Source organism: Papio anubis, chromosome 2 (assembly GCF_008728515.1).
Source record: "Papio anubis isolate 15944 chromosome 2, Panubis1.0, whole genome shotgun sequence".
Classification (NCBI taxonomy): Eukaryota; Metazoa; Chordata; class Mammalia; order Primates; family Cercopithecidae; genus Papio; species Papio anubis.
The window spans coordinates 80,742,024-80,814,112 of NC_044977.1; the positions used below are offsets into that span (position 1 = coordinate 80,742,024).

The 72,089-nt window shown below is 41.1% G+C and overlaps 1 long non-coding RNA gene across 1 annotated transcript; it reads left to right on the top strand.

The window, feature by feature from the left end:
• The first annotated feature begins 6,186 nt into the window (after positions 1 to 6,186).
• Positions 6,187 to 52,297, top strand: LOC103882022. The gene is made up of 2 exons (XR_643689.3): positions 6,187 to 8,577; positions 51,824 to 52,297. It is a non-coding gene; the product is annotated as an uncharacterized LOC103882022 (long non-coding RNA).
• Positions 52,298 to 72,089: the final 19,792 nt, after the last annotated feature.

Genomic DNA, 72,089 nt, shown 5'->3' on the forward strand with positions numbered 1-72,089 from the left:
CATCTTTCAACCAACTGCTTTGGATTTTTATCATGGGGTAGTCGATTCCATTACCCTTTCTGCTCATTCAGTCAGATGTTTGGTGACCTCCTACTGTGATACAGCTGAACAGTTCCTGCCCTTCAAAAGCTGACAATTCTGATAGTTGTACCAAATCTGGCCCTCTTGCAGGGCAACTAGAAAAGCAATTCCTATTTCTAAGTATCCTTTTTCATCCCTTGTGCATGTTCTGAATTTCGAATATGCACAGTGGATCTCTCACTCTTTGCACAGTGGTGGTATGCCATGAGCTTTGCTATTTGTCGACGAGCCTCACTTGTAACTGGCTCCACAGACATTCCAACTCTAAGCCCGGGCTCTGGTGTTCTCCAGCCTCCAGTATGTATATAAAATGCACGAGGGTCTCATTTGATTTAGTGTAACTAGGGTGACAGGGCCTGAGATTCTGCCTTTCCAGCAAATTCCCAGGTATTACCAAAGTGGCTGGTCTGCAGCCCACACTTGGAATGGCAAGGGACAGGTTCACACTGAGAGCTAAACTTTCCAGTTATTGCTCAAGTCAAGACAACATTTGGCTTCCTCTTTCCCCCTTGAGGTGATCTTTAATTCTAATTTACAATTTCTCCTTAGTATCATACTTGGATTTTGTTAGTGTTCCCCGATACTCATAAAAACCAACACCACAACCTAAATTAGTTCCACATAGGAACACAGCCATAAAAGTAGACTCCTTCACCCTTTCACCATTTGTCATTTCAATCACTGAAGACACACACATTAAAAAGGGAAAAAGAGAGAGAGACAATAAAGTACCTTACATCCCATGTTCCGCTGTTTATCTGAAGGTGTTGATTACCTAGAGGTAATTTTTTTCTTGTAAAGTAATTTATTTTAAATAAAAAAAAGGTCAGGCAGCTATTTCATTTATCACTATTACAAAGGAGTCTCACCCAGTGATGGAGAAAAGGAAGGAGAAATTAATTACAAGTCAGAAGCTGCAATAACACTCTTGGTAATTGTGACAAAAATTTTAAATTAACATTTCTGTCACTGAGAGAAGTTTGATTAATTTTACAATTGGAGATGCTATCACCAGAATATTGGGGGGATCGGAGGACACAGCAGTTTGCAGTTTGCAACACTGATCTGCTTCTTTAAGGCCGAGAATATATCTGCAAGGCACCTTCACACTTTATTAACAGCTCAATCAGTGCCATGCTGGAAATAATTAGCCAGGAAGCCATGGAGTAAATAGATCTTGACTGGCAAACCATGTGAAAAGAAATGTATGGGATGAGCTTCTCTGTAGCCATAACAAAGCAGACCTTGTTTTCTATGTACAAAGTACCCCGGGAAGACTGCTGTTGCCACTGTGATTTTCTCTTTGGGAAATAAAACAACAGCAAGCAGCAGTTAGACTTTTTCATTCACATTTAAAGGTGTGATGCTGGGAGGGCTGGGAGTGGATCCAAAGTCTAAACGATAGAAATTAAGAGAAAGGAAAGGGTTTATTAATAACGTATTTAAAACTAGCCGGCAATGTTCTTCTCATGACGAATTTGTCAATGATCTATGAAGTATACTGGTCTCTAGTGAAAACAACATTAAACACTTAGTTTAGGGCTTATTATGTTCCCGGCACATAAATTCTAAGGGCTTTATTTGCATGAATTCATTCAAACCTCATAACGACCCTTTACAGTAGATTCTATAATTATCCTCATTCTATGGATGTAGTGCTGTGGCACAGGGAGGCTAAGAAACTTACCTAACATTGTGGACGTAGAAAGTGAGGAACAGAGCCAGAACAGGCAAGCTGGCTGCAAAACCTGCAGTATGAGCCACACTCATTTATTTACATACTGTCTATGATTATTTTTCACTACAGTGACAGTTGGGTAGTTGCAACAGGGAGTATCGCTCGTAAAGCAAAAAACGTTTATTATCTGCCTTTTACAGAACCAACTTACCAACCCCTGCTGTTAACCATGATGCCATATTGCTTCTTAGATCATTTCTGCATTAACTCACAGCGTCTAGGAGAAACCCAACAGTGACAGACACTCTGGGATGCTGAAAAGTCAAGTGTCAGGGGAAATGTGAAACTAAAGGGATGGAAAACTTACTTGCAAATCCTATTTGCTAACTTTTTAATTTATCACAGGCCCCAAATAGGGTTACACTATATTCTAATGTAAAACCTGTCTTTCAGCTTGTGGAGGGAAGCTGGAAAGAAATGCATTTTCTTTGTACATGACCCCATAGTCAAGGAAAGATGGTGGTTTCTAGCACAGATCACTGAGACACTCATCAGGGAAGTGGACCTAGGAGAACAGTATTTCTTTCTCTCTGCTGAGATCAAATGGAACTGCATGGCAAATTATAGGTTGAGATTACTGCTCACATTTATATCTTTTGGGTCTTTAGAGAAAGTTTGAGAACACATGGGTACTTTCCAATTCCCATAGGATGAAAAAAGAAATACAATCCAACTTGGGAAAGTATAGCTCTTTCAAGAGTCTGAAATAATTAACTGTATAGATGAAGAGACAAACGTGGTACAATTAGGAAGAGAGAGAAGGCTAGAAGTACAGTAAAAATGGAGAGGATTTTTTTTAAAAAGGGTAAGAGAAATGATAATTAACAATTACTCATGTATCACATGAATATGTATTAACTGGCACTCAATAGAGGCCTCTGGCCTGAAACAGAAGCCTTAGATGGTATGAGTTAGGGCAACATGAGGGTGAATCAGCTGGGAATGAAGGCTTAAGCACTCTGGGAACATTTATAATAATCATTCACCTATATAATCAGAGGAGAGAAGTCACACATTAAAAAGCAGAAATAAAAGTAGAAATTAAGAAATACTCTCAAAATCAAAATAAAACCCAAGGGAATATGAACTATTTTATATTAAAATCTATTTAAAAGTCATAGTAACTAAAATGACTGCATTGACCTAAAAGTAAGTGGGCAGAAAAAAATAGAAAAATGAATTCAATCTTAAAATAGGTACATACTCAGGGCCAGGCACAGTGGCTCACGCCTGTAATCTCTGCACTTTGAGAGGCCGAGGCAGGCGGATCACAAGGTCAGAAGATCGAGACCATCCTGGCTAACACGGTGAAACCCCGACTCTACTAAATATACAAAAATTCAGCTGCGCATGGTGGCGGGCACCTGTAGTCCCAGCTACTCGGGAGGCTGAGGCAGGAGAATGGCGTGAACCTGGAAGGCGGAGCTTGCAGTAAGCCGAGATCGCGCCACTGCACTCCAGCCTGGGAGACAGAGCCAGATTCCATCTCAAAAAAAAAATAATAATAATTTACATACTCAGTATAGACAAAGGAGGCATGTAAATCAGTGAAAAAGATATTTCATAAATGGCCCTTAGATCCCTCCTGACAAAATGTTAAATACCTACTACTCTTATATATCCAAATAAGTTTTAGGGGAATTAACATGTTTTAATAGATTAGATCTTATAAGAGCTAGAAGAGTACAGGAGCATATTTAGTCACTCTTAGGATTAAGGAATCAAAAAGAAAGAGACTCTGGAAAAGATTCTTAAAATATTTGGCATCATAAAAATGAACTGAAAACCTAATTGTTAAATACCAAAGTCAGACAAAAAGCCTGTTAACAATTGATTGTGTCAATTAAGAGTTTAAAATAAAAAGATACTTTAATTACATTGGACAATACAAAAAAAAAGTAATAATAAAGGGAAACACACAAAAATTCAGTGAACCTAAAACACTTGAAAATCTCTAGCTATCAAAACAATGCAAATTTTTATAACGAGACACCCATTTTGACATAACAAATCACTAAAGATTAGAATCCATCACCCCCTCCATCTGCAGTGCACAGGGTTTAATCCAATGCAATGGTCTCTTCAAACAATTGTCGATGATTCAAGCCCATAAAACTTTAAAAGGCCTGATTAACCCAGCAATTCCACTTTGAAAATTTTATCCTGAGGGGAAAAATCACAGATGTGCAAAAAGAATTGAATGAAAGGATAGTCTCTATATAATAGACAAATGTTAGAAGGGGAAAAAAAGCCCTCTAAACTTCTAACAAAAGGGCGTGGTTCTATAGGATAAGGCACATCAATATAATAGAATAACGTGCAGCTCTAAAACTCCTATTATAAAAGATGTAAAGGTGGGGGAAATGTTCCAGATATACTGTTGAGTGAAAAGTAATTACAGCACAGTGTGTGCAATAAGATCCCTGATTCAGGAAAAAAAAAAAAAAAAAATCATACGGAAAATATTTGTTACAGAAAGATGAAAGGAGGAATAGTGTTTTTCTTCTTCTTTGTGCTTTCTTGTATTTTCTAAGCTTTTCTTCAAAGTCAGAAATAACTTTGTAATTAGTATTGATAAGTGTGTTTGATGTTCACTGTGAAAGAGAATTTGGAAACAAGGCAAAGTTGATCAAACTCTCCCAGGGACTCAGTGGAGGTGGAGTTGGCAAGGGGGTTCTGGATGGCTGGACAGAGAATCAGGCCAGCAATAACTGACTGGCTAGTTATTTGGTCATATGCTAGCCCACTTAGAGTTAGAACCACTGTGGGACTCTTCTGTAGTACAGTGTTGCCTGGGAACCATCCCTCCTAATTTTCAGCACGTGGCAGAGGTCACGCCAAATGATCTTGGAACCCTTGGTCCACTCGCTCCAGACCCCAGGATCGCAGTGCTGTAAATGAGTCTCTGTGACGAAAAAAAAGCAAACTGACATTCCAAGACAGAAAGCATTTCATAACGAGCATGTACAATGATTTTTCCTTCCGAAACCATTAAAAGACAAGACTCCATTAGAAGTGTTGTCACCCAATCCGATTCTCTCTCCCCTTTCTAAAAGCCGCAAGAAATGTTAAAAGGCAATACGACAGAAAGCTTTTAGTTGGAATCCGTATACACGTGGCTCCTCTGATGGGAAGTGAGTTCTACCTTTGAAGGTGCAGGCTTCACGCAGAGAAGAGCTCAACTGATGCTCTGCTTCCACCACTCCACGTAGTCCAACCATCTCTTTCTGCTTTCCCAAGCAGGAGAATAGCGCACCAGGGTGTTAGGTAACGAATAATTTGGGCTCATCTGCAGAATTACGCTAACCGGGTCCATCCCGAAACAGTGCTGGCACCTGGCACAGTGCCTGACATAAACATGGAACAGATACTCCATAAATATGCTTGAATTAACAGAGAATTCCACGAAATCCACACTTCCTGGCAGACAACTTGGATTATGCTCTTTCTTAAAGCCTCTTTCTATATATTTAACTGGCCAATAGGAGAGTATCTTCAATTTTACTCATTTTTATCATTCTGAGATCATTCTGTGAGGTTTGGCTTTCTAGACATGAAACACTACTCAACTACTCATCACCACCAACCTTCAACTTCCAGTGGTACAAGTTCTTTGCTGGGTTCTGCATGTTCACGGGAAGGGCTTATTGCACTCACCCAGCCCATCCTTCCTAGCTGTACAAATGACAATGTGTCCGGAATTTATTCCTTCTGGTGGGTTCTTGGTCTCGCTGACTTCAAGAATGAAGCCTTGGACCTTCACAGTGAGTATTACAGCTCTTAAAGATGGCGTGTCCGGAGTTTGTTCCTTCAGATGTTCAGATGTGTCCAGAGTTTCTTCCTTCCAGTGTGTTCGTGGTCTTGCTGACTTCAGGAGTGAAACTGGAGACCTTGGCAGTGAGTGTTACAGCTCTTAAAGGTGGCGCGTCTGGAGCCCTTTGTTCCTCCCCGTGGGTTTGTGGTCTTGCTGACTTCAGAAGTGAAGCCACAGACCTCCACAGTGAGTGTTACAGCTCATAAAGGTAGTGCAGACCCAGAGAGTGAGCAGCAGCAAGATTCATTGTGAAGAGCAAAAGAACAAGTCATCCACAACATGGAATGGGACCCCAGCAGGTTGCCCCTGCTGGCTCTGGTGGCGTTTATTTCCTTATTTAGCCCTGCCCACATCCTGCTGATTGGTCCATCTTACAGAGCGCTTATTGGTCCATTTTACAGAGTGCTGATTGATGCGTTTTTACAGAGTCCTGATTGGTGCGTTTACAAACCTTTAGCTAGACACAGAGCACTGATTGGTGTGTTTTTACAGAGTGCTGATTGGTGTGTTTCCAAACCTTTAGCTAGACACAGAGCACTCATTGATGCATTTACGATCCTCTAGCTAGACAGAAAAGTTCTCCAAGTCCCCACTCAACCCAGGAAGTCCAGCTGGCTTCACCTCTCAACAAGATTAATGAGAGAGCAGGGTGAATTATTAGCTGATTTGAGATCAGGTTTCAAGTTTTCCTCCTCTCAGGCTAATCTCTGTCAGAGTAACCTTTCACTCAGCCAGTCTTCTAACAGGTACTGCAGGCGGAAGAAGATAAAACTCACACTTGCATGTAAGGAACTATACATTGTGACTTCTTTCCATGTTGAGTTTCTTCCTTCCTGTCAGGTCACAGCCATACATCCCCAAATAATCAGTTTAGGTAATTAATGTAAGTCATCTAAATAGGGGAAATAGGTAGGACAGTATGGTGGTTTAACTGTGTGGATGTGATTAGAGCAAATCAGCTGGTCTATGTTTTCAAAATAGACATTTCTGCCCCCTACCACTCCCACCATCACCCTCAGTGATTCTGATTCAGTCCGACTGGGATGGGTTCCATGAATCTGTGCTTTTCACTTGCTCTCCAGGTGACTGAGGAAGATGGCTTGAGAAATATTTTATCTCACTATGAGCTCCAGAGATACTGGCAGTCTCTTATGTATTTATCCACAACATTTAGCCCCATGCTTATCATGGAGAAGTTGCTTCATAAATATTTGATGAATTCATGTTTACTAGGGATGTTTGTACCCTCTTAAAAAACCACAAAGACAGTCTGCTCATTGGGAAGGAATTTGGGGTAAATATTTGAAATCAATATGTTACTGCTTTACCACCACAACACAAAGGTCTGCTTTTCTCATTTGGGTCTCCTGGGATCCTGTCAGCTGTGCTCCCACACGCTGTACCTCAGGAAAAGACAGAAAAGACAAGGAGACCAAAGCTCAGCAAGTCCTCAGTTTCCCCAGATCACACATTCAAGATCTGTTTGAATCTATGACGTGGCCTGCCATACTCGGTCTGAAGAAGGTCATAGCAAGAACAGCAGGCAAAGTAAAAGCCACAGCCATGGAGTTCCAGATGGTTTTAGCACCACCTGTGAGCCATTTGCTCTTAGGTGACTTACAACTACTCTGAGTCTCAATTTTTTTTCCTCCATAAAATGGGGAGCTGATTTCACTTTTTCTACCTTGAGGCACTCTTAAGACAGATGGATCACACAGAGAAGGGTAAATGTGACAACTGTGTGAAGCATTGTGTGTAAATTTGAAGATTTATATATCTAAGTCATCACTGTGAATACTATTAGCCTGTTAGTACTTTGTTTTCAAATACTCATATTTTCAGTAATCGTTTAGCTTGAAAACTAGACAAGTTTTGACAACATGCATTTGTGTGTACCTATTACAGTGCAGTCAATTTATTGAAATTGTTATTGCCCAGCCCCTAAACCCCCAAAAGAAAGTAGGGGGAGAAAAAGTAAATATCAGGTCTCCTCACAATTCACTGTCTAAAATTATCATGAATTGGGGTTAGTTCTGTCTCTTGAAACTCAGTCTTCTTAATGAACATCATCTCCTTCTCTTTATATCTCTATTATTATCACACAAGCCTGTAAATAGTTTATATATCTTAACTTTTAAAAACATACTTTTGAGATACAAAATCCAAAACACATGATTATCTGTAGAATAATGCAGAGTACATCTTCACACCCTCCCTGTTTTACTGTATTTATCATGTGTTTTCCCTGCCTTTGATCCCCAACTATTTGAGAAGTATATGAATACATCCTAATGAATATATTAAATCTTAAACTAAGTGAGCTTAATAAAATAACAAATGCCACATGCCCTGTCTTAGAAACTATTTCCATTTCATTCCATTCATAATTTCACTGGTTCCATTTTCTTCTTCAGAGAATACTGGTTTTTGATTTGCCAATTTCTCCCACCTCCCCAATACCATTTCCCTTTAAAGTTAAATTCTCCATGTGTAGTCAGGTCTTGATCTGGTCAAAGATGGGAAGGGAGTCATGTTAGTCTGGATCATTGGGAGGAAGCTGGGGTAGCCTAGGGAGAGCAATCAGTTCATGCTGAAATCTGACCCCCAAGTCAGCCAGAGAGGAGACAAAGGAGGGTGTGTACCTTTGTCACCAGGCATAGGAGAGAACCAAAATTCATGGACATATATGTCTCTTATTTTCCAGGAATGAGTCTGTCTTAGACTTAAAATAACTTTTAGACTTAGGATAACTGTGACGCTCTCAGTTATTTGCAAGGAGTAGTTGGTAGGTGGTGTGGTCTTGTTGCAAACCCATGATGGATTCCATGTTGCATAACTGACCCTCGGTCAGTTATGACAGTTACAGTAGGAGGTCTGCAAAGAGCACTCTGATGGCTGCCACTGTCATCTTCCAGGAATTTGACATCTGAAGGTCACTTTTCAGGTACCACATTTAATTGTCCCCATGAAGATGGAAAAGGAACAAAAATGGGGAGAGACTATAGTGTCTGGAATGGGTTCAGGGAAATAACAGTGTTCAGGAATTTTTGGAAGTAGACTTTGTTTGCAAACCCAAACGTTTGTGGGATTTTTAAAAATAAGCTTTTACTGTGAAGCCATAAGAGCTGATATGATTCAATCTCAGGAGCAGCAAGACCTTCCAAGTTAAAACAGTAAATAATTTGATTGAGATAAAGATTAATAGCCAAAATCATGCAAGTCAGTCAGAAGCACCAGAGAGCATCAATCTCCAAAGATTAATAATGGTAAAAGACAACACTGTGATCATCAGTTTCATAGTGATGGATCATGGGAGAGTTTAATGTGTGAATTTCGGGAGGAGAATTTCAATCGGGTAGACTAGACTTGGGGAAAGTGCAAATCACATGGCTAAATCTTAAAGCAGGCCGTCTGCCTGGAGGACACAGGCGGGAATACCATTTTCCTGTCTTCGTACTAAATGCTGAAATAGCACACAAATTGGTGTCAGGAGGTTGAATGGAATCTGCTGCAGCAAAACGTGACTGGAGCAGAGAAACTGTGCTCACCACTCTAATTTAGAAGGCAGGAGAGCTGAGCTCACAGAATGTAATCGTGTCTTAATGTGCTCAAGGAGACTGAGAATCATTAGTCATTGTCAGAGGAGGCACACAAACTGATGTCGTTTATGGGACTGTCATATTTCAGAAAGTTGGGAGCCATTGTCCTCAGCGTTTATCTCTACCTGCCCGTGCAGGCATGAATCAAGTCCTCCTAACAGGTACTGGGTTCTCAGTGGGTAGCAAGCACTCTTCTGGGCCTGGGGAATAGAATGACAAATAAGCCATGGTCCTAGACCTCAGAGGACTTACAATTTAAAAAAGAGGGACTGGCAGGAGCATAAATCATAACAAAATGGAGTTTGTCCTGGCAATGGGTGGGAACAATAGTCTATGTTTGAGAACGGGGACTTTAAAGACAAACTGGCCCATGTTCTAGCATCTGCTCTACTACGTACTGGTTATGGAACCATGGTAAGTGTCTGAGCCTTGAATTCCTCATTTGTCAAATGGGGCAAGTCATAGGTAAGTTACCGGAAAGCTTAAATGAGATAAGATGAGTCTGTTCTTCACACAATGCCAGGTACATGGTAATGCTCTAGAAATTGTGGGAAATAATTTTGTCCCATAAATAAATAACTACAGTGATGTATTGCTTAATGACAGGAATACATTGAGAAGTACATCATCAGGTAACTTTGTTGTGCAAATATCATAGATTTACATACACAAAACTAGATGATATAGCCTACTACGCACCTAGGCTATGTAGTATAGCCCACTGCTTCTAGGCCACAAACCTGTAGAGTGTGTTAATTTAAATACTGTAGGTGATTGCAACACAATGGTAAGTGTCTGTGTATCTAAACATAAAAAAGGTACAGTAAAAATATGGCATTATAATCTTAGAGCGCCACCATTATATATGCAGTCCATTATAGACCAAAATGTCATTATGCTGTACATGACTATACCTTACATTGTTATTATCATACACAAAATTAAAATGAAGAGTATAAGGACAGATGAGTTGTTTCTGCAAAGGGGGATGGAACCAGGATGAGGATTAACATCAGGGGGAAACTTTATAAAGAAACAGATTTTTGAGATGGGTCTATATAGGAGAGTTTTCCAGATTTAAAAGCAGGAAAAGTTTTCATGGATGGAGGAGATCTTATGAGCCAAAGCAGAGTATGAAAATCCACAGCCGGTTTGAAAAATGGCAACAATTTCTGTGTGGCTAGGGTATTTCACAGTCCATGGGACAAGGCAGCAAAGGCTGTTTGGGATGAGACAGTGAAAAGTTTAAACACCATGCAAGAGGGTCCTGAAGAGCCAAATTTGTAGCTGGAAGAATATTTTTTTAAAAAGGAAAACACTGAAGATTTTTGAAGCATCTTCAAAGGAAAGAATAAGCAAAATGTATACAAGAAAATGTACTATCACATAATATGTAGATTTTGATATGTCCTTTGTCAAATCAGCTTCCTGCCAACAAAACTAAATTTCTCAAATAATTGAAACAAGTGGTTGGAATACGTGTATTGGACCCAAAGACCAAGTAGTAATGGATAATTCTGTCAGCATCATCTATGTTTGTAATGATCAGTGATGACCTTACTAAGTGCCTCTGCACAATGATGACCACCATCCATTGACTGAAATCTCCTTATGTGCTAAGGGCTTTGTGATGCGTGAGTTGTGTTATGTATCCCCATTTTGCTGATGAGGAAACAGAATTCTTGAGAGGTTACATTACCTGCCCAAGGTCACACGGGAAGTAGGGCACCTGGGATGTGTCTGAGCTCCAGACTCATCAAGTAGCCCCTGTGTACCTCCTTATTTCCCTCCTTCTCCTTCTCCAAGACAACCAGCAGTGCAATCCATTCTCCATGGAGCAATAGAGACTTTAGACTCCCACTGGTTTCCATTCTATTCACATTGAGCAAATTACATTATAAATTAATCCTGATAAAACATTCCACTCTTCCCTCCCCATAAGCTAAGGAGACTCACTGCAGTCCAGAGGCCCTGCAGAATGCACCTTCAGAGAAAAAAATCCAGAGGCTTTGATTGCATTTGCTTTTTAATTAATCTAAAGTGTTAATTTTCAGCTGGAGGAAAGTTAATTTTTCCTTTTGTTAATCTAATGGCCACAGGCAATACTAGTACTATTGCAGCAAAAGTTTGGAATGACTGTCAAGCTCCCCGGTGCTACAATAAATGCAGTGGCAAATAAAACAGCTTCCCTGGAAGGCACATGAATTTAAATAATTTCTGCAGATGGTCTCTGCTTCTCTCAGTGAAAAGAGAAAAAGGCTAATTCCGACCTAATCAGGCCACACTAACATCTAAGCAAATCGTTTCTTTTGATCCTTTCACATTTCTTTTCTGAAAATGAGAAGGGAAAAAGAAACACGACTTTCTTCCAACAGCAGAGAAGCACCACAAGTTTGGGGTTTGAGAAAGTTACAACATGTTCTTCCTCTCTGGGGAGCTATTCTAATCCCAGGCCTTCTCTCCTGTCTCCCATTATACGACCTTATAGGTTGGGACTCTTTCTGACTAGAACAAAGACTGTTATTTGTAAAAGGAATTAAAGCTACAGGCTACCTGGTTCTTCGAAAGGAAGCTCAGAATATGTCACATTTGTATGTCAAATAAGGCAGTCAAAACAAAGATGTTTGTTGTATGTAGCCAGGGTGCTCAAAACATACCAGGGTGATGAGCCGAGATGAGGATCTTATGACCACATCTCTTTGTTCTAAAAACCTGCATGAAGGTTTGAGACATCTCAGAGAGGGCCATTAGGCATTGGTCAAAAGCCAGAGCAGGAACCTGAATTGTAGAATTTAGAAAGACTGGCAAGGTAGCAGCAGCAACCAGAGGGACATGAAATCTGGCCTTGAGTCTAGACTTCATGAGTGCTGCACTGCCTGACGTTGTCATTTATCCTTTACAAATACTTTCTTACAAAATGTCTTATTTTATCCTGCACCATAATTTCACATATCAACTCAAACTGATTGTTGGTGACTACCTGGAGCACCATGTTCCACAAAAGATTGTGGAACTCAGTGGGAAAGGATTCTTTAATCTTAGTGATACCCAAGCAGGAACTTCATGACCTTAAGTGCCTAGGAAAATAGGGGCATATATATGAAGTATCTACTCCCCACATACCACAATTATTTCTTAGCTGGCCAGTGATAATAAGGCTTCAGTCATGAAGGGAATCTTAACTCCTAAAATATCACCTGTCCAATGGCCCTAACCCTAAACCATTTTGAATGACAGCTTCAATTATCCTTTAAAGAAATCCCGCAACCTCTATTTTCCTCCAAAACCATTGTTACCGAAGAAAGTTGTTCCTTGCAGTGAGCCTATCTCCTTCAAAACCCTTTTCTTCCTGATGAAAAGAACTTGAAAGGCTGCAGCTTTGTCTCTGAGTCTCTAAATGAAGTACATGTTCAACTCTCTATATAAAACTAGGGGGAAAGACTCACTCAGGCATCAAGGGGTTACACCTTTGTGCATAGAAAAATCCTTTCCCAGAGCGGGTGAGAAACAGGCACAATGAATTCAGCCCATCTACTTTTTAATGGCTTGCATTATTAAAAACATTACTTATGCCTTTTTGCATGACAAAGAACATGAGTAATAATTTTGATAATAACTTTGTCTTTGATACACAAAGGAACTCAGTGTGAAAGTTTTTAAAATACTATCTGTGGGGCAAAACTGGAGATTAGCAACACGCTGGGAAATGAGCTATTCCATTGAGGGAGAAGACTGCAGTGCTGTTTTTCTTCTTTTAAATTTTAAAATTGGAAACCCAGCAGAAAGCTGGTAGAATGCTTAAACAGTCATGTCCATTAGAATATTTGGTCTATGCAACAACATGTGGAACTGCTGATCAGAAAAAGTGTATGTATATATATTTACATATCATTTCTTCAAACCTGTGCCTACTATAGTAGGTTTTCTATCTATCAAATACATCATGAAGACATTCTTTGTTTACACAGCAATGGTTTGTGGTTCAAAGCAATTAGTGGACAATTAACATTAAACTTTTATGATTAGCTTTAAGCATACCTTCTCTTGAATTTTTTTAACCAAGTGACAGCTGACATTCATTCATTCACATATTTATTGAGTATCTACTATGCACCTGATATTGGATGTTAGGGTACAGTGAATAAAACAGAGGGAGATTCCCACCCTAGTGTATTTACATTCCAGTGTGGGGAGGAAGATGCCGAAAAATAGACATAAAGAAGAATATGTTGTATGTTTGAAGATAAGTGCTATGGGAAAAGGTATATCAGACTAGAGTGTACAATTTAAAACAGGGTTGTCAGGGTAGACCTTCTTAGAAAGGGAACACTTAATTCAAGATGTGAAGGAAGGGACAAAATTCACCACACTGTCCACGTGTTGGTGTCCAAGAAAGAAGGTGTCCAAATCACCACCAGTGCCAAGAACCTAATCAAGATAGGCAAAGTTGTGTATGGAGATTTAGCAGGGTCGGGAGATCGGGAGTTTTATTTTGGATCTTTTGGGTTCAAGATCTCAGATGAGAGATGACAAGTGACTTGGATATACTAGTCTGGAGCTCAGGAAGGAGATTTGGGCTGGAATATAAATCTGTACACTTTTGCCATATAGATAGCATCTACTGCTGTGAAGCCTTGTGAGGTTGCTGAGGAAATGAGTAAATCTGCATATGTTCATTGCAGCACTATTCTCAGTAGTAAAGACATGGAATCAACCTAAATGCTCATCAATGATAGACTACATAAAGAAAATAGTGGTACATATATGCCATGGAATACTATGCAGCCATAAAAAAGAACGATATCATGTCCTTTGCAGGAACATGGATGGAGCTGGAGACCATTATCCTTAGCAAACCAATGTGGGAACAAAAAACCAAATACTGTGTGTTCTCTTTTATAAGTGGGAACTAAGTAATGAATACATAGAGGGGAACAACACATACTGTGGCCTTTTGGAGGATGGAGGGTGGAGGGTGGGAGGAGGGAGAGGATCAGGAAAAATAATGGGCACTAGGCTTAATACATCGGTGACAAAATAATCTACAACAAACTCCCATGACACAAGTTTACCTATATAACGAACCTACACATGTATCCCTGAACTTAAAATAAAAGTAAAATTAAAAAAAAAAGAAAGAAAGAAAACCAGGATCAAGGGCTGTACCCTAGAGCTTTCTAACCCTTCCCATATTGGGGAAAAGAGGAAGAACAGCAAAGGAGATGGAGAGGGTAGGAAGAAAAGCAAGAGCACGGGCTTGGAAACTAATTGAAAAAAATGTATTGGGGAGGAAGACGTCATCAGCTGAGTCAATGCTGCTGACTCAGAGTCAAGAAAGATGAAGGCAGAGCATCACGAATCTATGGAGGGCATGAGTCACCAACATCTTTATCCAGGCACGTTATTTGCCTCAGAGACTCACACATCCTTTCACTTTATTGTATGTCTCACTAATCTGAAAATAGTCCACAACCCCATCCCAGGCATGGTCACAACCTGGTAGCCCATGAGACGGGGCTGGTCTCAACACCTGTTTGTTGGTGGTGGTGGTGTTTTTGCTGGGTCATCACAGTATTTTAAAAATGTGAAGTAACACATTACACTTGTGAAATTCCCTGCTTAAAAATTACAGCTTTCCGTGTCCTCTAAGAAGCTTAAAGCTCTTACTGATCTGACCCATATTCCCACTGCACAGCAGCCACTGGCTGCAGCTGAAGGCTGTAGGTTTCCAGCTCACCAGGACCCGCAGCAGTTTGTACATGGGTGCAAATGAACTCCCATCCCGCCACCCTCGCCTGTTTACCTGCCCTGTCTGGCTAGAGAAACATCCCACTTTGCAATCTCTCTTCTAAGAAGCTTTAAAAATAGAATAGGATCTCAAAGGTTCTGAAGGCAGAATGTGAATCTGCATTTGGATCGAAGTACAATTTCTGGGTAGTTTGTTTATGAATCTCAGTCTGAAAACCTTATATCTTATTGTGACAGATTTCCTGTGGACCAGCAGGAGACACTGACTTTAGGAGCTATTTAAAAGTATTAAATGGCAAAAAGATTTTGTGTTTAAATGAGCATGAGAAATAGCAAGTTCAGTTTTCACTATTTCTTTCTTTTTCCTTTGCTATGGAACATCACAGAGGTTGTAAATGTTAATTTGTCTTAGGATTCTTAAAGATTCATGTCCTGGCCAGGCATGGTGGCTCGTGCCTGTAATCCCAGCACTTTGGGAGGCTGAGGCAGGCAGATCATGAGGTCAGGAGTTGGAGACCATGCTGCCCAACATGGTGAAAACCCATCTCTACTAAAATACAAAAAAAAAATTTAGCTGGGCATGGTGGCGGGTGCCTGTAGTCCCAGCTATTTGGGAGGCTGAGGCAGGGAATCACTTGAACCCAGGAGGCAGAGATCGCCATGAGCTGAGATCGTGCCAATGCACTCCAGCCTGGCAACAGAGCGAGACTCCATCTCAAAAAAAAAGAGTCATGTCCTATACCGTGTTTCCCAAACCTGCCTGGCCATGGAGTATTTGTTTGGATGGATGGAATCTCCAGAGACATGAGAGATGCACAGGACACTCCCAGGGAATGGCTTATTTCCAGAGGTCCATACTTTCAATAGCATTTAATGCACAGTTGTTCAACAAGTTGTAGAACAAATTACAAACTGGCGAGGCTGGACATGTCACCCAGCAAAGATAATAGGATTCCAGACTTCACTCCATCCCTAGATGAGAGCTGATACAATGGGTCCTCAGTTCCTGCACAAAACCAGTGTCAGAAGGCAGGCCGTGTGAGCACCTCTCAGCTGCATGAGCGTCGATGTCCTCCCTCCAGCAGCACATCTACCTCCAGCAGCCTGTCGAACTGATATTCTCAACAGCCCTGGAAAGGGCCTGTTTCCAAAGCTCTGGGTTTACTGAGCTAGTCACGTGCAGAGCGCACAACCCTCCACTGCCTCCATCAGTCTGCTCCCTGACTTCTCCACCTTTGCTGGTGTATCATCACTTGGTACCAAAACTGATCTTGCATTGAATTGGAAGACTATCTCTGGCAGGAGAAGGCAGTGCCTAGCAGTATGTGTCTGGCATTCTGGCTTTAGTATGTGGCAGTTTTGCTCCATTTGTAGAAGCATGAGTTTAAATCAAACCCACTCTGAGGATGAAATGCCAGAGAAAGGCACTTGCCTGGCAGCTGTACCAAGCTGGCCCCCAAATATCTACATCTCTGCCTTTCTTGTTCTTGCCAATTTTTTAAAAAGTTACTATTTACTCATAATTTTCATAATAACTTCATGAAGCAGATATTACAGATTTACAGATGAGAAACCCAAGGCTCAGAAAAGTTTTACTCATGTGATACAGAAAGGAGCTCAGTGTGAAAGTTTTAAAAATACTATCTTTGGGACAAAACTGGAGATTAGCAACACGCTGGGAAATGAGCTATTCTATTGAGGGAGAAGACTGCAGTGCTGTTTTTCTAGTAGTGAGTAGCAGGGCTCAGATTTTTAACGCAGGTCTGACCTGATTCTAAACCACCCTTGCTGCTTAACCAGTAATCCTCAAACATGCTGGAAGAGGCTTAGCACAATCCTGCAGGAGACTGATGAACTCACACTTGTCCATATTCTTTCAGGGGATTCTCAGACACATTCTCCACCTCGACATGGTGGACAGAGAAGAGCATGTACATTTAGCAAAAAATTTTCATGTGATTGTGTCCAAACTGTGGCCTGTGTCTTCTTTGTATTGTATTTGGGTTTCCTTGTGATTTTAAAAATTTTCGAGTTTTCTTGCATTGAAAATAAAATGTGTCTATCAGTTCTAAATGATTAAAACAAGACATCATTTAAAAATTAAATTCAAAGGTGATACACAGCTTGCTCTTCATAAAATTTGTCCCTCATAAAAATGTCATTATCAACATAGGCAGGCATAACGACCCCATTCCTGTGGGCCTGTGGGATCTCATTTGGGGATGATGAAAATGTTTCAGAAATGGATAGAGGTAATAGTCATACAACATTGTAAATATATTAAATGCCACTGCTTGTATACCTTAAAATGGTTGATTTTATATTATGTGACTTTCACCTAAAAAACAAAAACAAACTACCCCATATTCCTGGACCACAAAATTGAGTTCAAACACACTTTATCCTGAAGACCCAATTCTACTCATAGTGAAGCCTCTGAAAGCTGCAGCCCTCCCGGGGAGCCACCAGGCTTTACCTGAAACTCAGGGACAACAGCAACACGCTAAGCCTCCAGATCACCCCTTACCATTGGAAATAGGGCTGCAGAGTCAGCTCATTTGGGATAAAGGAGAAAGTGACAAAGTAAATGCACCATAATTACCAAGGTTTTAGAGCACTCAACAGCCTTACAAAGATCTGAAAGGGAGTCCTCCACAGCCTAGTCCCTTATGGTGAAATAGAAAAAGTTGGCCCAAATGTCTGCTGGCTCAACTGCCCCCACCTGAGCCAGGGTGATCAAACGTGTGTCCACCTGCTGACAAAGCTGAGTCTCATTGGTGTTGAGGAGTACCCAACAGGTGCTGTTGTCATCACATCTTTTAAAATTTTTTTTAATTTTTAATTTTTGTGGGTAAATAATAGGTGTATATATTTATGGAGTCCATGAGATGTTTTGTTACAGGCTTGCAATGTGTAATGATCACATCACAGAAAATAAGGTATTTATCCCTTCAAGCATTTACCCTTTATGATACAAACATCCAATTACATTCTTTTAGTTATTTTAAAATGTACAATTATTTTGACTATGGTCACCCTGTTGAGTCACCACATCTTTGTTCTTTTCCTCCTCCCCTTTCCTACCTCGGTTTACCAAGTGCTGCTCAGTAGACCAATACTCCTATCCCTCTCCCTGCCCTGCTCCACACTTACTAACACTTGTGTGGAGGCAAGCATGCCATCCCCTCGCATGGAAGCAACACCTCTACCCCTGGGTCTTGCAGAGTGGAGAGCCTGGCCCCGCCTCAGCCCAGTGCCGTGCATGGTCACCTGAGCCTTGAAGGTCCTCTGCTTATGCCCAGCATCTCACAAAGTCCTCTCTCTCAAGTGATAAACAGTTCCAATGGTTTCCTGCCCTTGCGCTCCTCACCCCAGGGCATTGCTTCCATGAGTCTCATCTGAGCCCTGCTCAGCCAGCTAAAAACGTTTGTTACACAAACATGTTCTTCTCATCACACGCAACACCGCACTTCCAAGTCACTGTCACAGGCACCTTTATTTGGTGTTCAGGAATGTGGGTGAAATGTGCATTGTCATCTGCTACCCCAGGTGACCAAAAGCACACATTTACACCCCGTTCTATGAGAATTCAAAATGCAATTTCAGGCTATGTGATGGTTTTGTGCCATGCAAGGCTAATCAGCCATGCGGAATCAAGGCCACAATGCTGGCCTTGTCAGCGCTCTCCCCAGACTTGTTTATACTCCACAGAGATCAAAAAGCATATAGAGAATGAAGGTGAATATCATGAAATGGCCCTATACTTTAATTTCTTTCCTAAAGGTCAAAGCTTTATAATGAGGCTCACAAAGGAGCAATACAGCAGGCCAGAAACACACATTAAAAGAACCTCTCCGATATCAAAAGGAAAAAAAAATAGGTCATCGACCATTTTAATGGGATGATTTCAGTCCACTGGCCCCTGGTTCTAAAACTGTTTTGGAAATAGAAAAGTGACGGGGATCTTTTATATTCACTAATGTCCCAACATCAGTGAGGTTGAATTTAGTCTAAAATGACACACTTCTACAGAAGGAGGGAGAGGCCTGTGAGTGGAATGTGTCTTAGGAAGGGTTATCTCGAAAGAGAGCTTGAGACAAATTTTGCATGCAGGTGGTTTAGTTGGTAAAAGGACTCCTGGAGCAGGAGTGAGGGACTGGGGTCGTGATACAGAGAAGGGGCAATGCAACACAAAGCCATGCCATCAGGTTGGCCCTCCTTGGGCACTGTGAACTGAGCTGCTCGATCCCCTAGGACCTTCTGAGGGGCCTTATGAAATGTGTCTTAGAAATGTCCACCTAGGTGGGACTGTAAACTAGTTCAACCATTGTGGAAGACAGTGTGGTGATTCCTCAAATATCTAGAACTAGAAATACCATTTGACCCAGCCATCCCATTACTGGGTATATACCCAGAGGATTATAAATCATGCTGCTCTAAAGACACATGCACACGTATGTTTATTGCGGCACTATTCACAATAGCAAAGACTTGGAACCAACCCAAATGTCTATCAATGATAGACTGGATTAAGAAAATGTGGCACATATACACCATGGAATACTATGCAGCCATAAAAAAGGATGAGTTCATGTCCTTTGTAGGGACATGAATGAAGCTGGAAACCGTCATTCTCAGCAAACTATCGCAAAGACCAAAAACCAACCACCGCATGTTCTCACTTATAGGAGGGAATTGAGCAATGACAACAAACAGTTGGACACAGGAAGGGGAACATCACACACTGGGGCCTATCAAGGGGTGGAGAACGGGGGAGGGATAGCATTAGGAGATATACCTAATGCAAATGACGAGTTAATGGTGCAGCACACCAACATGGCACATGTATACATATGTAACAACCTGCACGTTGTGCGCATGTACCCTAGAACTAGAACCTAAAGTATTTAAAAAAAGAAAAAAAAAAAAGAAATGTCCACCTAGGAGATTAGAAAAGAAAGCATTTATTCCCTGGCTCCCCACTTTCCCTGCCGAAGTTTTCCCTAAAAAGCACTAATCCTTGAGCCTCTAGGTAGTACCCACAAACTTGCCAAACAGCTCTGACAGTCACCCTGTGCCATAGCATTGGAAAAAGCACAGAACAAAGGCAGCAGGTGTGTGATGTGCAGCTGAGTAAGATGCTGTCTTGCTGCACCTGTACTAAGCTGCTCGAAGGCCCCATGAACTGGTTGTCGCCCTCGTAGTATAATAAGTCAAGAGAACTCAAAGCCATGTCCACTACAGACCTCTGAGGCCCAAAGCCTTGCTTATCAGCACTGGAGGAATTCAGGCACACTTGTTAAAAAGATACCCAAAGTTTTGCACGTGAACAAGACTCCCCTAATCCGACCTTCTGAAATAAGATTGCTCAAAATTGAGTGTACTCAATTCTCTGAGGGCCTCTTAACTACATACTTCATTCTGATAAATTAACTGGTACTCCCTTACCACTTTACATGAACAAAAAGGAGATTCTCAGTTTCTAATACCCAGACTGGCTCCTGTCCCAAACATGTTGATATTATGGTTCAGAGAGTGATTTTGAATAGAAACAGCAAATATTCATAGTTCTGCCAACGTGGACATTTTAATTCTTTCCTCTTTCTCAGAGTAGCCTCTGACCAACCCTTCTTTACCATCTTTACCATAATTTTACTCCCCCACCACACAAAGAAATATCTATGATTCAAAAATTAGAAGTTCCTTTCCCATCTTGTTCATTGGCAGAACACAACTAGAGAAGAACATGCAAACCAAAGGTGCCCTTTCCCGGGGTACACTATAAATGCCTGGGCAGCCGAGACCACTTGTTTATGAGTTTTTCATTTTCTTATTCCACTAAAAAAGAGTCTCATGGAGACTTATGAAAAGTACTCATTGAATAAATCTGTGTATTTTTCAGTAAGAGGAGAAAAGGATAATTCTCTAGAGATGTTGCTCAGCATCGTAAACTCTACAGTGGCTGCAGGTGTGTGATGGACTAAACTAAGAAGGTCTCCCTTTCTATTGTGTGGCTTTTCTAGGTTTCTTGAATGGATGGTGACTTTATTTCCTCCTTGCAACCTAAACCTGGTTTGCCCGGCATCTGGTTGTCAGCAGTTGGAAGGTTCCACCTTCAATACACATGCTGCAGCCATTGCAATCATTCTGCTTGCTTTTTCATCTGGGGATTTAAATTGTTCCATGAGATGTACGGACACCCAATTTGGGTTAGGGGTTTGATTTAAATGTGCTGTCAGTTTTGATTTTTCACATTACCTGCTCATGCTAGCAGAGAGGGCTCACTAAACTAGCAATAAGTTTTCAATCCAAAGAGATCAAAATAAACTCGGGGTCATGTGAGCAGCGAGGGGCTTCTTCTGACCAAGTTCAGCAAACTGAAGGAATGGAGCTGCCCAGCAAACATGATAAAGTGGATGGGGTTAGGGGAGAGGGGGATGCTTCCCTCTCCAGAATTCAGCCACAGGTTTCTACTCTCATTAACTTCTCACCTTTTAGAGAATAGATTTGTAAATTGTCTGCACAAAAATGCAACAACTGCTAATGAGGTGTTCTCCTTACTGATTGCCTGACCACAAAGAAAACAAGTAAGAATTCAAAGAGAATCCTTGCAGCTCTCCTTTCAGAAAATGTCTGACACAGCAGTCTGAGGTTCTAACAGAGCCTTGTATACAAGAGACACTCAATATGTGCAGAGTAAAAAGCAATGACATTCACCCAACTGTCCGGAGTTCTTCAGCCAGTGCATGGCTTTCCCTTTCTGTGACAGAGGTTTGGTTTTTGGTTTCCTACTCAAAGACACAAAACTGCCCACTGCTCCAGCTCAACAACTGTGGTGAACAAAACAACAGTATCCAGAAATAGCCTCACTGGAAACCATGTTTAACAGTGTCAAACAAGCAGCTTGACAGATTTTCTCTTTCAACTCTCCTATATTTGGGCTAGCCAGATGACAGCAGTCAGGATGAGCTGGGTTACGATGCAGTGACAATAAAACTCCACATTGCAGTGACTTACAACCACCCAGGTTTATTTCTCACTCACACTACATGCCCTGTGTTGAGGGCTCTGCTTACCTTAGTGACTCAGGGACCGAGGCTGATGATGGGCCCATCTCCACTGTGCCTCTGTGTTCCCCACAGCTGGGTAAAAAGTAGCACTTCAGTGTTGCTCTGGTTACTAAGTGCTTTTGTCTAGAAAAGACATACACTACTTCCTCTCACATTTTATTATCCAAAGCCAGTCACTGACCACCCAACTGCAAGGTCGCAGGGAACTGTAACCTTCCACGTACTGGGAAGGGGGTGGCGAAATGGAATACCTGGGCACATCCCCAGTGACTAGCACACAGCCCTGTTCTGGCTTCAGGAAAGGAGACTGACTTGTGGCTTTGTCTCTAACTCTGCCTAGTGCTCAAGACCAGACAGATGCACAGCTGAATTCTACAAACGTACAAAGAAGAGCTAGTACCATTCCCACTGAAACTATTCCAAAAAATTGAGGAGCAGGGATTCCTCCCTAACTCATTCTATGAGGCCAGCATCATCCCGATACCAAAATATGGCAGAGGTACAACAACAAAAAAGAAAATTTCAGGCCAATATCCTTGATGAACATCGATACAAAAATCCTCAACAAAATACTGGCAAACTGAATCCAGCAGCACATCAAAAAGCTTATTCACCACCATCAAGTAGGCTTCATCCCTGGGCAAGGTTGGTACAGCATACACAAATCAACAAATGTGATTCATCACATAAACAGAACTAAAGACAAAAACCACATCATCTCAATAGATGCAGAAAAGTCTTTCATTAAAATTCAATGCAGCTTCATGTTTAAAACTCCAAATAACTAGGTATTGAAGGAAAATACCTCAAAATAATAAGAGCCACTTATGAAAAACCCACAGCCAATATGATACTGAATGGGCAAAAGCTGAAAGCATTCCCCTTGAAAACTGGCACAAGACAAGGATATCCTCTCTCACCACTCCTATTCAACAGAGTACTGGAAGTTCTGACCAGGACAATCAGGCAAGATAAAGAAATAAAGGACATTCAAATAGGAAGAGAGGAAGTCAAACTATCCCTGTTTGCAGATGACATAATCCTGTATCTAGAAAACCGCATCATCTCAGCCTAAAAGGTTCTTAACTTTATAAACAACTTCAGAAAAATCTCAGGATACAAAATCAATGTTCAAAAATCACTAGTACCCTTATACATCAACAACAGTCAAGTCAAGAGCCAAATCATGAATGAGCTCCCATTCACAGATGTTACAAAAAGAATAAAATGCCTAGGAATATAGCTAACTAGGGAAGTGAAAGATTTCTACAAACAACTACAAACTACTGCTCAAAGAAATCAGTGATGACACAAACAAATGGAAAAACATTCCATGCTCATGGATAGGAAGAATCAATATCATTAAAATGGTCAAACTGCCCAAAGTAATTTATAGATTCAGTGGTATTCCCATTAAACTACCATTGACTTTCTTCACAGAATTAGACAAAACTATTTAAAAATTCATATGGAACCAAAAAAGAGCCTGAATAGCCAAGGAAATCCTAAGCAAAAAGCAAAAAACTGGAGGCATCATGCTACCTGACTTCAAGCTATACTACAGAGTTATAGTAACCAAAACAGTACAGTACCAGTACAAAAACAGCACATAAACCAATGGAACAAAGAATCCAAAAACAAGACTGCACACCCACAACTATCTGATCTTCAACAAACCTGAGAAAATCAATGGGGAAAGGACTCCCTACTCAATAAATGGTGCAGAGGTAACTGGCTAGCCATATGCAGAATATTGAAACTGGATGCCTTCCTTATACCAAATACAAAAATTAACTCAAGATGGATTAAAGACTTAAATATAAAACCCAAAACTATAAAAACCCTGGAAGAGAACCTAGGCAATACCATTCAGGACATAGGCATAGGCAAAGATTTCATGATGATGACATCAAAAGCAATAGTAACAAAAGCAAAACTTGACAAATGGGATCTAATTAAACTAAACTTCTGCACAGCAAAAGAAACCATCAACAGAGTAAACAGACAACCTACACAGTGGGAGAACATTTTTTCAAACTATGCATCTGACAAACATCTAATATCCAGTGTCTAAAAGAAAAATTTACAAGAGAAAAACAACCCCATAAAAAAGTAGGCAAATGACACAAACAGACGCTTTTCAAAAGAAAACATACAAGGGGCCAACAATCATATGGAAAAAAAGCTTAACACAACTGATCATTAGAGAAATACAAATCAAAACCACAATGAAATACCGTCTAACACCAGTCAGAATGGCTACTATTAAAAAGTCAAAAAAATAATAGATGCTGGCAAGGCTGTGGAGAAAAAGGAATGCTTATACACTGTTGGTGGAAGTGCACATTAGTTCAGCCATTGTGGAAGAAAGTGTGGCAATTCCTCAAAGACCTAAAGGTAGAACTATCATTTTACCCAGCAATCCCATTACTGGGTACATACCCAAAGGAATATAGATCATTCTATTATAAAGATACATGCATGGGTATGTTCATTGCAGCACTATTCATAATAGTAAATCATAGACTCAACCTAAATGCCCATCAATGAGAGACTGTATTAAAAAAATATGGTACATATACACCATGGAACACTATGCAGCCATAAAAAATGAGATCATATCATTTGCAGGGACATAGATGGAACTGGAGACCATTATCCTTAGGAAACTAACAGAGGAATAGAAAACCAAATACTGCATGTTCTCACTTATAGGTGGGAGCTAAGTGATGAGAACACAGACACATAGAGAGGAACAATGCATGCTGGGGTCTTTTGGAGGATGGAAGGTTGGAGGAGGGAGAGGATTAGGAAAAATAACTAATGGGTACTCAGCTTAACACTGGGGTGTTGAAATAATCTGTACAAAAAACCTCCAGGACCACATTTACCTATATAACAAACCTATACTTGTACCCCTGAACTTAAAATAAAAGTTTAAAAAATGGGAAGAACTTTCCATAGAAGAAAGCCCACATGTTATAGTCAAAATACAGCTTAAGGTAGAACCCAACAAGTCAGTATTAAATGGTCAGGCAGTTCTTAAACCTCTATTATAATTACCACCCCCTTCAGTGAAAAACGAGGCCTCATGCCCATACATATAGAAAAACAGCACTCTCAATTGGCCTAACCCTAATTGCCTTCATGGTCTCACCCATACAGTAATACTCCCAACACAAAGTTTTATTGATACCTGAAAATCTGACAGCCAAATCTAGTGGGGTTTTGGATAAGTGACGTGTCCCTGAGGAGAGCTGGAAGGCTGGAAGAGCAGAAAGGCCTCCTTCAGGGACCTCTAAGTAGAGGTGAGAGAGACTCAATGGCCAGATGGCAAAGACCCAGCAAGACTGCCTACCTAACAAGCTACACCTGACCAAGGAGGTCCCAGTGAGAGAATACATCTCCTGTGGCCAAAGTGAAAGGTATAGCCTTTTCCAACTTTCTACAGAAGCCAGCGCACCCCATACTCTCCCTGCACCTCCAGGGAAAGGAGCCACACGTCCTTGGTTGAAGGCAAGGACAATGAGATTTGACGTTGTCCAGAGAACCTCAGGGTATGTATTGGGGACATGCCCTCTAAGGATACATACACACACAAACACACATATAATCATGTATTAATATACATATACATATATTCACAGTGAAACTCAACATAATGGAGTCCTGGGATAGTATGTCTGCATTTCTCCTAAAGCAGAGATTGTCCAACTACAATCCACAGGACAAATCTGGCTGTTTTCATATGGCCCATGAGCTAAGAGTAGATTTTACATTTTTAAATTCTAGGAAAAAATTGTGGAAGTTGGTTTTATCTCTTGTCATACAAAAATCTACAAAATAGCCTCCATTTTGTTTCTTAGCCTGCAAAACCAAAAATTTCTATCTGGCTCTTTACCAGAAAAAAATTGCTGACACCTGTCTTGGAGTATTAGGAAAGGAGACTGCCTCCAGGTTCCCTCCTGGGAACACATTTATTAAGGAGATTCACTAAAGACCCCGTGGATATGCTGTTATAGGAGGCCTTCCTCTGTTGGTCATGGAAATTTCATTGAGGTTGACTATGACTGTCAGTAAAGAAGAAACCAGAACAAAGTGACAGAGGACCAGGAGAAAGACAGGGTACATTGGGAAAGCCCAGATTGGAATTCACAACCACAGTATACATTGTGTTCTTGTTTTTAACAGCCTGTGATAAAGCCTCTGAGCCTTGGTCTGCTTGTCTATAAAATGGGGTAATATTACTTGATTATCACAGTTGCCTGTGTTACTGTTTACATCAACCAGAACCATACAGCAGAACCCCTTGGAACACTGAATAGGGCTGGGCAAATGGAGCTTACTCCAGTTGGTGGTGGCGGACCATCTCCACAGTTATAGAGACAGCACCTTTGTCTCATCTACATGGTATACTCAGCAAATATTCAACTAGAAATTTATCCACTCTATTTAAATGTGAGGAAATACAGGTAATTAAGCAAGGTTTGTCATGGATCTCCAACCACCATTTACCAAGATAGCTTGGCATCTGTGATGTTCACAATTTCAGGGTCAATTTTGTACCAGACCATATAGTAGTAAGGAGGTCATGGACCCTGAGGTGAACGGAGAGAAAGAGAGGTAGAGAGAGAACACACAAGCAGAGATCAATTAAGAACCCTATTATACTGTGTTCTCACTCCTTCCACATCCATGCAACCCTCCATCCATGGAGTAAGCGTCTTCTATATTCGATGCCCCCTCAGTGACAGAAAAGATAGGTAAAGCTCCTGTGTTCAAGGATCTTACATTCTGCTGATGGGAGGGGACAGAGGGTAAACAAATTGACAAATAAGATAACTATAGATGGTGATATATGCTTTGATGGCAATAAAAATGGTTGAGAGAGTAACTGGGTGAGGTCAACTTCAGGATATTTGAGAATGACCTGAAAACATGGGCAGGAGTCAGACATGTGATCTGCTGCAGGAAAAGCATTCCAGGCAGTGGGAATGGCCATGTAAAGGCTAGAATGAGGTGAGGGGAGGGGAGAGAAGCCTGAAAAAAAGGCTGGAGACATTGAGGAGGTCAGATTATAAGGAGCTGTGGCCCTGACACAAAGTTGGGCTTGATTTGGATTGATCACAATAGATAAGGTTGCAGTTTTACAATTGAGCATCTGTGGTCCAATTCCTGATCTTGGAGGCTGGTTAAGTCAGCGAAGTCACCAAGAGGAACTGGGGGCCAGAGTTGCCAGGAGTCAGAGGGTCCTGCAAAACTACTGCTGGGACAAGAGTAGGACTGGTCAAACTGGAGTCATTGAAACTGCACCCAAGCAGGATGGGTAAGTGTGGGACCAGAGTGGCAGATTGGAGTTGAGAGCTGAGAAGACACAGGAGGTAAGGAAAGATGGCACAAGGTCAGGGGACCAAAACTTTTGCCACTGACCTGAGTTTCTTGGGACTGCCTTTTTTGATGCTGGTTCAATGTACGCTGGTTAGGTTGGGCACAAGGAAGCATTATGAGTCTAGAAATATGTTGGGCTCCACGACAGCAAATTGGAGACTAAGTCTTCCATAATCTCAAGAAGTTCAAAATCTGGTTAAAAACATGGAGTATAAGACACAACTAAAGGACGATACAAATGCTGAGCTGTGTGTGACATGTGTGTTTCTGTACATGCTATTGGTGGTCAAAGGAGGGTGATCTCCTTTGATATGAAGCATTTGGGGCAGAGGAAAAATGAGCCAGAACTGAAGACGGACTCTTCAATTGACAAATAGGCATTTCAAATGACAAAACTGAAATGGCAAGGAATGAGCAGAGAACAGTGAAGCCAAGAAATAGGGTGACAATTAAGAACATTCCAGATGAAGTCCTCTATTATTTCCTTTTCTGGTAATTAGAGCAAAATAAATTTTATAGTAACATTTTAAGTTAACAATAGACTTAATTCCCTCCACCTACCACCTGGCTCAGATCAATATCACCTCCCCGTTCTGAAAAGAGGGAGATCAGGAGAGACTCTTCAGAGATAAGAGAGGAAATTAGTTGTTCTGAAAACAGGGCCCTTTCTTCTTTGCAACTACTTTCAAAGGGGAAAGCAGCCTGATAATGAAAAGTATCATTATCATTATTATTGACTTCAAATATTGGGCTCTGTCATAACAAAAGCTTCATTCTCTGTAATCTTATTGTTGTTTGGCATCATGAAGATATTGAAATTCATTTACACCTCCAGCTCTGGATACAACGTGTGCCAGCTGCTGCTCTCCCTCTGTGGCCAGTTTTATCCTATTATGCTATTTATAGGGCCTTCTCGGTGAAGGTGGCAGGAATAGTGGTGCCAAAGTTTCCTGCTTCCCTCCATCTGACAGCTGGCATGTTGTCTGACAACACAAAGGGAAAGAAGAAAGGTTGCATATCAAAATATTTTGAAGGCATCACTGTCAAACTTACAGACACACAACATGGATAATTACTCAAGTTTCACTGCAATGTCCAAAATGAAATCTTTCTAACCTGCGGACAGTTTATGAGTTTCAAGAAAATATTTGGTTTTTGACTCCAAATGTATAATTTTTCTTATCGCACATTCACATACTTGTGTGCACACACACAGAAAACTCAAAATAATTATTTTGCCAAACACATCAATTCTGAATATGAAGGATTTTTTACTTCTGAAGTGTGCAAAGAGTTGATCTAGGTAAATTTCCATCAAGTAAATCATACTCTCAACTAATTTTGATAAATAAAAACCCGAATCAACCAAAAGCAACATGGAAAACTCTGGCTGGCTGAGATGCCACCTAACACAACTAATTCTCAGGAGCGCTAAGACGGAATGAGCACTCAGAGTTTGACTCAACTGAATCAAAATCTGTTCCTAATTAAGTAGGTCCTCTCCATCTTCCAGTCCTCGAATTTTAAGAGTTTCTCCATCCGTAAACATCTTGGAACTTCCCGTTGGGTCTTTGTATTATTAAGACATCACACTCCACAGTAGTGTCACAATTGGGCTGCCTTGTTGTGAACACTCCTTAAGGTAAAGGTCTTTTGTTAAGATGAATTCTCTCCCTATCTTATTACCTGTAAGAAATTCTGAGGTTGAGGTGATGAGAGGGTACAAGTGTCAGTAACAGAGACTTCATTCATGCCCCTCAGCCTCCCAGTCACCTTGCTTTCCAGAACCTTCTCTCCCACCCCCAGCGGCCTGAGGACTGGATGCCCAGCCAGGAATGGTTCTCACAGAGGTTGTTCCTGACCTTCAACTTGTGTGCCAGGGCTCCAGGGGTTGCACTGCACCAATTAGATCCTCTCTCAGGAAAGCAGCACTGGTAACCTCCTAGTGCTTACTAACGATGAGAACTTTAGGGTAGAGTTGGGGCACAAAGAGGGGTGGCCTGTGCCCATGTCCTGAGGGCCTAAAGACCTAAGAAAAAGTGGTTCAGAGTGAGAAGAGATTAGATATGCAGAAAGAATCAGAGAAAGCAAGAGAGACAGACATAGTGTCTTAGTTTGGGTGGCTATAACAAACTACCATAACAGGGTGGTTTAACAACAAATATCTATTTCTCACAGTTCTGGAGGCTGGGAAGTCTGAGATTAGGATGCCAGTATGGACGGGTCCTGTGCTGTGCACAATGAGGGTCCGGTTGTGCACTGCAGATGGCAGACTTCTTGTGTCTTCATATGGTAGAAAGAGTTCTCTGGGATCTCTCTTATAAGGGCACTAATCCCATTCATAAAGCCCCCACCCACATGACTTAATTATCACCCAAAGGCTCCACTTCCTAATACCTTGGGGTTAGGATTTCAACATATATATTTTGGGGTGACAAATAGTCAGTCCATAATAGCTGAGGGTCAAGCCAGTCCCTGGAGCTGCTTTGGTGCTGGACCTCGCACAAGTCTGCTTGTGTAATATTTCCTATATTCCTGGGCAATTTCTGTATCCTTCCAAAAGAAAGATGGCCTTTAAACTCCATCGACTCAAGCAGGTCTCTGTTCCTGGCAGCCAAAAGAGCCCTTCAATGTAAGGTGGCAGACAGACTACTAGAATCTAAACTACTTGGTGCTGGTTAAACAGACCGAATGCTGATTTCCATGCCAGACCTCCTGAATCAGAAGATGGGAAGGATGGAGACCTTCTTAAGGATGGAGACTTAAGAAGCATCATGTACCCCACTAGAATCTGAGAGCTACATTCCTTACAGAAACATCTTCCAAGGCATTTTATTACATACCTACGAAAATTGCTGAAAACACAAAGTACAAAAAGTCAACCAAATCCCTACTCAGTTTTCAGAACATGTCATGTTCACATTATCTTTAAATCATTAAAAAACTACTGTAATCATTAGGTTAAGTTAATGCATAAGCGGCAAATGCCTATGCTAATCATCCCTTATTATTGCAATGAGTTCTAATTGTTCTCCTTAAGTAAGGATGTGCCTATTAAAATGAGCATCATATGCACCAGACACCATGTGTCACATACAGCTTGATTTTCCCTTCTGTCCATGCAGTGTTATGTGTCATAGAAAAGCTGCTGTGTAATAAGTGTGATGGTTTTAATGCCAATTAAGTGAGAAAGATGATACAATCTATCTCCAGAATCAGAGCTTCACCTTTCAACAAATATTCGCCAAGTACTAACTCTGTGCCTGCGACTCCAGAACTGGAGTTCTCCTGGGCACAAGGAATACAGAAAACTAGAGTGCTAGGCCTTCACCTATAATTAATATTGCCAGGAAGAGTTATGAGCACCCAAACAGGCATATGCACAATGGAGACATGGAGAGGGCAGGGTCACTGCTACACAAGGGGAGGGAGAGAGAGGGTGATCTTCAAGACTCCATTTAAGCACAGTCTAGTGTAGCACTGCTAACAATGGGCTAAGTTGGTTAAGTCTGGAAGTGAGAATGAGAAAGCATGTTGGCTTACAGGTATACTATATGTCCTCTAATCTTACTTTTCTTGCTAATAGAATATACATAATATACTCCATTTGCCATTTCTTCTGTTTAAGTCCAGCATATAGCATCCTCTTGAGTTTTGACTAACCTCTTATTTCCCAGGTTGGTCAAAACTCAAGAAGATCTTACATGTTGGATTCAAAGACCCCCATGAAGAAAAGAAGTTGGTTAATAAAACAATTTTTCCTAGAACTTCTGTACACTTAGTTAATTTCAATAAATATTTCAGTGTCTACTAAACTGTGCTAGTCATCAAAAATGTATACACTTTACCATGTAGAGTTTAGAGAAACACAGACATAGACAATAAAGGTATAATGAAGTATGGTATCAGTGTCTCATGTAAAATACAATGATAGCATGGAATTATTAAAAAAGGAACAATTAATTATGGTTCACAGATAGACACAGATCTCTGAGGACAAAATATTTGATCTTGGCCTCTACATGAATTAGGATTTGAACTCTTAAGGTTTGAGAGAAAAAAAAATAACAATTCTATGGTAAACAATTCTAATAAGTAATATATACTGTATGAGTAAGCTTTTACTATGTAACAAAACCACTGAAAAACATAGTGTCAGAATAGCATTTATTATTTCCCATGATTCTGTGACTCAGTTCAATAGTTCTTCTGGTCTGAGTTAGCCTGAATGGGACCAGATGGCAAATACGGAACTCTCTCCCATACCCGGGGCCTTGGCTGGGATGGCTGAGACAGCCAGGGACTTTGCCCTTGTGGCCTCTTATTCTCTAGGAGGTTAGCACAAGCTTGTTCATATGAGGGCAGAAGGCTTCTCAGCAATAAGAGAAGGCAAGCCACAATAAACATACACTTTCCAAGCCTCACTTTAAATCATGTCTCCTAATGCCTCATTAGCCAAAGTGAGTCACCAGGCCAAACCAGGTTCCAGCAGGGGAAAAGTAGATGCCGCCTCTTGATGGGAAGAAAAGGAAAGTCACACTGCAGAGGGTGTGTGCATACATGTATGAGAGTAATGATCACAGCAATCCTTGGAAACCATCTACAGTGCATATTAAGTATACATGAAACCACATCTCAGATTGATCCCATTATTTTTCCTTGGATAGGGGTAGGAGGGGAGAAATAATATAGAAAAATACCTGTCAGAGGAGCCTGACAGTCATCAACACCTCTATTGCCATCACCATCACAACCTCAAAAACCCAAATTAAAAAAGAAAAAAAATTCCATAAGGTTAACCTTAACGTCAAACTGCTTAAAACAGTATCATTTAAGTTACCCTTAGATAAGAAAGTGGAAGAATGGTATGAGCAGCTGAGCTGGACGACCACCCATTTTAATCCTATTTGGTATGGTATAAAGAAAACCCGAACTGGAACAACTTGGGGCAACTGAGAACTGTGAGCAGGGTCCTCGATTGCCAGGTCACCAGCCAGAAGACGCTCCGCTGACACTGGTTGCTGAGTTAGAAAAGGGTTCCAGGACCATGAAGTGACCTGAACATCTGCTTATTCTGGATCCTCCGTGGCTGAGGTTGCACTTTGGTCAGAATGTTAGCAAACTGAGCCTTGTCACAAACTTTATCAGACACTGAAAGTCAATATCTGGAGTCCTCTCCCCACCCAGAAGGTGAATTGATATTGAATTGAATCCTCCTCGTGCTGTTACAAAATAAGCCCTTAAAAAACAATGAGCAAATGGAAAATAGAGTGTCTTTTATTGATTGTGATGTTTCCACTTAACTCGATTCCGGCAGGGGAGCTTCTAAGGTGGCACATGCGTAGGGAGCAAGGGCATTGCCACGGTCGATAATTCCGAGGAAATGGACAGCTTCGTCCGCCTAATGGATCGCTCCAATTTCCTCTATTGGGATCCAACTTGGGATTAGTCACTCAACAGATTTTTCAACAGTTCCTCAAAGCAATTTGGGAAGTGTCAGCTGAGCATCTGGGCAAACTTTCATGACTAAGGCCTTTTTATTAAAGACACCTTCCATGTGGCACTGATACGTTCTCATGCCTTCCTTTTGGAACCAGTGGTAGCCTTTGATTTTCTGTATTACTTTATTTTTCTCAGTATGTGACTAGCAAAATACACACTCCTGCATACCACACACACACACTTGATAGGGGGAAAAAAGTGTCCATGAGGCATTCTTATCAAAAAGAATGTTTCAGTAATTCCTTAAATTCCCTCTTTCTACTCCCTTCCAAGTGTCAACATTTTAAATAAGTTTTTCATTTTAGTATCATTTTTTATTTATAGAAACATTGCAAAGCTGGTACAGAAAATTCCTATATAGACCTCACCCAGTTGAGTTTCCTCTAATGTTACCACATTGCTATGGTACATTTGTCAAAAACAGGAAATCAGTATTTAGTAAACTCTGGACACGATTCGGATTTTACCCATTTTTCCACTCATGTCCTCTTTCTGTCCCAAGACTCAATCCAGGGAACTTCATTGCATTTAGTCCTCATGTCTCCTTGGTTTCCTCTGGTCTGTGAGAGTTTCTCAGTTTTTGTTTGGAATGAACTTGACAAGTTTGAGGAGTACCGATTAGGTATTTTGTAGATCATCCCATGATTCAGGTTTGTCTGCTGGTTTTCTTGTGATTAGCTTGGGGTTATGAGTTTTGGCAAGAATGCCACAAACGTGAATGCCTTTCTTGTTATATCATACTAAGTGGTATGTGCTATCAATAAAACTTCTCACCAGCAACGCTAAGCTTCATCACCTGGCCAAGGTAGTATTTGCCAGGTTTCTCCTCTGTAAACCTATGCTTGTTTGTTTTTAAAGCAGCAAAGCCTCAAAATGCACTGTCATATTTAGGTAGTATTTCTAAATATTATGTTGCTTAAGTAGTGCCACTACTAGGTTAGTCTCATTAATCGTAGGCTAAGAGAAGTTGAATGGGAAGTTAGAAAGTATTTGGGGGAGAAATGAGGAAAAAGAAGAAGGATATAAATTGTTTTCAAATTTAGCTTTCATTTCCAAATTCTAGAGCAAAAAGTTTCTTTCAAATAAGATATTTATGTTGGCCAACTGGTTAGTGTCAGCCTTATAGAATTTAGCCTCAGACCCCTTTGTTAGTTATAAACAAGTCAAGCTGATACTCACTTCTGAACTTTTTAGATATTTTACATTGAAATTAGCAATTGCCAACTTAAAGTCTACTTTGCATTTCAGAAGAACTGAGAATTTATGTCTGTGTAACTAATTCAACCATATCTCGGAAAAAGGCAAACAAAAAGAGCAGTTCAATTTATTGAACATCATATGAATTAGCACCTAGTATGTAAATAATGTTCCCTCATGGTGGCAAAATCTGTATGGTAGTAGAGAGCCCTGCTTCTCAAAGCATGGCGCCCTAATCAGCTGCATTGATGTCCCCCGTGGGAAATGCAGTCTCAGGTCCCACCCTGGAGCTCTGGAATAAGAATTTTTAACTAGATCTCCAGGTGATTCCGCTGTACATTCCAGTTTGAAGCACACTGCTTTAGAGACTATTACCGATGAAACCTCTATGGTGAAACACAAACATCGTGCTCATGAAAAATATATGTGTATGGACTTTAGTCCCTTGGTCCTCAAGCCAATGATAACCTATGTGTTTTAAAAACACAGTTTGCTAAAAAAAAAAAAAGATTGATATTAGTCTGTCAATTTTGCTTTCAAAGGCAAAATTGTTCTCTTGAACAAATCTGCTAATTGATTACATCTTAAGGTAACCTATGCACCCAGATATATCCATTTAACACAATCTTTCTTTTAAAAAAAGATTAGAAAAATAAAGCTCTATTTAAAAAAATGTAGATATACAGAAAGTAGAGCCTCACAGTTTGAATTTCATCTCATAACTGAGAGACAGGACAGGTTTCTGGTCCCCATGGTTGGTGACAAGTTCTTTCACCTCTGTGCCCTGTTGCTACTTGCACTCCTAGTGGGTCTTCCAGGCAACAAACTTTTGTTTTCAATCATTACATGAGGGTGAAATTTAAAACATGCTTTCAGGACACGCATAGAGTGGCTAATTTGTGAATGGTTGTATGTTAGTTTTAAAAAACCACACACACACACTAAATCACATGATGGTGGTTCTTACAGATTTCCAAATGCCAAAGGGAAAATTCCATGTCTCCTTTGCTCTAAGTTTGGTGAAAAAAAGAAACATGTCCAAGAAGTTATAGTTGAAAGCAGACTGGGTATGAGGAGGGACTTCCTACAATTTCGGGTAGTAGAATGAGTCATGGACAAAAAACCAACATCAAAGGCAACCCAACTGTCAGTTGCCAGAAATGCTAACATGCACAGATGTAAAATACGACTGAAGGAAGCAAAGGAGGAAAATTCTGGAGTGAGACAGAGTGAGATTCATGTCCACCCCAGCCCCCACCAGCTGTGTGACGCTGGGCAAGGTACTCAGCCACTCTTAAGCCTGTTTATTTGTAAAATGGGATCACAACTGTACAAACTTCAGAGGGGTGGCATAAGGCTTTCATGACACAATGCACAATGCCCATCAAATATATGCTTAAAAACTTAGTTGTTATCAGTATTATCACCATTATTGTCATATATAAGAATGTATATCAAGTGCTTTGCACAATGCAGGCACATATAATTACTTAGCAAATAATGGGCTATTATTATTGTGATGGTAGTAGCTTCCTTGATTTTTAGAATTTCAAATTTCAGAAAATGATAGAAGAGATTGTAAAATTGGGTCAAAAACTAAAGTCCTTCCAGCCCACGTGGCCTCACTATACCCAGGTCCCCTCCCCATATGAGCCTCTGAACAGTGGCTTCTAATTCTTCTTTGGGCTTCCCTCTCTCGCTGAGGGGAATGTGCCCTAACACGACATGAAGGATAAGGTCAATTATGATTTGGAAGAAGAATCCAGTCCCTAGGCTGGGACACAATGTTTTTTCAAAGAGACATAACAAAGGTCACACTAGAGACTTTTAACAGATGACTCTCCAGAGCACCAGGAAAGCCAAAATGAACCTCAACGTGAATAACCTGCTGGCATCCTGCATTTTGACAGCTACAATTCTTCCTTTTTCAATTTCAATTCTTATTGATTTTGAAGATTCTCATTTCAGAGATGTATGCCATCATTGTACTACAGTGTTTAGCAATTTATCTGTGCCTGCTTTTATATGCTAGATTGATTCTTTCCTACCGAAGCTGTAGGTGGGAGAGCGCCCCGGTTGCTATCTGGTGCCATCTCTGCTCACAAGTGATTAAACTGAGACATTTCACGCTCTCACCTGAGGAAAAAATGCAAAAGTAAGCCTAGTGCCGGGGAAGGTTCACATTTGGTAATGAAGCAGTGGAAGTTGGCAATGAACTCAATGAACTCCTTCTGAGAAGAAAGGCATAAATTAGGGAGAAGTGGAATCTGAGGGGGGCAAGGGCAACACAGACATTGCTCTGAATTTCCATTCAAAATGCCCAGATTTCCCTCTGGGAAGTCAATAGAGAACTGCATTAAATGATTAAATACTTGCTTGGTTCTTGTTGTGGGCAGAAATGGTGAGCATGTGAAAATAGGTAGAAAAGATTAGGAAGTGTGGCGAGGGCAAATGAAATGAACCTGGATGAGAGTATGTTTCTTATTAGCTAGATTTTCCAAAAAATAAATTTGAGAGTAAATAGTGAAATTTATTTAAGTTAATCTACTCATGGTGAATAACTGTAAGAAAAATGTTCCAAAATTTAGGGATTAAAGCATAACCCAAAACATTTAGCAATCAAAATAATTACTTATGTTTTCCCTTTAACCTAATTTCAATTATTTCATCTGTAGGGACTATGATCATTGTGTTTCCTTTTTGTTGGTGAAGGTGTTTCTTTATGTCACCACATTCTTCCTTACCCTTTCTTCTGATTCCATTGTAAGTGCTTCCCAAATTCCATGTAACATAAAAGGACTGTCAGTCATGGAGCTTTCTCCCACCTCCACTTAAATGGATCCTCTTGGCCAAATACTGCATGGGACTTACTTATGTTTAAAAAAAAAATTGTTTTCAGTAGATAAAGAATGTAAAAACCATGGAATACTACTCAGCCATAAAACGGAATGAAATAATGGCCTTTGCAGAAACGTGGAAGCAGTTGAAGGCTATTATTCAAAGTCAAATAACTCAGGAATGGAACACTAAACTTAATCGTATACTCTCACATAAATGGAAACCAAGCTATAAGGAAGCAAAAGGCATAAGAATAATATAATGGACTTTGGGAACTTGGGGGGAAGATTGGCAGGGGGGTGAGGGATAAAAGACTATATATTGATACAGTGAATGCTGCTCGGATGATAGGTGCACCAAATTTCAGAAATCACCACTAAAGAACTTATTCATGTAACCAAAATACCACCTGTTCCCCAAAAGCTACTGAAATAACATAAAAGTTAGTAATCATGATTATGACATGGATATTCAACCCTTTATCATTTCATACTCACTAGAAAGAATTTTCAGGACCGTCATATGTATATAGATATATATATTTCTATATATATATATATAGACAGAGAGATATATATGTGTATATATATGCATGTGTATATATATATGAGAGTTTATTAAAAATTCCAATATAACTGGGTTGTCTGGGATCTACTTAAACACTAAAATATTACTTGTTTATCTGTTTATCTGAAGTTCAGATTTAACTGGGAATCCTGTATTTTATCTGTCAATCGTACGTTGTGCCCACCTGTTCACTTGCCAGTGCCCTTATTTATGTCCCATAAAATGTGCGGCTGGTCTCTCATTCCATAAGGCAGCAATTATCAAGTGCCACCATCCTGTCAACCTATGGGAGTTTGGGATAAACTACGTTATTCCCAGCTGGATTTTTTTAGTAGTATAGCCCTTACCTGGCCTTATCTTTGCCACAGCTGAGGAGCCCCAACCCATGTGAGAGCATCACCATTGAGACTTGTTGTCAAGAGAAAAGACAACTACTGACATAGGAAAGGTGCAGTCTATTGTTGTGTATTGACAGAAAAAGGCTCAGTCTACCCTAGGATACTTCCACTGCGCTGCGAGGAGAGTGCTTTCGTCCCAAGAAAGAGTTGCCTCCCACAACCAAAATAGCTAAGGAAAGACTGTGGAACTGAGCAGGATGGAGTCAATGAGGCAGGTTACTCGAAGTGAGGATTCACCTTTGCTCCTTCACTGTTCCTGGGTGACCACTTTACTCAAATGTGACCAGTCCATTTCATGTGTTGTTTGGTTTTGGTGGGAGTATGTAAGTTTGCATGTGACTACATGCCCATGCATATGTGTTTGGGGCAGTGAGTGTCCTAAAAATCCCAGCCTCCTCCCTACAATCACTTAAGGGCCTGGAAATCATACTATGATGTCAAACTTTCCTTCGTCTTCTCTCAGCTTCTTTCATTCCAAAGCATTTATGATTGTAATCCACACACACACAGTTCAAGAGGACATCCTGAGGCCACCTTCCCCCACTCTTGAGGTTGGAGGAACTCACTCAAAGGTATGCATTTTCCTGATCTGCTGCATCAGCCATGTAGCCCCTACAAGGACCACGGCATTTAGATTCACTGCGTAGGCGTTTCTAACAACATATGTGGAGTTCAGGCCTGCCAATGGGCTGAAATTTGAAAAGTTTTCCAGGTATTATTTATTCAGCACTGAGCTACATGAAGCATAAATGACCCATTTACAAATAAATCTGTTGGATCTTGCTGTCTGTGTCCAGTTAGGAAGGCAGAGTGGACTTTTTTCCAAGATGTATTACAAGTGCCTTGTAATGGGGAGGGAGAGTGTTACAGGAGAAAGGGAACAGATTTAGAAATATTGGTCCAAACAAAAGATGCGTAAGAAACAGTCTTGAGCTTGGTGAAATGAGATGGTCCTGAAATGTGGAATTATAGACCTTGAAGGAACCTCAAAAATATATCTACCCAGGTTAACTGGAAAGGGGGAAGGGTGCCTCTTCCGTGCCTGGAGAATTTTACTCTTTCATGAGCTCTTGATTGCCATCCAAACAAATGGCAACACACAATACTTCAAACACTGGATGGTTGTGTTTTCCTATCTTTTGTTTCTTCTGATTTAAAATGAACTTTGAAATATAATTATTACCTCCCTTTTTCAGATGAGAAGACATTTAAAAAATGGGCAAAATTTCCATTGCTACAGAACTAATAAATGATACAAACTCCAGGTTTTCTTGCTTGAAACCTCTTGGAGTCACTAGCTGTGTCCCAGGCACTATTCAAGACACTAGGTGAATAAGATAGACATCCTTCTGCTTCAAAGTGCTAAGCATGATACCTCTCCACAGACATTAAACACATTTAATTCAGTATTGTGAAATATACAAACTACTTCGCATACCTTTAAAAAGTAGGCACAGACAAAATTAAAATTCATTCAAAGTATGTAATACACACTAAATCTTGAGTTCTGAGGACAATTTGAGAAGACAGACAGAAGGAATAAGAAAAAAGGCGGTAAGAGGCACATGGAGAGAGCTAGTGAGAGAAAATCCAGATGGCATGGAGTAGGAAACAGAACTCAAAGAGAGACAATATTTAACAACCAAACATACTCATGAGATGAGGGCAACACACCCATTTTCTTGCCTTCATAGTTTTCACCACCTAGTTCAAATAGCTTGTTCTAGACACACTGAGTTTCATCTTCAAGGTGCTCAAGCTATATAGGACAATCTCATCCGGACATCTAAACCTCTCCCACCAGCTCCTTTAACTCACATTATTCCTTTCTCATAATGTGTTTTTTTCTACTATTAATGAGCAAATCAGTCCTCCTAAAGCAGTAAACTTTCTGAGGCTGAAATCGTTTCTGATTCCTGGTGGCATCTTCTAATATACCCACCAGTTTTCAGCATCTAGTAGGCTCTCAATAAATCTTCACTAAAATGAGATTAAATTGAGGTTTCCCATTCCTAATTTACTATAGGACTTTTAAAATATCTACCATGTCGAAAACCGTGTCCTGTTTTAATAAGCTGAATATGCACACTGAGTTTTCATCAAGAGAAGGCACTCTAATAGATTCTGAGTGAGAGAGGCTGAAATGGAGAACACAGGAAGTGTCCTCTAGGGATTTACATTCTATGTCCCTTTCCAGGGTGTGTTTTCAATTTTATTTTAAAACTAACTGAAACAGTCCTCAGTCCTGTTTGGGTTAACCAGGGACGAACTTGGTCATTGAACCATCTGAACTGCCTCCATCTTCTCACCTCCTGGTGAGCATCACTGAAGTTGGGGTGGGGGTCAGCCAGGTCCACAGGGTTCACCTGGATTCCGTCCAGCCACATGCTGATGGGGGAAACTACATGCCAAATAAATGGACAATGGCAGCAGGCATACAACACAGAAATATACCAGAGATGAACACAAAATCAGCACCGTTCCATGATGTGTCTGATCTTTTTTCTTAAAGAGAAATATAATTTACTAGAGGAAAACAATGACGAATATTCCCTACCTTGCATGGTACTCACCAAATGAGGATCTCAGCCATTAATTCAGGGTGTCCTCTAGGATACCTAGGACATTGTTGATGTTCAAATAAGATTCTCCTCAAGTGAGACCAGATGGGAAATGAAGATGAAATACAGCAATACATTTATGGTTCTTATCTGTTCCTTGCAGAATTCTGATTTGTGAGAAAACAGGGCTATTCCATAGGCATCAAGATACGTATCTTGTGTAGTATTAGAAAAGCAAATATCTTGGTTGTCCTGAAAAAAGCCAGGATCTCTAAGATTTTGCAATTCAAAGACAGTTTAATAGGCCAGGTGTGTTGGCTCACACCTGTTAAGCTTAGCATTTTGGGAGGCCAAGGTGAGTGGATCACTTAAGCCCAGGAGTTTGAGACCAGCCTGGGCAACAAAGTGAGACTCCATCTCTATGAAAAATACAAAAATTAGGCCGGGCGCGGTGGCTCAAGCCTGTAATCCCAGCACTTTGGGAGGCCGAGACGGGCGGATCACGGGGTCAGGAGATCGAGACCATCCTGGCTAACACGGTGAAACCCCGTCTCTACTAAAAATACAAAAAATTAGCCGGGCGTGGTGGCGGGTGCCTGTAGTCCCAGCTACTCGGAGGCTGAGGCGGGAGAATGGCGTGAACCCAGGAGGCGGAGCTTGCAGTGAGCCGAGATCGCGCCACCGCACTCCAGCCTGGGAGACACAGCGAGACTCCGTCTCAAAAAAAAAAAAAAAAAAAAAGAAAAATACAAAAATTAGTTGGGGATGGTGGTGCATGCCTATAGTCCCAGATACTTTGGAGGCTGAGTTGGGAAGATGGCTTGAGCCAGGGAGGTCGAGGCTGCAGTGACCTGTGATCATGCTGCTGCACTACAGCCTGGGTGACAGAGCAAGATCCTGTCTCAAAAAAAACAAAAAAAAGAGAGAGAGAGAGAAAAGAGGCCCTAATGAATAAACAAACTGTGGTACATCTACTCAATGGAATATTATTCAGCAATAGAAAGAAAAGAGCTATCAAACCATGAAAAGACATGGAGGAAGCTTAAATGCATATTGCTAAGTGAAAGGTGTCATTCTGAAAAGATCAGTGGTTGCTAACGATTCTGGGAGATGGAGAGAGGGAAGAATTAATAGGTGGAGTATAAGACTTTTAGGGCAGTAAAACTACTCTGTACCATATTCTAATAGTGGATACATGTTGTTATACTCAAAACTCACAGAATTTACAAGGCAAAGAGTGAGCCCTAAACCACAGACTTGAATAACCGTTTGTCAATATTGACTCATCAATTATAACAAATGTTCCACACTAATGCAAGTTGTTAATAATAGGGGAATGGAGGATAGACTGAGGGGTCTGTGACAGACTGTGTTGGAACTCTGTACTTTTTCCTCAACTTTTCTGTAAACGATCAACACTGATTAGAAAAAAACCAGCCTATTAATTTTTTAAAGCTGCCCTATAAGGAAAAACATAATTTACTAGAATGAAATCTTAACAAATAAAAATGAGTGTTATATGATTACAAACCTATTTTTGGGGACTGAGGAAGACATAATGGAGGGGCTTGGTCTATGGTATGCTTCTGGCTATATTATTTACCACGCATGGTGTGAATTTTGAGAGGCAGTAAGGCTCACAGCCACAAAAAGACAAAACAAAGGAATAGACTATATAAGCAAGCAGCCCCAAACATCTTAAGGCAACCAGAGAGGGCAGAGATGGTGAAGCAATGACAGCGAAGGGAGAACACAAGAACAAGATAAAAGGTCATGATAAAAATGGAGGAATTACAGAGAAGACAGAAACATACATGAAATGTGGGTAAATGTAAAGAACTCCGAGAAATTTTTTTAACCACAGTACTTGCTTTATACTTTCAACATGAGGCCACTGCAGCTGTATAGTATTGTGCAGTCAAAGGGCAGTATTTGAAGTTTTCATCGTCTTTCAAGAGTGAAGGGTAGGGAACTATAACAGGCTGTAACAACTTTTCAAAACTTTCTAGTGCTTTTTCATCCCTAGTGATTTGCTCTCATCCATTTTCTCCAGTTTGCCTTCATTAGGAAGATTTTTCACATTCATATGGCTTCTGGACACACTCAACTTTTGATTAGAAGATAAGGGCAATAAGATGAACTAAAACAATTCTGGCTTGCTTTCTTCTCCAACGTTATTTCCACCCTGTGCAAAGAAGCCAGGTGAGGGACAGGGAGGAGGTGATTGAGTGGAGTTAGGTCCTCTCCTGTCACCTACTACATTAGCTCAGGTGACCACAAAATCTTCCTAAAAACGTATTTTTTAAAAAAGGAATGAATGGGCCAGGCATGGTGGCTCACCCCGGTAATCCCAGCACTTTGGGAGGCTGAGGCAGGTGGATCACCTGAGGTCAAGAGTTCAAGACAAGCCTGACCAACAAGGTGAAACCCCGTCTCTACTAAAAATGCAAAAATTAGCCAGGTGTGGTGGCAGGCACCTGTAATCCCAGCTACTCGGGAGGCTGAGACAGGAGAGCTGCTTGAATCTGGGAGGCAGAGGCTGCAATGAGCCGAGATTGCACCACTCTGCACTCTAGCTTAGGCAATGAAGCGAGACTCTGTCTCCAAAAAAAAAAAAAAAAAAAAAAAGGGAATGAATGCCTTCTCCTGAGATTGAAAGATGCCATCTCTCTCTCGAAGGTATAAATTAGATGAAGTATGTGTTAGGGTGTTGGCAAAAGTTTACATACCTAAACAGATGGTCCTTGACTTAAGATGGTTAGGATTTTTCAAATTTATAATAGTACCAAAGTTCTGCATTCAGTATGCTCCTTACACACTTTTGAAGTATGGTCCTTTTTTTTTTTTTTTTTTTTTTTTGAGATGGAGTCTTGCTCTGTCCCCAGGCTGGAGTGCAGCGGCGTGATCTTGGCTCACTGCAAGCTGCATCTGCTGGGTTCAGGCCATTCTCCTGCCTCAGCCTCCGGGGTAGCTGGGACTACAGGCGCCCGCCACCATGCCCAGCTAATTTTTTTGTATTTTTAGTAGAGATGGGGTTTCACTGTGTTAGCCAGGAAGGTCTCGATCTCCTGACCTCGTGATCCGCCCACCTCGGCCTCCCAAAGTGCTGGGATTACAGGCTTGAGCCACCGCGCCTGGCCTCGAATTATGGTATTTTCAACTTACAATTGGTTTATTGGACTTAACGCCCAAAATGAGGAATGCTTGTACTTCATCTTTGAGGATGTGAGTCATTGTTTCTTCCCCCAGTGAAAGAAGAAAGAGCTAGGCACCCCAGCTTGGGAAGGAATGGAGTGAAAGTGAGGGAAACCTTTAGAGAGACTTTCCTGTAACACTTTACACAGCTCACATACCTTAAACTCTTCCTGGGAGAGAACACACACACACACACACAAATCGCCTGCTGGAGAGATGGAAGCCCATGAGGAAGGAAGAGTTGCTATTGGAGACATTTGGACACTCAGCAGTCTCCTTGCAATTGGGGTTGCTACCCGCTATGTGGGTCATGCAATCAATTCACTGGGTCATAGTCAACATAGTGGCATTGTTTTGTTTGAGGGGTTTAAATTTGGTATTTACCCCTACGTTCATTTGAAACATTACTAAGATAACTAACATTAACTTTTAAATTGTATCATGTCATAAGGCTATTATTTTTTAAACGATGTGTCCTGGGTTTTTTTTGGTTTTTTTTGTTTGTTTGTTTAAGTCTGAAGAATAGTGCTCTGAATGGAAAGTGAGGTATCTGAAGTCACCAGAAATAGATGAGGAGGGTTAATTTGGTTCCCTCACTCCTTGCTGTCCTTGACACCTGCAACCCACCCCAGCTTGAAGGCAGCAGCCCACTCCACCCCTGTACCTCCTGGTGGGGGTCGATTTATCTATCAAGGTGCTGGGATAGTTAATATTGAGTGTCAACTTGATTGGATTGAAGGGTGCAAAGTACTGTTTCTGGGTGTGTCTGTGAGGGTGTTGCCAAAGGTGATTAACATTCGAGTCAGTGAACTGGGAGAGGCAGACCTACCCTCAGTCTGGGTGGGCACCATCTAATCAGCTGCCAGCATAAAAGTAGGAATGGAAAGAGCAAACTTGCTGAGTCTTCGGGCCTCCATCTTTCTCCTGTGCTGGATGCTTCCTGCCCTTGAACATCAGACTCCAAGCTCTTCAGCTTTTGGAGTCTCGGAATTACAGCAGTGGTTTGCCAAGGGCTCTCAGGCCTTTGGCCACAGATGAAGGCTGCACTATTGGCTTCCCCACTTTTCAGGTTCTGGGAGTGAGATGGGCTTCCTGGTTCCTCAGTTTGCAGATTGCCTATTGTGGGACCTCACTTTGTGATTGTGTGAGTCAATTCTCTTAATAAACTCTCCTTCAGATATTCATCTATCCTATTAGTTCTGTCCCTTTAGAGAACCCTAATACAGGTGCTCTGCAGGGGAAGTGGCTCCTGTGTTGCCTTATTCTTTATTTCTCTCTTAGAGGACTGTCCTCCCAACTGAAGAATGAAAATAAAGGAAAAAAACTGAGTTCCTTCAAGGATAATTCCAGACACCTAGCTAGCCCTGAGAAGCAAATGAGCAATTTGATAAGCAAGGTCATAGTAGCTTAAGACAATAGTCAAGGGAGTTGGAGTCAGATGTTTTGCTCCCCATGGATGCTAAAGACAACATCTTAACATATGTCCCCGAGTTGATTTTCAGAAGCCTGGACCCCCACCAAGTGGATCTGCTGGCAGGGCATGTAGACCTCAGATAAGGGGGAACTGGGGACTAAACTCTGACCTCTACTCTTTGTTCTAAATTTCCTCCTGAGGGGCTTGGGGCCCAGAGGAGTCACACCCACAAATCAGAATTCTTTTCTTCTGATTCAAAGTTTTAGACAAAGCTTTGCCTCCTTAACCATTCGCAGATCAGAAAACCTTTGAATCCACCTCTGCCTGCCTCCCACTTCAAGATGTCTCACCTTTTTAGTCAAACCGACATATAGCCTCTATGTATTGATTTATGACTTTGCCTATAATCGCTCCCTCCCCATCTATGCAAACCCTTACCTGTGAGCCATTGGGGAATTAAAGTCTTAAGAATGAGCTGCCCAATTCTCCTTACTTGGCACCCTGTGATAAGTCCCTCACTTTCTCTTGTAACAGCCTAATGGGTTCTTCTTGCCCACTGCCCAGAGAAGTCAATGCACTGAGAACAGCAGGTTTTGTGGCAAAGAGAGTTTAATACTTGCAGGGCCAGCCAAGCAGAAGGATGGGAGATAATTCTCAAATCTGCCTCCTCGAGAGCTCGAAGGCTAGGATTTTTAAGAATAATTTGGTGGGAAGGGTGATAGGGAAAGGATTCTACTGATTGGCTGGGGATGAACTCATAGGAGCATCCAAACTGTCTTTGAACACTGAGTCGGTTTCTGGATAGGTGTCAAAGATCCAATTGAGTCAAGGGTCTGGGTTGAGTCAGCAGGTTGTCAGAATGCAAAATTCTGAAAAATATCTCAAAGATAAATCTTAGGTTTTGACAATAGTGATGTTATCTGAAGGAGCAATTGGGGAGGTTACAATTCTTGTGACCTCCAGCTACGTGACTCTTGAGCCCTAAGTGATTACAGAATGGCAAGCTAGGGAACAATGGCTGGTTATTGCTTAACTATGCCTACATTTTAGCAGATTTCAGGCCCTTCCCACAATCCTTAACTTGCGGCCTTTGGTTAGTCTTACAAAGGTGGTTTCAGTCCTCAAACAAAGAGGGGTTAGTTTCGGGAAAGGACTATTATCATCCTTGTTTTAAAATTAACAAAGGCAGTTAGCTTGTGAGGTTAGAAGCAGTATGGGGTCAGTTAGGTGAGATTTCTCTCACTGTTATAGTTTTCACAAAGGTGGTTTCACTCTCACTGCAATCTTGATGTCAGTGTTTGCTTTGCTGCACCAGGTGAGTGGGCCCCAGTTCAGTTTAATAACAGGATCAAAAGATAAAGATGCCAGGTGAGTTGGTCTGCCCTGTGCTGAGACACCCATGGGGAGCCATGGGCGGCCTCTGAGGAGAAAAGTCTCCTTATTGCCTTCATGTCTTTATGCCCGAGAGCATAACCATTCAGTGGCATTCCACAGGTTGCTCAGGAAGATAACACTCCCTTGAAGCAGTGGAGTATAATCAAACATCTTGGCTCCTCCTGAAATCGGCTCCCACCCATTTCAGTCCCGATAAGTTCAAGATCTTAAGTAGTTTAGACACACACCTTTGCTCAAGGAAATTCACAAAAACTGCCACTGCTACACATCTTATTGAATGACTCACCAGTTCTCCTTCACTGATTAATCCCTTTCCTCATCCCTTCCTACCCCTTCCCTTTGCCCTAAGAACAAAGAGCTTATAAACTAATAAATTAGGCAGAGCTGAAGAGCTCTGGGCCGTGAGCAAGCCTCCAATGCTGCGGTCCCCTGGACCCACCTTTTAAACAGTCTCTTTCTAACTCCTTTGTCTCCGCTGGACTCGGGGTACCTGCTGTGTGGTGTGGGGCTGGTTTCCCCAACATCCTCCATGCAATATGTTCTAGGCCTACCCCAACTCATCCTTCCTGTGTGATTGATATTGATATTTTCTACTTTACCATAAACAAGAGCCACAAAGCCAGAGGCCTGGCCGTACTGTAATCTGGAACAATGTGATACAGCTCTTGAAGGCATGACTGCAAGGTCCATGAAGAAAGGTCCTGAGGAATATCTTTTTAAATATTTTTGGTCATATTGTACTCAGACCAAAAAGCTGTTATATTAAAAGTGATGGACTTGTTTGTTGTCAGAAAGTATTCAATGCTCTCTGATACATTCGAGCACAGAACTGGGAGGTGTGGAAGGGAGAAAAAAATCTGTGGGACTGAAACCACTTGAAATCTGTTGGGCAGTTACAGGGTCAGGACTGAATAGTCTCCTTAATAGCACATCCTTGTCACTGACCTTGGCTGGGCTATGTCACCTTGGCAAAGGAACATGATGGCAGGGAGTGTTAGTGGGGTAGATATGGAGGATGTTTCTGGAAAAACTAATTTATTGAGCACTAATGGGCCAGGTATTGTTCAAAGGGCTTTGTATATGTCATCTAATGATTAGAAGTCAAAGAAAATTACTTTTCCTTATTTATATATTTATATATGTATTACATTATCTCATTCCAATCTCAATTTTTAGGAACCCCAATAAAAAGAAACCATTCTCACTTCAGAAAAAAATTATAACAGACAGTGAAAAAGATCTGACCTAACCAACTCCATCTTGCTTCTCACCTCTAACCAGTCTTTGTTAACTCCTGGGCCTAGGCCACCTAACTTTCCGAAGAACTTTCTTTACAGTTTAAAATAAAGATGGTAACAGCTCTTTTCCAAAACAAATACCCTTCTTGCCTGGGGACTAGACTGCCTTTCACTAACAAATTAACCAAAAGATTAGAAATTATGGTTTAGGAATCATGCAGCTGGAGGCTATAAGTTCTAAACCTCCCCAAATTTTTCCTGGGGACATCACAATGGCAAAACCTAAGATCTGTGGTTGAGATATTTTGCAGACCCTGCGCTTAATGGATCAGCTGGAACCACCTAGATAGATAAACTGGTTCATCTGACCTTGCGGCCCCTACTCAGGAACTGACTCAGCTTAAGAAGATAGCTTCAACTCCCTATGATGTCATCTCCGAGCCAATCAGCACTCCCAACTCACTGGTCCTTCATCTACCAAATTATCCTTAAAAACTCTGATTCCCCAAATGCTCTAGAAAACTGATTTGAGTAATAATAAAACCCTAGACTCCCACACAGCTGGATCCGAGTGAATTACTCTTTCTCTATTGCAATTCTCATCTTGATAAACTGGCTCTGTCTAGGGAGCAGGTAAGGTGATCCTGTTGGGCGGTTATAGGGTCACTGGAGGTGTAGGAAAGGGGGGACTGAAAGTTCCAAACCTCTAATCACAGGGTGGGCCCCTCTGGCCATCAGCCCCCAACCTGAGTTATCTGGAGGCCCATTAAGAGTCATCACATCAGCATAAACTCAGGTGTAATTGAAAGGAGTTCACTAAGAATAACAAAATACACTCCTATCGCTCTGGAAATCCCAAGCGTTTTAGGAGCTCTGTGCTAGGAACCAGATACAAAGACCAAATATAATTTTTGTATATCCTACAATGTTTCACATTTTTTTGTTTTTTGTTGTTGTTGTTGTTTTTATAATTGGCACTGGTGGATATAAGAATTTCACAGATTTTAAATTGCTGTCCATCAGATTTTACTGGTGTTCTAAAGAGCTAGGAGGGGAACTTAATTCTTTACTTGAAGAATCCAGCTGGCTGGCAGCTGGCTCCTTCGGGGTATGCAGCAGACAGAGCCCTTTGTTGCTATTAGCATGTTCACTACAACTGTAGTTACCTGGTGACAGGATAAAATTATAGTCAGTTTACTCTCATATACCCTGCATGAGTATATGAGTCAACTTGCCAGAGTAAACCACTCTCCCAGGGAGTATGTAATTTTGATACTTGTTTAATTTCAATCCTCTCTCATTTGACAGAATGATTTCTCACCCATTTTAGATAGTGCCATGAACCCCTCAATTGAGTTTCTTATTCCTGCTGTTATAGACTGTTCCTGCCTGAAACATTTAGAGAAACAGTTCTCCAAAGGCAGTTAATTTAATTTGGATTGCTTGTAGGCACACATAGTCTTTTTTCTATCTCTGACATAAAGAACAAACTCCTTCAATATTTTTATTTTCCATTTTGTTAAATATTTATATTGTGTCCCTTCAAAGCAAACTTCCACTTAAGGAAATACAAAACTTATAATGTATAGATTCTTTTCGAGGAAAGTCTAAAGATAAAATCAATCCATTGCAATTTTCTACTGATTTCAAACTGTCTACATAAACAAAAAGGCACCACAATTTCTAATCTATCATCAAGTTCTTCCATAAGTAACTCTTGAAGATCTATAAAATCTAGTTTTAGTGACTCAACAAAATTCTCAGTGTTCAAGTCTAGGACCTGGTCACAGACCTGCTATTAGAAAGCAGTCAATGTCATCCTAGGGATAAAATATAATTTACTTGACATCCCACTCCTGGTAAAATACCAGGATTGAGATACTGAGGAAATGATGCATGTATACACATACAAAAAAGGCATATCACTCCTTTTACAGACTACTTTTAAATCAGGAACAAAGCCAAAAGGACAACCTATGCAAACGACAACCCATGCAAAATTATTTCCTAATCTAGAATCTTCATGTTTATTTCCAACACAAACATTTAGTCTCTAAGCCCATTTCTCTTTTGCCCCTTCCTTTGAAATGGGGATAGGAAATGGAAGGAAAATATTCTCATGAATCCCCATAAGCAGGGAGCTGTTGGATAAGTTGCTTCATTTTCCCATCTCTAATAGTCTAATAGTGTTTCCTCTTGGTTGCATCTTTGGGAATGCCAATAAAGAAATTTGGTTTTGTTTGTTTTTTTGAAATGGAGTCTTGCTCCGTCACCCAGGCTGGAGTGCAGTGGTGTGGTCTCAGCTCACTGTAACCTCTGCCTCCCAAGTTCAAGTGATTATGCTGCCTCAGCCTTTCCAATAGCTGGGATTACAAGTGCACGCCACTACACCCAGCTATTTTTTGTATTTTTAGTAGAGATGTAGTTTCACCACATCAGGCTGGTCTTGAACTCCTGACCTTAGATGAACTGCCCACCTCGGCCTCCCAAAGTGCTGGGATTACAGGCATGAGCCACCACGCCAAGCCAGAAATTTGTTTTTAGGAAATCAACTTCAACTTGTCTGGGTTCTAAAAAGAAATTTTCCCATTCCCTGATGTCCCACCCACCAATCATATGAACTAATGAAGTAAAACGAATGCAGCATGCTTGGGAAGGTATTAGATATTCAGGGACGAGGGAAGGTTAACTCATATTTTTGTAAACCAAATACAGTACAGGGCCCCATGCAATTCTTATAAACTCCACAATTACTCCAGAGCCTCCCCAACTCCCTCTTATCTTTCCACAGAAATTCTCTCTAATCTCTAGGCCACATGATCCTGAGAAACAGACACACCAAGATCTACATGGAAACACACATATGTATTACACATATGTGCTGACACACTTGCATATACCAGGCATGTGTACATATAGGTGGATAAATATATACATATACCCATGTGTTTGTATATTGTACACACATTCATTTCCCAACTTCTGCATCACAAAAGTCTACATCAAGGGTGTCCAATCTTTTGACTTCCCTGGGCCACACTGGAAGAATTGTCTTGGGCCACACATAAAATACATTAACACTAACGATAGCTGATGAGCTAAAACAAAAAACAAAAAAAAAGTCCCCCCAAAAATCTCGTGTTACTGGTGAAGGGTCTTGACTACAAGTTGTTCAGGTCCTTGGCATTTTGAATAATTGAACATAACACATAACATGCAAAAATGTAGACAGGAATGAAATGCAGGAACAAAGCAGCAAAAGTGGGAATTTGTGAAAGTGAGAAAGCACTCCACAGGGTGGGAGCGGGCCCCAGCAAGCGGTTCAAGGGCCCAGTTACAAAGTTTTCTGGACTTTACCCCATTTGAGGTTCTTATCAGCTACCCCGATGAAGGATTTGGCCTGTGGCTAATTAAAGGCTGAGGTGAATTGGTACCCTATACAGATAAAGGGATGGTCCCTGCTTGGCCCTGCCAATCCAAGGCACTCTCCCTTTCCATCTGAGACACGGTAGGGAGGGCTGTAGCCTTTGATCCTTTGCTACTCTGCTGGGGAGATGGGGTTTTCCCTTTAGTTCAGCTTTAGGAAGGTGGTGTTAGTTGGCCTTAGGTTTCCTGCCCTCAGACCCAGATGTTGTCCTTTTGATCCAGCTTTTGGAAGTCAGCAGGACTTGGCCTTAGATTCTCTGCCCCCAGACCTTGGTGTTTTCTCTTTTAGGAAGTCAGCACAAATTGGCCTTAAGTTCTCTGTCTCCAGACCCTATTCTCCTGCCTCAATAATGTTTTAAAAATATTTATGAATGTGTGTTGGGCCACTTTCAAAGCCCTCTTGGGTCACATGTAACACATGGGCTGCGGGTTGGAAAGCTTGGCCTACATAATGGATCAGCAAAAAACAACAACTGGACTTAGAGATTTGAGAGAAGGAAAATTGAGCCACCAAGAATAAAAGTTTCTGGGGTTTAATGGGGCTGGGGAATGGTTAAAAAAATAAACCAAACAAAACCCACTCCTGTGTTGATACAGTTTTGCCCTGATCATAGTTATTAATCCTTTCTCTTCTTTTTTCTCATTTTTCTGTAGGTTCTTCAGCTACACCAGTTCCCCTCTCTCCATGCCTAGACGGGTTATGCTGACTTTCTACTTTAACTCTTCTTTCAAAGCCAAACGATATCAAAATGATCATGTAATTCCATAAGAAGTGCTCCTCTGCAAGAGGAAAGTGTAGCTGAGACAGTTAATTTTCCAGACAACACAAGAGTTCTCTTTCAAATCACTGAAGTCAGAGGCATCTGATAACAAATGGAGTGTGCCATTTTTCTGAAGCAAGAAACAACCCTGGGGCTGATTTTCTCCTGTGTATGTACCAATGGTGTCTACAGGCAGAGCTGAGCCTCTGTACAGGGGTCTGCCTATCTTTGCATTCGAGACAGTTGGTGCAAGTCAGAACAATTCACTGGAATTCCCCAAGGAATTAAATCCTCCAGGATCTTTAAAGTCACAGACAGAAAGGTGCCATTTTAAAACCCCAAAGAATTTACACCAAACTTTTTAACATTCCTGTGGGTCTTCGTTAATAATCATATGAAGTTTCCTTCAGTAGCCTGCAAGAACGGACCTGGGGGGAGTCTCATATGCAGAATATGAGAGAATCATCAACTAGGGAAGCACCTAGAGATAGGTGATAGTATCCCAGGGGTGTGCAGGCCCTCAGGACAAACATGGAATATCTTCTTAAACCTCAGTCTAACAAGAAGATTTAGGGGAAGACCCAGTAGAGAGTGTAGTTGAAAATTGCTATGTGTTTTGAATTACAACACAGGATTCAATGAGTTTTAAGCAGTGTAGGGGCCAAAGGAAACTTGGCCTTCTGAAGGTTCACTGAAAAATCAACTCAAAAAGGCAGATTAATAAAGAATAGGCATACACATTTATTTAATGTGTATACACAGGGTCCTTCAGAATGAAGAGCCAAAGATACAGAGAAAATTGTCCATTTTATGTTTAGTTTCCTACAGACAGTATGTGTGGAAATATGAAGGAAAAGGCTGTGATCTAATGCTAATAGGCTGAGTGCGGGAACCCAGCAAGGCTGTCTGCCTAGATTCCTCTTGGTCTCTCTGAGCAGCCTTCCTTCCTTCTGGGTGTGGGGCAGGACCCTCTCCGGAACGGGGGCCTTGTGACCTACAGTCAAACAAGGTGGGGCAGATGATTTCTTTATAGCTAGCTTTTGTACCGAAAGGTGGAGGGAAAATTAGAGTGATGTTTTTAGATTTTATGGCTGGCTTTAGGGAAAAGGGGCTTGGGTTTTATGACTCATGATGGGGAAGACAGAGTCTAGCTTCTATGGCTAGCCTTGTGGGGAGAATAAGTCTGTGGGACGGGAGGGCAGAGAAACACGTTTGCCTCAGAGGCTTCTGCCGAAGCCTTCATTTGGGGATATCGTTTTCTAAGCCCCAACAGCAGTATACTTTCATTCTCTTCACCTATGGAAAATCGGGGGTAGCCTTTGAGAAGCTTCTCTGCCTATTCTAGAGCCTCCAAATTCCATCTACCCATCTACTTGAGTTCATAGACTCTGCTTTTCTAGGATAGGCGTTAAAATTACATATTTGGTTTACATCAAAGGATGCTTAAAGAAATCAGACACCCATTGTTACTGTTTTATTTGTAGAAAGATGTTGCCTCTTATGCCACCAGTGACTCTCCTGTTTGAAGGCTACATTTGAAATTTATTATATATTTCTGTACTTCTTTAGGAAAAAAGAGTAGGTTTATTTCATTTTGACATTGAGAAGTATATGAATATTTCCCCCCTTTTCTCTTTGACTTCTGGGAGGCTCAAAACCAAGCTTGAAACAGTTAACAATATCATAGATCCTGAGATCTTGCCCTTTTAGCGTTATTCCTCCCTCCATCTTAATCTTCTCCTCTAATTTATGTGCTTCCAGCCCATGATCATCTTTAAGTATCTATATTTCTTAATCATTTTATAGAGTATGTTTTTATCTTAAAAGCTTCAATCCTTTATGGAATAAATTAGGAAGTAAACATTTAGAGACTGTATATATTAGAAGTGCATGGGGCCTTATATGATTTCATTGAGTCCTCCCAATGATGCATGAGGTTGGTGTTCTATATATGTGCAGTAACTACTCAAGGCCATACACCTAGAAAATGACTGAGCTGAGAATGAACTTTTATTTCTCTCACTCCATGCCCCACAGTCTTTCCATCAGTTGGTTTCCAGGAAGAAACACTGAGAGTTCAGTCAGTCAGAAGCTCACAGATTGCCCCACCATGCCTGCCCCTGCCAGCACCCCTGTCTTCTCTGTCTGGAATGTTTAGATGGACACCATCATGTCCTTCCAGATTCATGGGTTCCTACATTTTCAGTGGGGCCTCCATTCATCAGTGGCCCATGAAAGAAACCTGACTCTAAGTAACTTAGCAAAACATAAACAAAAAACAAAGCAAGGCAAAAATATCAATCTATTGACTCAGATATGGCAATGGGAGATGGGATCTTCAGGTACGGAGTTCTGTATCCCCTCTCTTAGCTCTGCTTCATTCCACTTGACTTCAAATTCAGCAAGGTTATCTTTACATGGCAGGAAACACAGACACAACAACTTTAGACTTGCATGGCCTCCTAGCTCTTGATCCCAAGAGATAAAACACGACGCTCACTGATATAGTTTGGATCTCTGTCCCCACCCAAATCTCATGTTGAATTGTAACCCCAGTGTTGGAGGTGGGGCCTGATGGGAGACAACTCGATGATGGGGACAATTTCTCATGGTTTAACACCATCCACCTTATGCTATCATGGTGAGAGTGAGTTAAGTCAAGATCTAGTTGTTTAAAAGTGTGTAATGCCTCCCCGACTCACTCTTCCTCCTGCTCTGGCCATGTGAAAATGTGCTGGCTTCCCCTTTGCCTTCTGTCATGATTGTAAGTTTTCTGAGGCCTCCCCAAAAGCAGAAGCTGCTATGCTTGCTGTATAGCCTGCAGAACCATGAGCTAACTAAACCTCTTTTCTTTATAAATTACCCAGTCTCGGGTTTTATTATTATACTTTAAGTTCTATGGTACATGTGTACAACGTGCAGGTTACCTATGTATACATGTGCCATGTTGGTGTGCTGCACCCATTAACTTGTCATTTACATTAGGTATATCTCCTAATGCTATCTTTTCCCCCTCCCTCCACCCCATGACAGGCACCGGTGTGTGATGTTCCCCTTCCTGTGTCCAAGTGATCTCATTGTTCAATTCCCACCTAAGAGTGAGAACATGTGGTGTTTGGTTTTCTGTCCTTGCAATAGTTTGCTCAGAATGATGGTTTCCAGCTTCATCCATGTCCCTGCAAAGGACATGAACTCATCCTTTTTTATGGCTGCATAGTATTCCATGGTGTATATGTGCCACATTTTCTTAATCCAGTCTATCATTGACAGACATTTGGGCTGGTTCCAAATCTTTGCTATCGTGAATAGTGCCACAATAAACATGTGTGCATGTATCTTAATGGCAGCATGATTTATAATCCTTTGGGTATATACCCAGTAATAGGATGGCTGGGTCATATGGTAATTCTAGTTCTAGATCCTTGAGGAATCACCACACTCTCTTCCACAATGGTTGAACTAGTTTACACTCCCACCAACAGTGTAAAAGTGTTCCTATTTCTCCACATCCTCTCCAGCACCTGTTGTTTCCTGACTTTTTAATGATTGCCATTCTAACTTGTGTGAGATGACATCTCACTGTGGTTTTGATTTGCATTTCTCTGATGGCCAGGGATGAGCATTTTTTCATGTGTCTGTTGGCTGCATAAATGTCTTCTTTTGAGAAGTGTCTGCTCATATCCTTTACCCACTTTTTGATGGGGTTGTTTGAATTTTTCTTGTAAATTTGTTTCTTTGTAGATTCTGGATATTAGCCCTTTGTCAGATGGGTAGATTGTAAAAATTTTTCCCCATTCTCTAGGTTGCTTGTTCACTCTGATGGTAGTTTCTTTTGCTGTGCAGAAGCTCTTTAGTTTAATTAGATCCCATTTGTCAATTTTGGTTTTTGTTGCCATTGCTTTTGGTGTTTTAGTCATGAAGTTCTTGACTATGCCCATGGCCTGATGGTATTGCCTAGGTATTTCTTTATAGCAGTGTGAGAATGGACTAATACACACACTCCCTCAGAGTCCATATCACTCTTTGATAAAGATGTGGATTGGCTTTGCTTAGGTATCATGCCCATTCCTAGATCAATCACTCTGTCCAAGAGGATTGGGTTCAGACCAACCAGCCTGGGTCCTGTGCTGCCTTCTGTCATGGGGTGAGTGAGACCGCATAATGGTGGTCCCATCAGCATCATATAGAATGAGGGAGAAACAGTTAGGAAAAGGAAGGAATGCTGCAAAGACAAAGACATGAGCCCACAGCAGCCTTCATTTTCATATTGTACTTGATAAAGTTGTAAACTAAAATATTTACTGCATTGGTAGAAGTGCTATAGGGCTGAACCATGTCTTTTGCATTTATGTCACCAGCACATAGCAAATGGTAGTGGCCAAAAAGTATATGTGAGTTTGAAGGAGTAAGAGTGGAGAAGAGAAAGATATCTTATTTAAGAAAGAAAACCACACCCAGATTAATTGCTTTCCTATATAACCAATGATTAAGGTAGGACACTCTCAGTCAACAGTAGCAAAACTATGTGCTTTCTGCTATGTCCAAGAAGTGGCAGTATTAGGCACATCCACTATCCACCTTTGGATCAGTTAGCCCTTTTTCTTCATGTCCACAGAGGAATATTGGCCTCTGTTTGCATTCTAAGGAGTAATCAAATGGACCCTTCCACCTCATACCAACTGTACTGTTACTCACCTGGCTCCCATGAATACTATGTCACTCAACTAGTGAGGAATTAGTAGTGACCTCCTAGGGTAACACTGTCTAGTCCACTCATTTAATAAACTCATGGAATAGTCTCAGGGCATAGGTAGGTATGAATTTTTGCTCTTCAGTTAATTGCAACCTTCTGCCATCGATGTAAGTTCTCCAGAGGAGCACTTCTCAAAATGTAACAGGATTATGGGTCACCTGATGATTATTAAAGTCAGGTTCTGCATTAATAGCTCTGGAACGAGGCCTGAGATTCTGCATTTCTAACAGGTTCTCAAGTGATAATGTTTTTGCAAATCCTCAGACTACATATTGAATAGCAAGGATTTAGGTGATTGGAGTAGGCTTGATGAGAGAAGATGCAACACTACTGTCACTTTCCCAGCAAGGATTAAGTTGCAGTTATTAATATAAATAAAAATCGAGGCAAATGCATGGAGGCTGGTGGATTGAGATGTTTCTCCTATAACGTCAGAGACTCTATTGCCTGTTGTACCTCAATGAGAGCACTCAGCACAGACTCCCCCGTGTCACTGTCCATGCAGTAAGTCATGTCTCTTTCTCTTCAATAAGAACTCCTGGGAAAGTGTGGTTTATAACACCAGGCCTGGTGTCATAGCCCAGTGAGCTGGAGGCCATTGTCCTTAGCAAACTCACACAGGAAGAGAAAACCAAATACTGCATGTTCTCACTTATAAGTGGGAGCTGGATGATGAAAGCACATAGACGTATAGAGGGGAACAACAGACACTGGGGCTTTTCAGAGGATAGAGTGTGGGAGGAGGGAGAGGATTAGGAAAAATAACTAATGAGAACTAGCCTTAATACCTGGGTGCTGAAACAATCTATACAACAAACCCCCATGACAAGAGTTTACCTATGTAACAAACCTGCACTTGTACCCCTGAACTTAACATAAAAGTTAAAAAGGAAAAGGTGCTGAGGAATTGTAACAGATTATTAGAAAATCAGAGGGACAATAGTAAGTGAGTCATATGATAAAGGGAATTTCAGCAGAGGAACTGAATAACTGATACAGAAAAGGAAGAGAAGAATCGAGTGGAAGTGGGTCATGCGTCTAACTTGAAGAGTAAACAGATTTATCTGAAACTCAGAGGATTTCATTTCTCTTGTGAACATGTTCAATAATTGAGCACATGGCTTACTATTGAGAGTGGAGAAAAATATGCTGTCGTAAATCCCTAGGTTCTTCAAATACTCTTAAATTCATAGTATTATTATGAATTATTATTCATAGCCAAGAATCTGCAGTTCTTGACTATGGTTGGGAGCATTGTTTGAAGTTACATGGTATACCACTTTTACTTTTTGAAGTTAACATTAAACCTACGAATGTGAGAAAATGCCACGTGGTTGAGGTTTGGTCTCATCTCAGTTTAAAAACAATTAGAATAGTAAGTTGAATGCTGCATTATTGTAACACCTGAATCACAACAAATATACCACTAATTTACCTGTCCCGCTTCCTCCCCCGACTCTTTCCCCAGCAGAACTTCACTGTTCCTCAAATTGATCATTACTAGATAAAAAGATGGCCATGTAAACATATCAGCCACCTGCAGATTCTATTCACAGGGCAGGGATCAATCACATACATGCATCAGGCTTCTCCAAAGAACAGAGCCAATAGGATAGAAGTAGAGACAGAGATATATAGATATAGCTAACATAGGTTTATAGATAGTAGAGATACATACGGAGATTATGAGGAACTGACATATACGATGGAGGCTGAGGAGTCCCAGAAACTACTATCTACAACCCTGAGACTCAGGAAAGCTGGTGATGTAATTCAGTCCAAGTCCACACACTAGAGAGCCATGGAAGCCAATGGTGTAAATCCCAGTCTGAGGATAAGGGAAGATGAGATGAAATGCTCAAGCAATAAGTTAGAAAAAAAGGAGTGAATTTCTCCCCTTCCACTGCCTTTTGTTCTATTTAGGCCCTCAGCGGATTGGATGATGCCCACCCGTATTGGGAAGGATCATCTATTTTATTCAGTCTACCAATTCAAATGCTAATCTTATCCGGAAACATCCTCACAGACACACCTAGAAATAACGTTTAATCTGGGCACCCTGTGGCCCAGTCAAGTTGACATACAAAATTAACTATCACAACATGGGACTCTTCTCAAAGATATCTCCCTGTAACTGTCTTAATTTTAGATGAGTGTATTTTGTAAATTTGCCTCTAGATCTTTATGGCTTATATTTATGGTTGGATTTTCATCTTATTTACAGATAGGCATCTTGAGACACATCCACTTATTATTCAACATGAGTTGCCAGCAGACCAGATAACATGATTCCTAGCAGCACTAGAGTGATGCCTAGTTAGGCTTCTTTAGTTCTCATCTAATAGGGGTAACCTCAGGAACATTAACAATTTAACCATATGTGTGTCCCCACACCGACTGCAACTGCCAGGAAGAGCTGCCCAACCCTCCCAGACTCCCCTTCATCCCAGGGTGAGGGGAGTCTCCATTCCCTGAATCTATGATTTTCACCTGTCAGAGTCTAAGTAGAACAATTACTCAGATCAGCATCGGCTCAAAGTGTTGACTAAAACTGAATCCAGCAGTGTCCCTCTACCAAACTCACATTGGACCAAGCACAGGGAGGCAGCTTGCCTTCTCAAATGAAAACATTTGCCAAGCTTATGCATTTAAACACAGAGGACAGAGGCTTTGATAGGAGGACAAGCCTGGCAAAGGTCATATACAAATGACAGTGGATGATCAGAGGTGGAGAGCGGGTGGTGATGGTGGGGAGAGTGCCAATGAGCTCATTGTGAAGCTAGAACAAACCAGGTCTTCATTATGTGGTCAGGCCACAGTCACAGGTTTGGGACCAAAACCTGAAATCAAGGTGCCCTTTAGGTTTGCTGATTCAGAGGGGATTTAGATCCTAGCATGAATCCTTACCTGACAATCTGATGGAGCAGCAGCATGGGAAATCAGACAAGTTTAGGTCCCAGCTCTGTTTATCACTAGCTGTTTAACAGTGGGAGAGGAGCTTGCCTCTTTTGAGCCTTAGTATTCTCATTTGCAATGTGCATAAAACACTGATTATGTAAGGAGCTTGTAAGTATTCCATGTGTTAGCGTGGCAAAGTATGTGCCTCACAGTAGGAGCTCAGAGATCATGGCTGTCGTTACTCTGAAGGGCCAGGCATTCTGACCCAGAGCATGCGGTTATTCTACTCCCAACAGTCAGTCTCACTCAAGGGGAGGGAATCAACTGCAGATTCCCAGGAAAGTCAAGGCCTGAAGTCTGAATGGTTAGCCAGTTCAACCTGTGCATTAAGCATCTAAAATATGAGAACCATTGGGTTATGATATGGAGACCACAGTTAGACTATTTTTGGTGCTGAAATTATTTTAAGCCAGACGTTTTCTTCCAATGGCCTATAGAGAGTACTACTTGGGGAACATACAAGAAATTAGAGATTTTGCAAATTCTGTTATCTATTGGAAGTTTTGCATTTACATTCTTACATTTTAGTTTCAAAACCCATAATTTAGGGCTCAGAAATACATTCCCATAGAAATACTTTTAAAAGGTTGGTTAGATTTCCAGGAACACTTGCAAAATCCTTGAGGTAGCTGAAAGACAGCACTCTTAATTTGCATTGTTATAGGTTAAAAGGACTTCTTTTTGGATATGATATTAAAGAATCAAAAGGGAATATGACTTTAAAGGCAAAACAAATACTAAAGTAAATATCAGTGTACCCAGAATAAGTAAAGCCTTCTGGAGGTCTCTAGTTAATTACTCAAGTCACACATTTGGCATTTTAGTTATGAATATGAAGGAACAGCTCATGGGCGGGGGTCAAGCAATGGTAGGTGGCACCACGGGCATCCACCCACTCAGCTTCTGGGAACTATTTTCCACTTTGAACAGTTGGTAAAGTAATCGAGTGGGTACATTTGAAGACCCCCTTTAAAAGGAAGAACTGTCTCATGAACTCCCAATGTCAGCTAATTTTAGAGACTTAGATAATATAAAAATATAATGATATTTTCTGCTGTTATATCATTACAAAGAACACAAATCAGAAATTAGCAAACCTACCAAACCCATGTAATTAACATTAATTAATGGAATATGATGTTTTGTTAAATGAAATTGCCACTTGCACTGTGAATGCATACTACTTGTCTGTTCTTGTGAGTTTGGCATGTTCAAACCAACTTTCTGTTTACAAAATCCCATAGAGTCATTTGCCTTCATTTGGCTTAAACATATAGTCTACCTGTGTTTCTTTTTCTATTGATACTAGTTGCCCACTACTGACTCTGGGGCAAGAGATGACTCACAAACACGGAGACTCTAGGGAAGGCATAGACGAGAGAGACTCGAAGACCTCATCTTCTGAATGACCTTCTGAGTGAGGGAGCCTAGCCCTTGTAAGGGCAGAGTCATGGCCATGGGCCCACCAGCTGCACAGATACTCATGAAACTTTGTATATGGAGGTCACCAAAGGGAGAATAGCAGTTTTCACAGTTCAGCCTTTTGAGACAAAAAGAACAGCCTTCCTGCCTGTTCAGAGGGAAACTGCTGCATAAAAGGGTTCAAGCCTGGTCAGAACACCTGCTAGGTTCTTGTATGCTCAGCTAGGAGGCCAACCAGACCTGTACCGCCCAATACATTGGCTACTGAGCGCTTCAAAATGGGGCTGGCCTGAACTGAGAAAGGCCTTAAGTGTAAAACATACGCTGAGTTTCAAAGACTTAGTATGAAAAAAAGAACTAAAAAGTCTTAGGAATAATTTTCCTATGGATAATATACTGAAATAACATTTTTAGATACATTGGTGTTGTAAAATACTGTATGTCATAAAAACTTTACCTATTTCTTTGTACAGTTTTTAATGTGGTTGCTAAAAAGACATATATATATATATATGGCACTTGTATTCTGTTTCTACTGGACAGTGCTCTGGGAATTACTTGATTCCTCTCTTTCTCATCCATCCATGAATCCCAGGGTTCTCCAGCGAAACAGAACCAACAGGATGCGTGTGCATACACGGGGGCGGGGGGAGATGGGACAGCGAGCGAGAGATAATTTAATTAATTGGTTCATGCAATTCTAAAGGTGCAAGGCAGGTTAGGCCAGCAGGCCGGAGCCCCAGCATAGAGTTGTAATTCAAGTCCAAAGGCAGTTTGATGGAAGAATTTCTTTTTGCTCAGAGGAGGTCGGTCACTTTTTGCTCTACTAAGGAAGCCAACTGATTGGATGACACCCACCCACATTACGGAGGATAATCTACTTTGCTTAAAGCCTACCCATTTAAAAATAAATCTCATCCAAAAAACCACTTTCACGGAATCATCTCAGATAATGTATGGCCAAATATCTTGGCACTGTGGCCCACCCAAGTTAACATAAAATTAACCACCATAGTTCTACTGTTATATCCTGAGCTCTACCATTTCCTTCCCTTCTCACTGTGGCCACCCTAGTCTAAGCCACAATGTCTCACACCTGGACAAGTGTAAGAGTCTTCCTAATGACTCCCGAAGTCTGTTTTTACAGAACTGGCAGTATGGTCACCTCAAAGACTTCACATCATGCCTCTCTTGCTCAAACTCCATCAAGGGTTTCCCATTGCTGTTGGTATAAATATCAAACATGTTGCCTTGGGATCCCACATGATCTGGCCCCTGTCTCTCTCTCTCTTCCGCCTTGAGTTCACAAGCTCTTCCTCTTCAAGATTTAACTGTGTTGCCCCTCTCTTGGCTTCTCAAAACAAAACAACAAAACAAGCTGGTTCTATTTCAAGGCCTTTGCATGAGTAGTTCCCTTTGTCTAGAAATCTTTTCTCCCTGATATTCACATGATGGTTTCTTGTTGTAAAGATCATTTAAATGTCACCGCCTCAGAAAGGCTACCCTTGACCACCCAATTAAAGCAGGCAAACTTAGTCATACCGTTGGGATATATTTTCTTTGTTGCACATATCAGTCTTTAAAATTATTTTATGTATTCACTTGTTTGCCATTTCTCCCACCCAAGAGTGTGAATCTTATCAGACCAAGGCCTTGATAGTATAGTTTGTCAATAGTGCTATAGTCCTAGCACCTAATATATAGTAGGACATCTGTATATATGCGTTCAATGAAGAATGTTATCTTAGGTAGAATTAGTGTTACTTCATCTTGTACATTGGAAGAGGGCTGGAAATTTACCTCTGTGGTAGGAAAGTACAATGAACATCTCTTCTTATCCAGTGAAAGGGAAACTGCCTCATAAAGGTCATTCAAACTTTTTCCTATTGGAAGCATGTGATATTTGTTTATTTTCAGAGTCAAGATAAGACTAGGAGGCAGGGGCTATCTTTAAATAAATGAATCATAATTAAGGCTGGACTCTTTAAAAAGAGACCAGATCCTGCCTTCTTTTATTAACCAAACATAAGGCTCTCCCCTGGCATGTGATGGTGGTCATGGGACAACGATACACTTTATCAGCAATTCTTCAAGAGCATGCTCCTGAGCTTTCCCAAACATTGTACATAAGGTCCTCCCTGCTATTTTTAGATTACCCAGTTAATCTGAACATGGGTAAAAAGGTGATTAATAATATCTCAAGTCTGTTATATTTTATAATCATGAAGTCAGTAAATATTGGTATACTGGGAGTCAGTGACAATGTGGACAACATAGATCTTCTTACAGCCTCCATTTTACTTACAAGTTTTGTGTGTTTGAAGGGTAACTAAACAATTTCAATGTAAATATTAAAGGAAACATGGATAAATGAAAAGTTTGCCTGAATTTTTTTTAGCTAAACCTTGACCCTTCCAAACCAGTTTTGCATTTGACAAACTGCCTCGTGCTAGTCTCCCAGACCCAAGTCCTTGACAGTATGTGTTTATCCTCTTCAGCTACAGGGGATTAGATGGGAATATTTTAGTATCATTAATGCAGTGATTCAGCCTGAACCATGGCTGGTCTCTCACCAGCGAGCCACATAGTCTTCCGATGTGGGAATGAGGTTGAAAAGTCTGACAAATATCAAAAGCAATGTGGTTCATTTCTGAAATGGCAAATTAATTCTATTTCCAGGGCAGACATGAGAAATAAATATCTCTATTTGACACTCTAAAAAGATTTCATATTTTAGGTCACTAAAATACAAAAGTTCTAGATCTACCTCCGCCTCATCCCTGTTTAAAAACTCCCACAAACACAAATCACAAAAATATATAAAACAAATAATAAGGCCATCAAAAAGGAAACTGATATGGTTTTCAGGGGCTCCCTGGCAACCAGGGGAATAACGGCTTATGTAATGGATACAGAGCTTCAGTTTTATGTGATGAAAAGAGTTCAGGTGGTTGGGTACACAACAATGCAAACATACTTAACACCCCGAACTGTACACTTAGAAATGGTAAATTTTATGTTATGTATATTTTACCATGATTTTTTCAAAATCATATTGTGATATCAAAACTCAGTCTTACAGTTTTGGTCTTTAAAGAAGCTGCACATACAAGCTTCTGGACCCCAGGAAAACACATTACATGATATCATGTGTCAGTTGGCCAGAATGCCTTAGACCAATGAGAACCTTCACCAAAGGGGCAGGCATTTTGGCTTGGAACCATCTATTGCCTGCCTGACTTAGAAGTATCTGGTCTAGGCACGACCAGATCCTGCCTCCTTCCACTTATTTCCACCCATTGGAATCTAAGGCCCATCCTCCTCCCACACACTCTTTCATGGATTAACCCTGAGTAGCAGTGGCTACAGTGGAGCTCATTTCCTGGTGGGGCTGTTCGAGAAGCTGGCATGTACCCATCAGGGGTCCTCACCAATTCTGGGAAGTGAGTACTGTTCTTCCTCCCATTTTATGAATAAGAACACTGAGCCTTTGCATGACACTTATTAACCTGCATATGCCTACATTTTTCCTCTTTCCAGGGAGAGTCACAAATACAGGAATGAGAAAGCAACGGAATCTCTTCTCCCTGCCCGTTCACCTCCAGTCTTCTGGGTTTGTGGAGCATGCCCAGAAATCCCAGCAATTATTTCATCCACTTCACTATAAGCAACATTTTCCTGCATGAAATGCACTCCATCTGGGCTCAAATGGAGATTTATAAAAGCAACCTTTTTTTTCTTCACACAAAAGAAAGGCTAAGAGTGAAACCGTGGTGAGGTTTTGGTGCTCAACAGAAGGCTTTGGGAGGAGTCAAGTGCAGTTAGATATAAATAACATCGTTTAAGCCAGGATGTGGCTTGGTGACATAGCTAATTCTGACTCCGGTCGCTTTGCCAGAACAGCTTTCAACTGTTTCACGTGATTTCACAAACCCTTGAACTGCAGAGTTATTTCACGCCTGCAGAGGTAATGAATGCTTTTTGAGAACATTTGCAAAGTTGGTTGGCAAAAGTCAAAGAAACCAGTGGAACACAAGCTCTCCAGAGGCCTTTTTCCTGTTCCACATGTGCTGTGCCTCCATGAGTAGAGGGAGGCTGTCAAATGGAATGACTACGAGTTCACAAATAAATTTTCTTCCTTACCAGTGTGTTAGTATGCCTCAATCTCATCAGAACAGAAAAACAAACATGAAAGAGCCTCAGATTTCATGGTAGTGGCAAGACACAGGGCTGAATGTCCTGCCCGCAGACATGGGGCCCCTGTTCATAGACTATCATATCATCTAGAACATAAGCAAACAATGTGCAAAATGCCTGTGTATACTTGTTACAATTCATGCCAGGAGTTTACCTCCTGGGTATGTGAAGTGTCTGTGTTTCAGGGAGTGGAGATTTCTGATCTCTCCCCCTCCGCTACTTCCCATTCATCTTTTAACTCAGAAGCTATAAGTCTCCAAATACAGAGATGCCAGTATCCCACTTTACATATTCCGAGAAAAAGAGCAGCCCAAACATAATTCAGAAATTCATAATCAGCATGGCCACAAATAAAATTTTAAAAGTCATTATTTCTGAACATTTCATGGTGGTGGATTCTTCTGCATATAAAAGGACTATGTCCCATAGGAATTTATTAGTAGTCTAAGAAGGATTCTATGAATAAATTATACAAACTGTGGAAAATGTGTCAAAAATAATAGAACTATTTGCTCAAAAATTCTGGTAAATAGACTTAAATCATGTGCATTATGTGTGGATGACCAATTCAGAGATAATTCATTTATTGAGAAAATGTTTATTGCTAGGCACACCCAGTATAGACAAGTGAACACCACAGTTTTGGTTCCTGCCTCATGGAGTTTACCATCTAGTTGGAGAGGTGGCTGGTGAATAGACAAATATAAAAACAAACATGGACAGTGCTGAGATACAGAAGGGTGATAGGAAGAGATTTGGAGCCCTTTTTTGTACTGAAACATGCAAATTTTCTCATTGATTGCTTGTTAATGTTTTATAGGACTCTTTAGGGTGTAGCAGGGGGCCTCAAGTATCTTGAGAATAACAGTCATTGTTCTAAGTGGCAGTGAATAGAGAATTCCAGGGAATACATGATCAGATACTTACAATGTCAAATCAACCTAACCAAATACCTTCTACAGAAGTATCTGGAGAGGCATGTGAGACAGTGTAAAAAGTGAGCTTGGGTGGCAAGGAGACCTGGATCTAGATTCCACCTGCACTATTCATCAGTTGGGTGATCTTGGGCAAAGAACTTGAACTCTCTAGGCCTCAGGGTCCTAGGGTGTTAAAGGGGAAAACTATACCTACATCAGATGGTTTTTGTCAAGAAGAGCTAATAAGTCATATAGTATCTGTCAAATTCTGGTCACACAAAATAGATGTTTAAAGAGGCAGCTGTGATTTTTATTGAGGAAATTCAGTCTCTCCCTCTTACAAAGGCTCAACACAAAGTATAGCCATGGGCTTCCAGGAAGACAGGCTCTTTCTGGAAAGCCAGAGTAGGGATTCATCTTGTCCTCCCCACTCTCCTCCCCTTGAAATGAAGGTATATCTAGTCACCTAAGATGAAAGACACAAAGCAATCCCACCAACTAATACTTTTCTGCCCTCCAGTGCTTTTAAAAATAGTTACTTCTACAGTGTCCCCCAAGTTATAAATTACATGCCTTTGATCAAGATAAAAAGATGAGTCACTACATTAATGTCTGTTGGAAATTGTCTTAAGGCAGGAATGACAGACTATTTTTAATAAAGCTTCCAACCTCCACCATCCCTAAATTGGGTCTGTGGTGTTATGCACACACAATGGACTCAATACAGTAAATATCTGTTGAGAACCTACATAATCCTCTGTGTTCCTAGCCCAGTTCTAAAATGTGTGAGAAAATGTTTCAAGTACAGAATCTTAGTGGAGCGTACATATGAGTTTCTGGATGGACTTGTCCTGAAGCTGTGGCAGTCCCTATTTGCTAGGAACCCCTTCCAGCTCCTTTCACAGCTTCTTCTCTGGTGTGTTTACTGTGTATTTTCTTTCCAGTTTGTTTGCAATCACAGCCCTGGAACTGGAAAGATTTTCTGTGTGAGTTGAACCCAGATGGTCCCAAGCAAATATGAATCTTGCCTGTTTTTAGAGATCCAGTGTCTAGACTTCCGTAAGCTGATAGCCACTCCCCTCACAACCACCACTAACGCATACTGAGCACTTGTTTTGTGATGGGCACCATTACGAACCTTTGTAGGTAGTATTTTGACTCCTCGCAACCCTCTGAGAAAAGTATATGGAGAGAACAAACCCATTTTACAGCTGAGGAAATTGAGGCTCAGAGGTGCCATGTTTGCTGAAAGTGAATAATCAGAATTGTGATTACAGCCTGACTTGCCTTTTAACCATTCTCCTCTACTGCCCCTCATGGAGGCCATCTCCCAGGAAAGGATGTTCTTATCAACTAGGGCACTTTCATCCCAAATTGTAAACCAGTGACTGCTATACAATTATGTGTGTGTGTAAGTAAATTATTGATGGGGACTCTCAAGCTCATAGCTCTCTTGAAAAGGGTTTAGTCTCAAAGGGTTTCTATAGTTTTCTTTAGGTAGTAAGCTCCCTGGGGCTAGGAATCAGGTTATTTCATGTATCACTATCTATTCAGCACCTAGCACACACCCAGTACTTTGTAGGTTTAATCGCCATGTGTTAAATGAATAAATGAATGTGTAGGACTTTGGTATAATCCAAGAGAAAATTCATGATTATAAAACATGGCCCTTACTCTGTTGACGTCCACAGAGTAAGGGCCATGGGGTGTCAGAGATGGGTTGAAGAGGCCAAAGGTCACTGGGCACAGTGGCTCATGCCTGTAATCTCAGCACTTTGGGAGGCTGAGGTGGGTGGATCACAAGGCCAGGAGATCGAGACCATCCTGGCCAACATGGTGAAACCCCATCTCTACTAAAATACAAAAAAATTAGCCGGGCACGGTGGCGCATACCTGTAGTCCCAGCTACTCGGGAGGCTGAGGCAGGGGAATCACTTGAACCCAGGAGGCGGTGGTTGCAGTGAGCTGAGATCATGCCATTGCACTCCAGCCTGGCAACAGAGCAAGACTCCATTAAAAAAACAAAACAAAACAAAAAAAAGGCCAAAGGTCTATATGCAAGGTTGCAAGGTGAGGCTCAGCCAGGGGCCTGGGCAAGTCAGACCCTCTGCCACTCTGCGCCCATGGGAAACACAGAGGGGATAATACCCAGAGTTTGGGGGAGGTCAAGACAATATTAAGAGAGCCAAGCACATCAGTGTTGGCTTCATGGAGAAGGCAACGTCAGAACCGTGACCAGATTTAATGAGGAGACGGAGGTGGTATTCTTTCTAAGCAGAAGAAATGGTCTAAATAAAGACCAAAGCTGGAAAATTACGGGACAAGAACAGGAATTAGCATGGTTATTTGTCAGTAAGCAAGGGCGTGTAGAAGGAAATAGGATGGGAAGTTTCAGTGGCACTGCAGTCCAGCTTGAATCCTACACAAAGGATGGTGGGGTTTATTCCATAGAAAGATATTCTCCAGATTGGGGATCATACGTGTTACTCACTGGTGTACATGCATGGTACAAGGTGGTACAGAGACAGCCTACCTATCAATTACCCTTCAATTTTTGATGAAGCCAAGGATAAAGTCTCAGTTGATGCAGGTCTATCTATAACAACTAATCCATGATAATTATACTAGTCAGGGTCTCCACAGGAGACATATGACCTATCAAAGCAGGATATTTCAAGGAGGGTGTCATAAAGGGACAACCAGCTAAGTACAGGTATAGGGGAACCACAAGGGCAACACACTGACCCAGGGCTAGTAAAGGCAGAGCTGTCACCATTTCCAGGCTTGAAGGGACAAGGGGAGGGTTTAAGAACAAGCCATCTTCAAATGGGCAGCAATCTTTGGACAGGGTGTGGTGACCCTGCAGGAGGGAGCCAGGGAACAAAGCCCTGAACCTGTCGCTTCCCTCCTTCCTAGAATCTGCTGAGGCCAACAGGAAACCAGAAAGTGAGGGAACTCACTGACCTGTCCTCAAGCTCAGCCTCATGGGCAGAGGGCAAGAAGATGAGAGAAAAATGGATCCGGAGGGACAAACAGATAGTCACTGAATCATCACCCACCTTTGTAAACACAGAGAAATCAGGCCTCAGGTTCTGAGCCTCAGGCAATACTATCTTGCTGGAAGATAATACTTTGTTTTCATTGCATTTATTTTTATAGTTAGTTTCTATTATGATAGATGGTACTGGCTTTCCATTTACTTAGAGATAAAGTTTCCTTTTAGAATACATTTAAGATTTTTTTTAAGTGAGCCTATTTAAAGATAAATATGAAGTAAACCACAGCACAGATGGAAAGGGAAAATAGCAAAGATAATGGAGGTGGTATGACTAATGCTTGGGAAAGCCTCATATAAAAAAGGGAGGTATGGACAGGTTTTGAGCAGGAGAGCGATAGGATCGAGGCTCTGCTCTGGGAAGCTAAATGTAGCTGCAGCATATACAATAGACAGCAGGGAGATGGGAGGTAGGGAGGCGAGAGATGGGAGGGTGGGGCTGGAGAGGTGGGGACACAGGGGAGAGGATAGCAGGAGAAAGAGTAGAATCAACAATATTTAGTCATTCATTGCAATGGAGGGTAAGCAAGATGCAAAGCAAAAGATAATAACTGCTGCCCAAATTGCCTTTAAAAACATCTATTTCCAGGAATATTAGAACTGATGGAGGAAATAATGTGACAGCAATCCAGGCCTGCTAACAGGTAGAGTGCTTATGTCATTCATCTCCTGCGAGGCCGTCCATGATGAAAGGAAAACACGAACATTTATCTAATGTATGCCTGTGCCTGATGTTTCTCCAGGCAGCTGAGTTTGTTTTTCAGATTTGTAGCAGAAAAATTGGGAAGGTCAACCAGGCTTGGCATCGAACACCAGGAGGGCAATTTTCATGCCTTGGATCAGTAGCATAGAGGAGTTTTTATAATGTTTTTACAGTACACAGATACTCTGGATATTTATTTAGAGCTCTGAAATAAGTCAGGAGATCTATTTCCTGAAAAGCTATTTAGTTAGAAAAATGAAGTCAAATAGACATAAGTGTCACATAAAAATAATTTGCAACTAGAGGTTAGAAAGAGTAAGAGCGTAACAAGATTGAAACAAATCTTTGGCCCAGTAAGCATTCTGAAACTAATTGCTCGCCTTATCTTGGACTTAAAAAAAAATTACATACACACACAAAAAATGAATTTCTAGACCATGCCTCACTTGTACGAAAATTACTTTCAATTAAATGCTCAAGTTCTGGTTCCTTGAGAGTTTTAACTAGCATGCTTTCAAATGAACCAGTGATTCACAGGCACTGAGGGAAGGAAGAGACTGATCCGATGATCAAGTCCGTCCCAGAAGATATCCAGGCAAGTGTTCCCTGCAGTTTATTTTCAATCACTTTGTTCAGTTCTGGTTTAAAACGACTCCAGCAATGGGACTCTTCATCAATCTAAGAGGCCCATGGGAGTCCTTTCTCAGTCTAAGAGTCCTCATTTTAGCAAAAATATTCTGATATGAAGTCTTGTTGTACCACTTGCCTCTCCCAGTGGAACCCCTCTTTTTCCCTGCATTTAGGCCCTTCAACCCCTCCAATTGTCAGAAGTGGCAGTATCTTTTCTCATCAGTACTTCTTTCCTTCCCCTTCATCATTTTTTATTCTTTTTCATCTGAAGATTTCTGTGCTTTTGCCTGCTTCTTTGTGATAGTTCCCTGTCAGCACAGGAGCTGACAGCTCTGACAAGGCTACATTTCAATGGAGGCCCCAAAGCATGGCTATGTGGCCTCATGGCCTTCAGCTCCAGTCCAGAATGATACTTCTAGAACCCTGAGCATTTCAGACCTGGCTAATCCCCTGAGTGACCAGATACTTGCCTGGTGGGTAGGGCCTGCCATGTAATCTGCCCATCCAATGCTCAATAATGAGTTGGGGGTCAATGTGGTAGAGGTCCCTACCTCTCCAAGATAAAGAAGACAATGAGGTCCCTACCTCTCCAAGATAAAGAAGACAATGAAATGGTGGCTGTGTATTTTTGCACATTCAGAAGCACAAAAAAGAATGCAGAACCAGGAATCATCCGAATCCACATGTAACCACTCAGCCTCTGGATCTCAATTTCCACATTTGCTAAAAGAAGGAGCTGGGCTGCATGACATCTCAGGGCAATTTATGCATTAAGACTCTAGAGGATGGTTCCAATTTGAAGAAGTAACAGCAATACCTTCTGCCAGATTTAGGTGTCCAGTGAAAACACAAGATGCCCAGTTAAATCTGAATTTCAGAGAAATGAATGTCACAGTATAAGTATACCTGCAATATGTGGGATATACTTATCCTAAAAAATGACTGTTTATCGGAGATCCAAATTTAGACGAATGTCCTGTTTTTCTCTGGCAATCCTACCCTCCCTTCCACCATCAAATTGTCTTGGTGGATGGATGGCGTCTAGGCAGCTGAGTGGTTGTCTGATCCTCATAACCTCTTACCCCATTGTCCTAATATAGCTTCCAAGGCTTGGCTGAAGCTTGTCAGATATTTCCAAACGCGTGCATGCTTAATTGCTTCTCAATGCTCCTTAGCAGTCCAAATATGATCAAATGAGTGAAAATATTTTGAGAGGTATAAAGTTCTATACATGTGCATTGTTAATATTAATCACAAAAGCCTGCACTAAAATGTGAAGACAAAGGTGATAATGAGTCTGCAGTTCCTAGACTGCAGTTCTGTACAACTAAAAACCAGCCTTTGTTTTGAGATTCTAGCACTCTCCACAACAGGCCCCCACATCTCAGCTGTAACAGCAATAAAACCACTTCTTTACTTGTTGACTATTTCCTGGGTGCCAGGCACTGTGCTGGGAACTTTACATGCATTCTGTCACTTAATAATCAAACACTGACTCCTATCAAAATGAAACTATCATTTTAC